Genomic DNA, 68298 nt, shown 5'->3' with positions numbered 1-68298 from the left:
GCCCTGCAGAGGCTCCGTTATGGTGCAGGTAGTCCGGCGTGGAGCGTATTGGCGCACGCCTTCCTGCGCCGCTTCTGAGGGCTCCAATATGACTGGCAGCTCCTTTATCTCCATCTGAGAGGTCTTCCGCGAGACCTCTCTGGGCTGCCGGTCTTCTACCAGGACCTCCTTCGGACCTGGAAATTCTTTTCAACGACCAGGTCCGTGGCGGCCACCGAGGGGGCAGATCTCCTCGCGGAGCCCCTGCTATACAACCCCCAGCTCCGTGTGCAGGTGGCGGAGTCCCGCTCGGTGCACCAGAGGTTGGTTCTGGCAGAAGTCACAAGAGTCGGAGACCTCCTGGACTACGACCGGGAAGACTGGCTGGATCCCCTGATGCTCGCTCAGCGCATGGGGCTTTCCAGACCTTATACTCCCCGGCGCATACTTCAGGAGGTGAAGGCCGCTTTGCTGCCCGCTGCTCGGGTTTATCTCGACCGGGTCCTGCACGAGGGCATGCCCTGCCTACCCTCTATACCAGGCTTTTTTTTTATACTTTTAATTGGACCCCTGCCCCGCGGACCCAACAGACCCCCTCAGCCCTTCACCGTGAGCCAGCTGCATGAGATACAGCCGGTCTGTTTCCAAACCATGCCAAGGAAACATCTATACACGCTCGTGCTCCACACCCTTCACGCCCTCACCCTCGTGTCCCGCCCTGATACAAAATGGGGGGACCTCCTGCCACCTTTGGAGGGTGAGGAGCCCCGGTGGGCCAGCCTATATTCCACCTTAATCCCGAGGCCCGCCGGGGATATCAGTTGGCGGCTCCTTCACGGAGCCTTGAGCTTGGGCGTGTTCTTGGTGCGGTTCACCTCTATCCCAGACACCTGCCCCTTTTGCAGCATGAGGGAAACCCTGGCACACACATATCTGGAGTGTGCCAGCTGCAGCCCCTATTCCGGCTCCTCACCAATATTTTATTACATTTTTGGTTACACTTTTCCCCTCACCTTCTTATTTATGCACTCCCTATCCGTGGCCCCACAAAGTCACGGGATCTCCTGGTCAACCTCCTCCTGGACCTAGCTAAAATGGCCATCTATAAAACCAGAGTGAGGAGGTTGGCCGATGGAGTCTCCTGTGACTGTGGCGCCTATTTCCGATCCTCGGTCCATTCACGTATCTGGGCTGAGTTCCTCTGGGCGGCGTCCTCTGACTCCCTTGATGCCTTTGAGGAGCAGTGGGCGCTGTCTGGGGTTCTCTGCTCGGTGTCCCCATCCAGCTCCCTTCGTTTGACTCTTTGACCACACTCCTGTCCCTGTTATTTCATTAGTTGTCCCCTGGAATTATTTGGTATCCAGGTCCTGTGGATCCCCCTCTTAGGCTGGGGGGGGATCCTTTAGCAGTGAACTGGCTTCGCCCGCCCACTTCCCGGATCTCAATAGGGCCAGGAGGGATTTTATAGCACTGTATACAGAAAGGTGGTTACCCTTCCCTTTATTTTTATGACACACGTTAACAGACTTTTTCAGTAGCTGTACTGGCTGCAAATGCATCCCAATTCTTCAGGGCAAACCAAACATTAAACACTATTGCTTTTAAACCCTGTACGGTAGTTACAAATGTGCGCTCACTAGAGCTGCCTTCTTCAGCTTCAGGGTCGGGGATTCCACCTTCGGAGGGTATTGGCTCCAGGGTGATGAAAAGGTCCTCCTCCTCCTCTTCCTCTCCCAAAAAATCCTCCTCCCTGTTTCGTGAGACTCCCCCCTTGCAGGTGTCTATGGACAGTGGTGGGGGTAGTGGTAGGGTCCCCCCCTAGAATGCCATGCAGCTGATCATAGAAGCGGCATGTATGAGGCTCTGACCCAGAGCGATTGTTTGCCTCCTTTGTCTTTTGGTAGGCTTGCCTGAGCTCTTCAACTTTCACGCAGCACTGCTGTGTGTCCCTGTTGTCGCCTCTCTCCAGCATGCCCTGTGTGATTTTGGCATATATATTAGCATTTCTTCTTTTTGATCAGAGTTCGGCCTGCACACATTCTTCTCCCCATACAGCAGTCAGATCCAGTGTCTCCTGTTCGCTCCATGCTGGAGCTCGTTTGCGATTCTGTGGGGACTGCATGGTCACCTGTGCTGCTGAGCTCGCCATGCTGACCAAACAGGAAATGAAATTCAAAATTTCCCGGGGCTTTTCCTGTGTACCTGGCTAGTGCATCAGAGTTCAAAGTGCTGTCCAGAGCGGTCACATTGGAGCACTCTGGGATAGCTCCTGGAGGCCAATACCATCGAATTGCATCCGCACTACCCCAAATTCAACCCAGCAAGGTCGATTTTAGCGCTATTCCCCTTGCTGGGGAGGAGTACAGAAGTCGATTTTAAGAGCCCTTTAGGTCAACAGAACGGGGTTGGTTGTGTAGACGTATTCATTTCAAAATCGACCTAACGTGTCTAAATTCGACCTAACCCCGTAGTGTAGACCAGGGCTTAGTAAATGGTGTGATGTTACACTCCATAATGTTTTATGGAAATATGCTTATGAGTATGAATATGATGTAACTGAAATATGCTTTAGGCAAAAGGTCTCTTGTAAGGTATCATTACAAAGCTTATAATCTACTAAGTGTGGTCATCCTATTTGTATACATGTATCATTCTTGTATCTGAAGCTAAAAATATTAAGTATAACTCTGAGGTCCTATTGTAATTATGCAAAATATGGGCCATATGGTGGTTTGGAAGCTTGATGGCGCCCATTGACTAGGACAATTGGTTGTAAATGGTCTGTTTACTTGCAAACCTTCCTGGGTGCATGCCAGACCTGGAAGAATAAGGGTGGGGTCTCACAGGACATGTGAACATGTCATCTGATACTGGAATCCATCTAAAATCTGGTGCTTTTCCTTTTAGAAGGAGGGGTGGAGACCCAGAGAGACAAAAGATTCCCACTTTGTGCAAAATTATAAAAGGGGGTGGAACAGAACAAAGGGGCTGCCGGTCATGAGAACACCTGTTTTCCACCTAATATGTCTTCTGGAACGAAGAAGGACTGTACCAGGGGAAAGGACTGGGCCAGACTAGGAAGGAGTCTAATCTGTGAAAGAAGCTTATTGGAAAATCTCTGAGAGTGAGATATTACCTGTAATCAGTTTCTTAATGTATGAGGCTTAGATGCGTGTGTTTTTGCTTTATTTTCCTTGGTGACTTTGTTCTCTCTATTATTAATTGAAACCACTTGAATCCTACTTTTTCACCTAATAAAATCACTTTTGTTTATTAATTAACCCAGAATAAGTGATTAATACCTGGGGGAGCAAACTGCTGTGCATGTTTCTCTATTAGTTTTATAGAGGGTGGATAATTTATGAATTTACTCTGTATAAGCTTTACACAGAGTAAAACAGATTTATTTGGGGTTTGGATCCCATTGGAAGCTGGGTGTCTGGGTGCTGGAGATAGGAAACCTGCTGAGCAATTTTTAGTTAAAGTCTGCAGCTTGGGGCTGTGGACCAGACCTGGGTCTGTGTTGCAGCAGGCTAGCGTGCCTGGCTCAGCAAGGCAGGGTTCTGGAGTCCCAAGCTGGCAGGGAAAATGGGCTCAGAGGTAATTCGAGCACATCAGGTGACAGTCTCCAGGGGGTCTCTGTGACCGAACCTGTTACAAATGGTATCAACGCCATTACTTTTATCAACCAAACTTGTGATCTCATTAAAAAAAACAACACAGCAAGTGTGATTGACAAGACCCATTTTTCCATATAACCCTGTTGACTGACAATAATTATGCTGCTAGTTCTTAATTCTTTACTGATTGTGTCCCATATAAGCCTTCCCACAGTCACTGCCAGGCTCAATGGTCTGCTGTTATCCCTAGTTTATTCTGTTTAAGCATTTGGTATGACTCTAGCTTCCCCGCCCTCTGGAACTTCCCCACAGTTTCAAGCTCTTTGGGGCAGCAACTGTCTCTTTGTTCTGTGTCTGTACAGCACCTAGCAAAATAGAGCTCTGGTCCATGACTAGGGCTACTAGGCACCACGGTAATATAAATAATAGGAAGATTTGTTAAAATCAACAATAGTTCAGAGAGCTCGTTGGCCAATTAATAGTCTTGGGTGCAAGTTATCAAGTTTAACTTTAACAGCTGCTGTTTAGTATCCTCCCTAGTTATTGATGACATAGGAAGAATTTCCTTCTCATGTTAAAAGAAAAGGAGTACTTGTGACACCTTAGAGACTAACAAATTTATTAGAGCATAAGCTTTCGTGAGCTACAGCTCACGAAAGCTTATGCTCTAATAAATTTGTTAGTCTCTAAGGTGCCACAAGTACTCCTTTTCTTTTTGCGAAAACAGACTAACACGGCTGCTACTCTGAAACTTCTCATGTTAGTATCACAGAGGTCCAGCCTTTCCCTCCTGCCCATGCAGCCAAAAATCTTATCTCACATCTTGATTGTTCAAACCTCCTCCTTTCTGGCTTTGGCTACTGCAGCCCTGCTTCCCTCAAGTTTACACAGAAGGCTGCTGCTAAGATCATCTTTCTGGCTTGTGGGTCTGAGCTTGCCAGCCCGAGTCCCCTCACCTTCCCATCAAACGTGAGCTTGTTGGCCAAAGTCCTCCAAGGTATTTAGGCATCTAACTACCACTGAAATCAGTGGAAGTTAGATGTCTAGGGCCCAGATATCTCCAAGGCTCTTGGCCCTTGTCTTTATCCATAAGGCCCCTCTCAGCTTAGGGCTCCCCTGCAACCTAGATACTCTAGTAACTTAGCATGACACTGACCTCGACCTTCACTCCACCTGCATTCTCAACCTTTCCTGCTCACCATCAGTTTCTCCCTTACATAGCTCTGTGCTTTCTCCCATGCTGCAGCCCCTTACGCATGGGATAAAATCCATCAGCCAGTATCTTATTCTCCTCCAAATCCCTCCTTGCATTTGCCTTCTCCATGACACCTACAAAACCCTGCCTGTATAGCTACCCAGCAGTCAAATGGTGAGAGGCCCTCTTCACCTGCCTTCCCCTATCTTCATTCCCCCATCTCACCCCCTGCCCCCGAAGTACAGAACCGCTTCCCCATTACCACACATCATTAACAATCCTCCCTGGCACTGTTTCATGTGTGTTCTGTCCCCATCCCCTCTTCTTAGCATGGGAGCTTATTGAGGCATGGCCTGACTGTGCACCCACAGCACAGGGGTGCAAGCTTCCCCTCCCAGATTGCCATCAAACTAGGGCAGCCCCTGGGCAGGAGTCCCGCAAGGGTCTGTGGAGTTCTTGGGCAGAGCCATTCCAGTGTGGATACTGTGGGGCCTGTAGACAGGGGCCCCTCGGGGCAGGGGTATCCTTTAGCAGGGGAGAAGCCTTGGCCATAGACCACCAAGCTGAGGTTTGTGGAGGCCCCCTTGTGAAGTTGGTGTGGTCTATGCCACGTAAGTGCGACAGGGGCCTTGGAGCCAGCCCCCCAGCCCGGGATCCGTGCCCCCTAGGTGGGCATGGGCCTTGGATCCAGCCCCCCAGATTCATGCCCCCTAGATGGGCATGGGCCTTGGACATAGCCCCCCGCCCCAGTGTGGGGTCCCTGCCCCCTAGGTGCGGTAGGGTCCTTGGACACCCCCACCCCAGTGCGAGTCTGTTCCAGGCGCGGAAGCAGCCCTGGGCACGGCCCCCATGGTGGAGTTGTTAGTAGGGTGGGGTTCCGCACACTCTCCGCCTCCTATCCACGTGTCTTCTTCTCCGCGGAGTCCTTCCTCCTTGCCCAAGACTACAGCCCCCGGCGTGCAGCGCGCCGCCGCCGCAGGGGGCTCCGGGGCCGAAGACAGGGCCGCGCGGGGCCCGCTGGGATTTGTAGTTCGCGGAGCTGGGACACCGGCGCCACCCGCGCCCCAGCGAACTCCACCCCCCAGCAGGCCCCGCGGGGGCGGCGGCGGTCACGTGGCCGGGGGGGCGGCGCACGGTGGTGGAGGCGGCGGCGGCGCGGCTGCTGGGGCTGCGGGAGGGAGGTGGCTGCGCGGTGCGGGCTGTTGTTGTTGCGCTGCCCGCGGCTCCCGCTCCGCGCCCCGCCCGGCTCGGCTCGGCTCGGCTCGGCTCGCAGCGCCCGGAGGCCCGGCAGCATGAGCGACAACGATGACATCGAGGTGGAGAGCGACGTGAGTGGCGCCCCCTGCCCCCCCTGCGGCCCGGCCCGTGTCAGGCCCGGCCCGGCCCGGCCCGGCCCGGCTCGGCTCGGCTCGGCGCGGGCAGCGGCGCTGACAGTAACGCGTGTGTTTCTCTATCTCTCTCTTATTGCAGGAAGAGCAGCCGAGGTTTCAGTCTGCGGTACGTGCCTGCCTTTCCTTGCTTACCGCCTGCCCCCGCCCGGCACGGCACGGCCCGGCCCGGCCCGGGCAGCCAGGCCCCGCCGGTGTGAGCGCTAGGGTGGGGGTCGGGGGGGGCAGGCCGGGTGCGCGGGGACTGGATCTAGGGGACCCGACCCAGCTGGCGCTAGCTCTAAGTTCATGTGATCCGAGACGGGCATGTATTGTGAGATATCAGGGGTTGGGATCCAGGCTGGGGCACTCGACGCAGGCTCAGGTGAGCCAGGCTGGGAGGTGTGTACGGAGGGTCTGGGGCTGGGATCTAGGGCAGGGGGAGCCAGGCTCAGGTGAGCCAGGCTGGGAGGTGTGTACGGAGGGTCTGGGGCTGGGATCTAGGGCAGGGGGAGCCAGGCTCAGGTGAGCCAGGCTGGGAGGTGTGTACGGAGGGTCTGGGGCTGGGATCTAGGGCAGGGGGAGCCAGGCTCAGGTGAGCCAGGCTGGGAGGTGTGTACGGAGGGTCTGGGGCTGGGATCTAGGGCAGGGGGAGCCAGGCTCAGGTGAGCCAGGCCGGGAGGTGTGTACGGAGGGTCTGGGGCTGGGATCTAGGGCAGGGGGAGCCAGGCTCAGGTGAGCCAGGCTGGGAGGTGTGTACGGAGGGTCTGGGGCTGGGATCTAGGGCAGGGGGAGCCAGGCTCAGGTGAGCCAGGCTGGGAGGTGTGTATGGGGAGTCAGGCTGGGAGGTGTGTACGAGGGTCTGGGGCTGGGATCTAGAGCAGGGGGAGCCAGGCTCAGGTGAGCCAGGCCGGGAGGTGTGTACGGAGGGTCTGGGGCTGGGATCTAGGGCAGGGGGAGCCAGGCTCAGGTGAGCCAGGCTGGGAGGTGTGTACGGAGGGTCTGGGGCTGGGATCTAGGGCAGGGGGAGCCAGGCTCAGGTGAGCCAGGCTGGGAGGTGTGTACGGAGGGTCTGGGGCTGGGATCTAGGGCAGGGGGAGCCAGGCTCAGGTGAGTCAGGCTGGAAGGTGTGTATGGGGAGCCAGGCCGGGAGGTGTGTATGGAGGGTCTGGGGCTGGGATCTAGGGCAGGGGGAGCCAGGCTCAGGTGAGCCAAGCTAGGAGGTGTGTATAGGGAATCTAGAGCTGAAATCTACATCAGGGAAGGGTCAGCCAGGCGCGTGTGCTCCAGGGGTGGAGTGGGATTGGAAGGATCATCTGTGGTGGGGTGGGAATCTAGATCAGGCATGTTGGGCATGGATTGGGAAGGGGGATCTAGATCAGGGAGGTGTAGAGTGGTGGCTGGAAGGGGCATCTGTAGCAGGTGTACGTGGAGTGGGAATCTAGATGGGGTGGGAAGGAGGATATAGACCCAGTGTGTTTGGGGGGAGGTCAGTGTGTGAGATGGGGATTTAGATGAGAGGAGCAGGGTGGAGGGGGCATCTCTAGTGTGTGTATGAGATCCAGGTGGGATCAAGATCAAGCCTGAGTGGGGGGGGGGGTTGTGGAGAGGAATCTAGACCTGGCATGCTAGATAGGGGTGTGTGTGGAGGGGAATCTAGGCTGGGCATGTGTGAAGGAGGATTTGGAGGGGAATCTTGACTGAGCGTGTACGGTGGGGGTGGGATCGAGATCAAGGCCAGATGTGCATGGGTTGGAGGGGAATCTACACTGTGTGTGTATGTGGAGGAGATTGTGGCTAGACATGGCAGTAGTGGTGGTGGGGATCTAGGCCAGGTTTGGGGGTGTGTGTGGAGAATCTAGGCTAGGCATATATGTGGAGGAGCAGGAGGAGGGATCTAGGCCAGTTGGGCTTGCTTGCATGTATGTCGGGGGATCTAGGCTGGCTGAGTGTATGTGGGGGGATCTAGGCTGGACATGTGTGTAGGGGAAATTGGGGAGAATCTAGGCCAGGCACATGCATGTGGAGAGGTTCTAGGCTGGGGGTGTGTGGGATCTAGGCCAGGGTGTGAGGAATTGGAGGGGGGACCTAGAACTGGCATGTGTGGCTGGGGACGTAGGCTGGGTATGTGTGGGGAGAGTTGGGCTATGTGGGCTCATTGTGTGTAGGGTTGTGAGGGTGGGGAAAGGTGCAGGGGGATCTAGGCCATGCATGGGAAAGGTGGGTAGTGTAGACTGTCTGGGGTGGGTGGAAGATGTGGGGGACACGCAGCATGAGCTGTGTTGGTTTGGGAGAGGGGCCCCCGTCTCTATGGAGGAGTAGCTTCGAGCATGATGGAATTACTGGGCTGAGATCCCAGGCCTGGCAGGTGGTGGTATACTGAGCACAGAGGAGAGAACCCGTTTTGGGGTCCACCCTTCCTTGGTGTGGGGACAGCTTTGGTCACTGCAGCCTGCCCAGGGCTCGGGTCAGGGATTGCAGGTGTAACTGCTGTGGTTCTGTGACATCCCATAAGGCAATTGTCTTGTTTGGGAATGGCTGCTTGGAGGGAGTTGTTCTGTGGTAATGGTTTGAGTACAGCCGAGGTGGGGTTGTGGTACAGACCCCTCCCACCCTGCCCCCCATCCCTGCACTGCCTCTAGAGATTGAATGAGTACTGAGTGGGAAGTTGTCGTCTTTGGGGTGGTTAATGTGAATGGGTGACACTGAAAACACAACACTCTGTCTTGGAGTCCTGGCTGGCTCTTTGAAAAATCCCTGTGCGTTTGGTTGGGGTGGCCCTTAGTCTCCCCAGCTGTGTTGCTGTCTGAGGTGCCACCTCTGCATGGAGCAGCAGCCTTTTTCCAGTCAGGTTTCTAGCGGTATCTAGTCTGTAAAATCTGGATTGCAAGAGGCAGATAGAGGAGATTTAGTTTGGGTTGTCAGATTACTAAACCAAGTGGGTTCGTGATCACCAGCTAGCAGTTGCCTTCAGTTGCCTTTCTCGTTAGTGGAGCATCAGCAGTGCCAAGGGGTTATCCGTCCGATTCTTTGGTTTGTCTTGAAATTCGTTGTCTGCCTAGATGGTGCCATGTGCCGGTGTTTTATAGTTGGAGATCCCATATTGTTCTCGTGTCCCTCAGTGGGACTCCTAAGGATGTTTATCCCTGTACCAGGCCTTGCCTAGATCAGTAAGATTGCAATAAATCAGTTGCTCCCTGAATCCTTTGGGGAATGGTGCATGTGGGTGAACCATGTCCCTAGGCTGTGTAAAAGGACCCTCCTAGATTGCTCGTGGGCCATATATCTCTGTTCACTCCTGGATTATCAAATTAAATCTTGCTCACTGGCTCGAAATCCCAGGTTTGTGTGCTCTGCTCTTCAGGAGGGAAAGGGCCACCCCACCAAATTGAGGGAACTGCTAGCTGTGTTTGGCCTGGAAGGCCCTTGCCGATGGATTTGGTTTCACTACCAGATTTTCCTGTTTTAAAAAAATATTTCTCACGCCTCTTGCTGTGCGAAAGACCCACCCGAACAAGGCAAGCAGCTGTCAAATGCCCAAAGAAAAGAAACTGAAAGTCTAGGATGCTTTCCTCTAGCCTTTCAGTTTCCATAATCTTCTGTGTTTCTGGTAACAGCTATAAGTAAACATGGCTCAAACGGAAGTGGTCACTGCTTTTTTTAAGAAGCAGGAAGGATTTCAGGTCTCAGCCAGAGGGTGGCAGTGTAGAAAGAGCTACTACCGGGTAGGCCTAAAAGTTGAAGCCTTGATTTGTGTGGCCATGTTTATGAATCTCTCTGAATTGCAGTGAAAACTTTTTTGGCTGTAAACCTTTCTCTGCAGCGGTTGTACCCTTAACTCGCTCGCCTCCTGCTAGTGTGGGAGAAGCAGGCCGGGAAACATTCTGCCTGTTTGCGCAGTCCAGATGGAGTGAAATGATCCACAGTAAGCAGCAAATATGCCAACAGTAAATTAGCTTTTACGGCTTGGAGCCCAGTTTGCAACTTGTAGCTTCTAAATGCCTCTAAACTCAGTGCTGGCTCTGGACAGCTTGCTATGAGTTGCTAGGATGAGACGTTTTTTGTTGTTTTTTTTTAGATAAAGGCTTCCTTAAATAAGTCTTGGGAGCAAATGACTTTGGGAGTCCCTTTGTCTTCCCTTGCCAGCTGGTGGAAGAACCCCTGGGAGCGTGAGCTTGGCTTGTGTATGGTTGTCGGCCTGGAGAAGCATGGTCTCCTGTCGAGCTGTGCATGGTTCTTTCGATCCCCTTGCTGGTAGTTCTTGAGCCTTGTGAAATGATCTGTTTGTGGAAAGTACAGCTTACTCAGGAGAGGGGCTGGGAAGCCGTGATACATTGAGGTTCAAGTTGCTAGAGCAAATAGCTGCTCCCGTTTGGCCTAGCACAAATGATCCATGATGTACTGGGCCTAGTGTCATAGTCACTGAGAGATTGTTCCTTAAAAGCACCCATTTGGTTCCTGGTTCGTGCGGGGCTGGCTACGGAAAGTGACAATTTCAAGAAAGATTTTTAAAAGCAGCCCCTAAAGGGCCGCCTTGTGGCATCTGCTCCAACTGGGTAAAGCCCAGGATCAGGCCCTGGCTTGCCCGGCTCAGACTGGTGCAGGTGTCTCCTGGCAGGCTCTGTTTTGCTCTCCCACATCTTTGGTTGATTTGCAGCGTAGCAGCTTCCAGGGTGCCCAGTCGGAGGCTTCTCTGTGTCACAAGCAGGAGACACCTCAGCGCGTGTCCCCAGTGGGCAGCTCCATTCCTCGAGGGCCTGGGGGCCAGTGGCTTGGCGTTCTGAGCGAATGCGTTTGCGTTGCTGGCTAATCGAGAATGTTGACTAAGTGTGTGGTCTGGCTCCTGTCCTCGAATGACCTGGAAGGAGGCAGCTTTGTTTTTATTCCCACCAGGTGTCATTAGATGACTTGACCTGGGTTTACTCTTCCCCTCTGTTAAGGGTTCAGCTGCTTTGCAGGCAAGCCGGCTCCCCTATATTGGGCTGTGTTGGGCAGTGTCTTCTGTTGCCTGTGGGGTGATCGGAGCTTGGAGTGCTCTGTCTGCTCCTGATGGAGGGGGTGGAAAGCATGTGCTGGCAGAGGCCAGGTGGGCAGTACAAAGATTCCACAGGCTGCTGTGTCCACTGCTCGCCCTCTCCGTTGGGGTGCTGGCTGCATGTGGCCTGCGGGCTGTGAGCCTGGCTGTTCTGAGATTTGCTCTCCTCACTGTCGAAGGATGTCTAGGTAGAGCCCTGCTTTTCCAGTGATTGTGACTCTTAAAGACAGAGCGGAGCCCAGGGCCATCCAGCCATATGTCTGAGCCAGGGTCTGAATGGTGGGGGTGAGGTGCCAGGGGTTTGGTATTTTTCTTCCTCTTGCGAGCGTGTGCCCCAAGGCCAGGCTGTGCAGGTGCTGGCAGTCCGCACCAAGGCACCGCGGGGCCAGCTGAAGCTGAGATCCTCTGCAGCACCTGCCAGCCCGGGAAGGGAGCTAAGAAGCACTAATGGAGAGTCACGTGGCTGCAGGCCATGCTGGCCGATGAATGGGGTAGTGTTGTCACGTGGGCCTCGCTTGGCACCAGGCACGGCTTGTGCCAAGTGGAGCTGTACGGATAAGAGCCAGTCTTGCATCCTCTCCATCAGCGGGTTGTGGCAGAGCCTGATGCTGCTTTCACTTCGCTCTTATCTGGGCTTAGGGCTCGCTGCTCCCACACTGCAATTATCCAGGGTGTGGATGATGCTGTTTGCTGGGCCATCCCCATGTCTCAGTTGCTACACGTTACAGCCCTTGTATGGGGGGGATTTTTGTTCTGCTGGTACCCCCGTCCCAGCAAGCTTCTCTGCTGCAAGCTCAGCAGCCTTCTAGCTCTGGGTCTGCACCCGTCAGCCAAAACCACTGCCTGCGTCGTCAAGCCAGCTTCCAGAGCTGGCTGGGAACCAAGCCAGATGGAAAACCAGTGCTTCTGCTGAATGGTCAATGGCCATATTCTTCTCCAGCCATTCACTCCTGGTGCTGCTCAGCTGCTGAGACTGAGTGCACGGCAGCTGCCGGCGGCTTTGTGCCTGCCTAGTTCTCCCGGCTCTGCCTTTGTACGGCCCCCAGAGGCGGGGTAACGGCCCTGGCTCCCAGGACTGGAACGTCCAGCCTGGCTGTGTTCACCCAGGCACGGGACAGAGGCTCTGCTTTGGTTGGGGAGAAGCTCCCAGCACAGCTGCCCCTTTGTGCTGCTGCCAGGGCTGGGAGGGGCTGAGCTGGGCGAGTTCCCGGGGAGTGGGGGAGCCCAAAATGACTGAATTTGACTTATCGTGGGCTGCAGCTGCTTGCCAGCACCACGGAGGCTGGGGAAAGTGATCTGCATACAAATAGCCCAGCTTGGAGGGAGCACACGGCCCCCCGCATGCCAGTCAAGGGACCAGTTCAGCCTGGGTCTCCAATGCGGCTCTTTGCGGATGGCCAAGGGGCAGGCCTGGCCCCTGGAAGGCAGGAGGGGTTAGCTGTACCTCTTTTCCTGATAGGCTGCTGTTGGGGCCGACTCTTCGTAAGACAGAGCGCCTGCGTGGCCGTACTGAAACCCCTAGCGCTAGATGATTAGGGGGCAGCTGGCCTCTGCGTTTCCCCTGCCCGCAGTAATAGCCCAGGGTAGGTGTGGCACTGTGCCTTCTCCGAGAACAGCTGGCACGGAGAGCTCTAGTCAAAGGCCTTGTGAAGAGCAGAAGCTGGCCGGTTGCTGGTCCCCCGGGGAGCTGATGGCAGGGTGTCTGCCTGCCTGTGCTGGGAGGAGAGGAGGGACTTTGGTTTTCAGGCCCCAGGCCTGAGAGCTCAGATCTTTGCTAAGTGGATCCAGCACACAGCTGGAGCGGCAATGGCAGTGCCCAGCCTGTAGGTTCGGGCACGCTGTGGCCCTGATGCCCTGGCAGCGGGGGCCCTGGCGTAGTCATGCCAGTGAATGGGTAGGTTGCCTAGGCTGTAGTACCAGGTGGCATTTGGGCCTGGTAAGAATGCTGCATACTTGTCTCCTAGCCCCTGCCGGTGCCAGCTCACCTCGGGAACTACCTCCCCCAAGCCCGTCTTGGTGTGTTGCCAGCACGTGCCACCTGCTCTCCATCCTGTACCCGAGTCAGCACAGGAAGGTGACCGGAATCTGTGGGCACGTGAGGCTACCAGAGAAATGGGTTGTGAGGGAAACCGGTGCCCATGCCAGCATGGCACCTGGCATCCCATTCAGAGGCCAGACGCGATGATCTCATGGTGCCATCTGCCCCTGGAATGTAAGGGACCTGCCGGGCACGGCGATGCCTGTGGTGCGCAGGTTGTGAGGAGTGGTTGGGGTTTGAGGTGACGGAGGAGGAAGCTGGGTGGTCCTAGAGCCTCCTGCAGCCCCACCAGTGTGGGCAGAGGTGGGAGGAGAGAATGGGAGTCTGTCCGGCCCCGGAGGTTCCCAGCTGAGTCTGATTTTTTTCCCCCCTTGACTCCTCGGGTATCTGGTGCCGAAGCTCGGCGTGCTGGCCCGACCTGTTGCTGGGGCTGACGTCTCTGGTGGCACCTGGACCTTCCCAGGGGATGCCACCTAGGGGCGTGATCTGCACTGGCCCTTCGCTTCAGTCACCGAATGATCCTGGTTGGTTGTGACCGTGGGGGCGGGGCCTCTTCCTGCCTGGATGACAGCTCTTCCTCTGCACTCCTGACTCCAGCTACCTTGGCTGCTGCCGCCACTGCTCTTGTTCCTCCCTCTCTTTCTTTGCATCCAGCAGGGCCGCGCTCCAGAGACCGCTGCCCCCCGAGCGCAGCGCCATCCCGGTGCCGCCGGTGCCCTCCCCGCTGGGCCAGGCTGAAGGTCCCTAACACCCCGTCTCTGTGTCCTTTTCTTGCAGGCTGACAAGAGGGCGCACCACAACGCGCTGGAGCGCAAGCGCAGGGACCACATCAAAGACAGCTTCCACAGTCTGCGGGACTCCGTCCCGTCCCTCCAGGGAGAGAAGGTGAGTTTACTGAGAGAGCTAGCCCCCAGCCTGGCCCGGCTTCCTCCTGCACACGCTCTGCCGGCCACCCAGCAGCCCGGGCTTAGAGACATGGGCCAAGAGTGAGACCCACCCCGCGTGAGTGCTGCTGCGGGCTGAGATCCCCAGTGCAGGGAGGCACCTGGGGTGTTTTCTGTGCTGGGTGCCTCAATACCAGGGATGGGGGGGCCTCTGAGGAGATGTGACAGCCGCTGACGCATCGGGGATCAAACCAGGGCCCTCCAGAGCTGGAAGCCTGAGCTGCTCCTGCTTGAGCTAAGAGATCAGGGCGCCAGGGCTGGTGGCTGTCGCAGGCTGGTATCCTAAGTGGATCGACACAGAGGGGCCCTGGCGCACCAATGGGTATCCCAGACGAGGTAGGGGAGCAGAGCCAGACTCCGGAGGAAAGGCACAGAGGTCGGCGTGGTAGGTTGATCTGAGGGAGAAACTGTACAATGGTGTTGCTAGGAGAGTTGCATTGTTGCCTAGATCCCATGGTCTGAGGGGTCGGGGAGGAATGAGCGCTGCCTGTCCTGCCATGCCTCCCGGCCGGCAGTGCACCGTGTCTGTCGGCAGAGCACCCTGCTGTCCTCCAGAGCTGCTGGTCTGTCCCTTTTGGGCCCAGAATTCCCTCCTCTGTCTGCCCGCAGCCGTGGCTGTGCCCTGCTGGGCTGGTGCTCATCCAACACCTCGCTGGGGCAGGCTGCGGGCAGGGCTTGCTCCTCCTGCTGTCCACACGTGGTCTCCCCACCACATGGAGACTTGGTCTGGCACTGGGACTGTCCCGGCACAGTTTGATGCCCAAACACTTCAAGTCGCCCAACTCGTTCACAAGTCAGCCCGCCTTCCCCTGGCGGAGACCCGGTGCCGGGCTGTGGCCTGCCTGGTGGCAGCCTTGGGTGTCTGGGCCGCATGGCCCAGGAGACAGTGGCAAAGGCTCCTGCGCTGGAGACTGGGAGCCTTGACATAGGCAGGTGTCTTCTGGCCTGCTGTGGGCAAGCCTTGCGCCCAGGGCAGCAGCTGCCTGGGCAGGGCCCATCTCTCATGAGACGTCTTAGTGCCGGACACGTAATAAAGGGGCTTCCCTAAGGCCGGCTGTGCTGTCTCCAGCCTCGGGCAGGCAGCTGGTGACACTGGGTCAGCGGGCAGGATCATGCTGCCCTGAGAATGGCCGGGGCGCAGAACTGCTTCGGGTTTGGACCTGCCGTACAGCACCCTGCTCCCTTACTATGGCGCCATCCTGTTCCCCCCCCCAGACCTGCCCAGGACACCGCCTGCCTCTGCCCTGCCCTGGTCTCTGGCACCCAGTTCTTCTGGCCTCCTGTTCCTCTGGGTCGGCTGGCACAGGAGAGCTGGGGGCTCCCAGGAGGAGGCCCCATGGGTTGGAAAAGCCAGGCTCTTGACTGCTGACCTACCTTCTGCCGTTTTTTGTTTCAAAGGGAGTCCGCGCTAGCACCAAGCTAGGAGTCTAAGGAGAGCCGTGGGTCCCTTCAGACTACGGGTGGAGCTAGCTCTCCGTCAGAGGTCTGTGGAAAGAATGAAGAAGTGCAGACCCAGCTCTTTGGAAAGGCCAGAGCTATTTGGAGGCTCCAGGCCAAGCACATGTCCTGCTAGCCAGCATTCCTGGGTGCAGTCAGGTCAATGACGCTGTATTGCAGCCCTGGTCAGACCCACCCTTCCTCATTCAGGCTTGGGCTGAGAACGGGGGCCTGCAGTTGGCTCCTGAGTCCTTACCGAGGCCCTGATTTGTGGCACTGCTCCTCACAGCCTCTTGCTTAGCATAGCAAGTCAGGCCACTTGCTGGGCTGCTGAAATCCGGAGGTAGGAACCCCATGGGAGGCCCCCGCTTTTGGAAATCTCACTGGGGAGTTGCTGGGGTGATGCTGTCTCAGCAGAGAGAGGTGTTGAGTGTTACTCCTCCATGCAGAGCTCAGATTTGGAATTCCCTACTGTGTTTTCAAGTGATCCAACAAGAGAACCCCATCCTGTGTAACTGTAATATGTTCACCTGGGTCATCGGCTGGGCTCGAACCTGAGACCATCTTGTCCGCAGCCCAGAGGAGTAACTCCACTCACCGCTCTCGGAAGGAAACGGTTATCCTCACACCAGCCCCCAGAGGGTGATGTGATGCACTCTGCCAGTGGGTTATGCAGGTGATTGCTAGGCACAAATGAACTGCTGGGAACTAGGCTTTCTGAGTGGGGAGTATGGCTCAATGGCTGGCAGGGGCGAAGTCAGGACTCCTGGGTGCCGTTTAGAGGAGGCATTGAAATTACATCGGGCTCTTTCATCTGTGGTCCTCACAGGTGGCTCTGCGGGAGCAGTTTCTTATAGGAACCTGTACCTAGATTTGGCAGCTGCTTTGTGAGAGGCACTGAGACCTGGCTTCTCTGTCCACCTGTGCCAGAAGTGACTGTGCTCCCTCAAATCCTCATTGCCTCTCCTGTCAAATGAGGAGAACCCATGCTTGATTGCTCCCTAAAGCAAGGGCCTTGCTCAGTAAGGGCATAGAATTAACACCAGTCAGATAGAGAAGGGACCGGAGCTCCTGGCTCCCAACCCAGTGCACCTTCCTCTAGGCCCAAGGTTATTGAAGAGAAGCTGGCAGGTCATGATTTGTTTTGCTTTAGCTCTGTCTGTCATGTGGCTACGATCCAGCCGGGGCTGGGTGTAGGCAGCTGGAGCGCGCAGGAGACTGAGTGCGAGCATCCAATGTGTTTTCCTGATTGTGAGCACAGGGAGGTTTTTCTGTGGCTTATTTATGGCTTGGGAGAGTCGAACAACGTGGCTGAACTGAACTCGCTTTCATAGGGATGGCGAACGGTCCATATATCTGGTTCCTCCACTAGACCGGGGAGATGCCCACAGGGAAACTGGGAAAAAGTGTTTAGCCTTGTCAAAACTTGCTGGTTTTGCTGCCTTCCCAAAACCACTCAACTGGAACTAGAGGCCAAATCTGGGAAATGTCAGCCTGAGCCCTTAAACTGGGCTGGAGTTGCAAGCAAATGAAAACAAGGGATTATAATGGTAAAGGTCAGTCAACCTGAACGCAGGGGTTTCTCCTGCTCCCCCTGGAGGCCCAGCAACGTGTCAGGAAGTGCTGCACACTGTGTCCTGGGGAGCAGGCTGGGATCAGCCAGGCCATGTGCGGGAGTGCCCCTAGCTCAGGTGCAAAATGCCCAGGGGGCATTGAGTGGGTCCCCTGGGTGGGGAGGAGGCCTCCGCAAGCCCCACACTCCCCTCGCTTGGCTCCACTTCAGGCAGGCTGGGGATAGCTTTTCCGGTCTCCCATCTGAGGGCTACCGTGGCCAGATCCTGCTTAGCTTCCGAGCGGCGCTGAGCTCGGCTCGGCGTGTGGCGGTGAACTGCTGGGACGCCCATGTGCAGACTGTGGAGATGGGCCAGGCTTAGTGCAGTGCCTCATTCTCCAGGCTGTTAACTTGCAGCTGTGAGCTCCTCCGGCTTGCCTGCTGGACAGCAGCTGAGGCCAGCCTGGGCCTGTCCCTCCCTCCCTGCAGCAGCAGTGAATGGAGCTGGGCTTCAGGCAGTGGGTCCCCAGCAAAGCTGCTTCTAGCCTCAGATGCCGTGAGTGACCCCATGCAGGCTGCATAATCTGTGCCTCAGTTTGCCAGATGTCAAAGAGCCTGTGGGTCCCAGGCATGTGGCTCAGTGTCGTCAGGCACTCTGCCATGCCAGCGACCCTCTGGTGCAGCTTTGACGGTGACTAGGGCCAGGGGGTTGCCCCTTGGACGGGGATCACTACCTCCCCTGCTGGGCAGTGTCCCTCCTGGGCACCAAGTGAGGCTGATCAGGTGATGAACAACTGCATTGCAGCATGTGCCAGAAGGGCAGAGTTAAGGTGATGCCAGCAGCCTTAATCCCATTACGGTTGGCCGGGGCAGCTGATTTTGCAGCTGTACCATTCCTCTAATGGCGCCTTTGGGGAGAACCTCCTAGGGTTTTGGGAAAGAAAAATGAGGAAACAAGTATTGTCACCTAGTGCATCTGGGCTGCAGCATAGTGCTCTACCGGGCCCTCATTCCGACCTGTATTACCAGTGTGGGAGCCACACTCGTAGCTACTGTTGCACGCACCGTCTCCGCCAGGGTCTAGTTGGCTTCCCGAGCAATGCCAGCCACTGCTCCACACCAGTGCAGGCGCACATAGCACCCCTCCTGCCCCAGGGCCAGGGCCCAGCCGAGGGCAAGCTGAGATATGGTCACTGTGTTGTGCACTCCCAGGGCAGCTCCCTCCTTCCCGTCCCCAGCGATGGGCTCAGGCTCTCTGCAGACTCAGGTAGCGTCACTGTGTCGTGCACACTTGCAGGGGCTCCCCCCTGCGATGGGCTTAGTCTTACCACAGGCTCCGGCTGAGCCGCTCACACCACCTGCTCCATGCCTAGGCCTGCCAAGCTGTGGGGCCTGTCCCCCTGGCGGGGAGGAGGGGCCCGGGAGCCCCCCCCCATGAACTAGGTCTTTATTTTGTTATGTTTTTTCCTACTATTGCAACAGGCATCCCGGGCCCAAATCCTCGACAAAGCCACCGAGTACATCCAGTACATGCGCCGGAAAAACCACACGCACCAGCAGGACATCGACGACCTCAAGCGCCAGAACGCGCTGCTGGAGCAGCAAGGTGAGCGGGCAGCACCCGCGGGTCTCGGGCAGGGGGTGCTTGATGCACCTGGGCCCTGGGCATTTCGTAGTCTGCCTGTGCCCCTGCTGGATCCGCAGCGCACAGCTGCTGGGCAGGGGCGGGGTGGGGGGGTGCTTGTTGCCCTGGCACTGGGTTTCCCCAGTCCGAACAGCCAAGACCGCTGGGCTCTGGGGTGGGGGCAGAGGAGGACTTGGGGGATTGGGTGGGAAGATGTAATCAGGTTGGGACTGGGGAGCCTGTCTGGTGGAGATTGTTGGGGGGCTTCATTGCAGAGTGAAAAGAGCTAAATAAATGGGGATCACGCCAAGGCCGCCCAGCTCCCTGCTGGCACTGGGTGTGGGGTGGGGGGATCTGCTCCATGTCTCGGCCCTGACAGCATTGTGGGTGTGGGGTGAGGGGACCTGCCCCACATCTTAGCCCTGAGCCACCTGGCTCTCTGCCGGCACTGGGTGAGGGGACCTGCCCCACATCTTAGCCCTGGGCCACCTGGCTCTCTGCCGGCACTGGGTGAGGGGACCTGCCCCACATCTTAGCCCTGGGCCACCTGGCTCTCTGCCAGCACTTGGTGAGGGGACCTGCCCCACATCTTAGCCTTGGGCTCTCTGCCGGCACTGGGTGGCAGGTCTTGGCTGGAGCTGAGTGGGCTCTGGAGTTCTCTGTCCTCGGGCCCGTGACTGTGCGTGGCAGGGGGTCAGGGCGCCTTGCTGGCCATGACCCTGTGGTGTGGCCTCAGCTGTGGGTCATTTCACTCCAGCTTCCTGAGGCTGCTCAGGCCACCCTGGCCTGTGTTGGGGACTGGGCTGGCCCAGCCTTGGCAGGCAGCGATTGCCGCGGTCAGAGCCTCGGGTCTGGGCGCTGCCGTCCCCTGGGCTGGCAGGGGCCCCCTGACACTGTCCCCTCTCCCCGCAGTCCGGGCGCTGGAGAAGGCGCGGTCGAGTGCCCAGCTGCAAGCCAACTACTCCTCGTCGGACAGCAGCCTCTACACAAACCCCAAGGGCAGCGCCATCTCCGCCTTCGACGGCGGCTCCGACTCCAGCTCTGAGTCGGAGCCGGACGAGCCTCAGAGCCGAAAGAAACTGCGCATGGAGGCCAGCTAGACGCCTGGCAGCGACGGACTGGCCCCGGCTGCCCTGGCGCCGTTAGCCCCTGCCCGCCCGCTCTGTAAGGACTCTCCCTTCTCTAGTAGAGGCTCTCGGACTGCAGCTTTCTGCCCCGCCCCGCCCCGCCCCGCCCCGCCGGTCCCGGCTCGGCAGCGTTTCCTCTGGGGGCCAGCCGGGCGCACGGCCCTTGGATAGACTCTGGGCAGCGCTCGGCTCTGAGGAGACGCCCCCGCGAGTCGCCCGGTCGATTTTCTACGAGTGTTTCTATTTATACTAACGCGCCCCGTGAATCTGAGCCGCTGGGGGGAGGGGCAGAGAGCAGCGGTGCCCGTCGGGCGCGCCCCGAGCCAGCCTCTCCTCGCCGTTCGGGAAGGGCCCCACGCTGCCCTGGCAGAAGCCAGGCGTCCGGCCTCCCGCTGTGATGCGTGGAGGAGGGGAGGAGTTTTTTATCCAGGGTGAATGGTGATGAATTGCTATTTATTTCCTGCTCTTGGTTCGATCCGGCCCAACTCTGCCGCTGCCCCCCGGGGGCCCAGGTGACAGATTCGTAAAGTAATGATCAAATTTCCTTGCGCGTGGGCATCCCTCAGCCGCCCGCCTTTCAGATGTAAATACACCCCAAGCATTAGAGCTGGTACTAATATCGGCTGCGTGGTGCTGGCCTCGCCCCAGGGCAGCTGGGCTCCATCCCAGCGGGACGCGAAGGGGGCACCGGGGCTAGGCCTGGCGACGGCCAGCGCGTGTGTGTGTGTTTGTGTGTGTGTCTGTCCCTCTCTCTCCGTCCTGTCTTCTCCCTGCTCCCCCGTCCCCGGTTCGTGGCGTTCTCTGATCTCTAGTGCACACCGTGTAGCAGGCTCCCTGGCCAGGGCCTGGCTCCCTCCAGCGGAGCTGAAGTATGTTGTACATACTGCCCAAGAAGTGTCTTGCAAGTTGAGGCTTCCCCTTTACTATGAGACTATAAATAAAAATCTTATTTTATCCTTCCTGTTGGTGGCAGCGTTTTCTTGCCGGCATCCCTGCCTCCAAGGGAGAAGGTGCTTTGCCAGGCTGCCCTCCACACTCCTAGTAGGAAACAGCCCCGGAGCTGGGCGGCTGCTCTACCTTTTTGCAGATGTTGGGCATGCTGAAAACACCTCTGGGTGCTGGGATGCCCAGCTAACCCCAGCGCTAGAGGAGTGGGGGGTGATGTTTTGGCATCAGGCTGCCCCTGCCTGTTGGGCTGTAGTGAATTGGGCATGGGCCAGTTCTGTGGGCTGAACTCCAGAACGAGTGTGAACATCCAGCTCTTTTCCTCCATCCCCCTCAAAGCAGGTCAGTAGCACTGTCCTCATTTCACCACTGAGGCAGGGGGCAGAGGAAGGGTCTTGCCCTATGGTGTCCGGACAGAGCTGGGAATAGAACCCAGGTCTCCTGAGTGCCTGGCCAAGGCCCTGGCTGCTAGGCCACAAGCTGGTTGGCTCCTCTGCTAGGCACAGAGGGAGAAGAGCAGGGGCTGCAGGAATTGGCCCATCTGCAGGGTGGGCGGCAGAGCCAGCTGGGCTGTGGGCGTGGAGTGTGGCTGGTGGGAGGGTGCTCAGCCCCAGGCTGGTGCCAGGAATGGCAGCAGCACCAGCTTGCTTCCTTGGGCCGGGGGGGGTCCCAGGATTGGCCCGCTGGGGCCCAGGCATTGCTGGGGCCTTTGGCCCATGGTCTTAGCTCCCCTGGCCCATGCTCACTCAGCTGCCAGGCCATGCTTGATGTAGGGCAGGAGGGGCAGCAGTGTGGGGCTGGGAGTCACAGCGGGGCAAGGGAAGAGTGAGAACCACTGATGAGGGGCTGGCCCTGGGAGGGCACCAAGGCCAGTGCCCATTGTGCTGGGAGGGCAGGACTAGGGGGGAGTTGCCCCCTGCCCAATGCACCCCCATCCCCAACAGTTCTGTCCTCACAACCCTGCCCGGAGCGCAGTCAAGGCAGGGCCTGTTTCTCACCGTGTCTGTGCAGCACCTGCTGGAATGGGGCCCTCTGATAACAGCACCGCAGGTAGCTGCTGCTGTGCTGTGGGGGGGTTATTTACTGAAGCCGCCATGCTGCAGCAAGGCATGGGGGGAGGAGGGGATCCCCCCCGCCTCCCCCTACCTTCCCTGGGGCAGGGGCAGGGAGTTGTATCTCCATGTGGTGCCTTAGCACCAGCAATATTCAGAGCCCCGGGGCCAGGTGTTCCCCCTGGGCCCATGTGCCACCCCCAAGTGTCTCCCTGGCCCCCCCAGCCCCGGAGCAGAGCATCCCTGCCTCCACCTCTTCCATGCTGCCTCCCTGCAGCAACTGCTGCTGCAGGGTCTTAGTGTCCCCCACCTCCACTGCCAGGGCAGACTGAGCCTGCCCTTCCACCTCAGACCCTTCCCTTTTCCGGCAGGACCCTCCAGCAGCACAGGGGGCCCCTCCGCCCACAGTCATTGCTCCTGCCCCACGCTGGGCAAGGAGGCAGCCCTATCCCTCACCCCCAGTGAGGCTACAGTCAGGGGCAACAGCAGGGGAGGAGGTGCACGCAGCACCCCCCACCCCCCATGGGGGGAGGCGAGGGAGATTCCCGGACCTGAGAGGGGCCCTAGGAGCACATGCAGCAACAGTGGTGGGGGTGAGTGGGAAAGGGGGGCTCCTCCCCCAGAGCTCACTGCTGCCAGCAGGGAAAGGGCTGGGGGAGTCCTCCTCTCTGGCCCCTGTCCTGGAGCAGCCTGCCTGTACCCCAAACTCACCCCCAGCCCTGCTTCACCCCTGAGCCCACACCCCCTGCCAGAGCTTTCACCCCCATACTACACCCTCTACCCCAGTCCTGAGCTCCTCCAGCACCCCAAACACCTTATCACCAGCCAGAGCCCACACCCCAAACCCCATTCCCAACCCCAGAGCCCTCAACCCCTACACTTGCCCTGAGTCCCTCCCATACCCTACACCTCTCTGCTGCAGCCAAAGCCCTCACCCCTGCACCCCCTCCCATCCCCAAACTCCCTCCCAGAGCCATGGGCAGGGGTGGGTTCTGGACACCACCAAAATTTCTACAAACTTGCCACCCCTGGGGTGTCCATAGGTGTTAGATGCTGCAATACCACTGTGGCGCTGGGCCCAGGGGCAGAACCTAGCCCTTCTCCTTGGCTAGGGTCACTAATCTACCCACCCCTCACTTCCTGGAAGCCGTCTGCTGCTTCATGCAGAGGCAGCCGGCCTAATATGGCTGAAATGCTGCTCTTTTAAACAAGGAACCCCGGCCCTTGCCCCCGGAGCTCATCAGAGCCCCTGTGCAGCACCACTGCACCGTCCCATCCTGCTGCGACACGCAGCCCACTCATGGGAAGCTTAGGGGTGTGACCCCTGTGGCTGCAGGGCTGAGCCTGCAGTGCTCCATCTTGCACTGAAGACCTGAGCTACTAGGCCCAAGCTAGAGCCACACAGGGACTTGAGTGCCCAGTGCCCCCTTGGGCATGAGACCCCCACCACTTCCCCCTCGCCCTACAGCTAACGCTAGGCCCTCAGCACCTATCCTGCCCACAGCTGGGTGCCAAGCTGCCCTGTCCCTGAGCCCCAGGGATGCCCCATCCTAGGTGTTGCCCCATCATGCTGGTCCACCCCTAGCCTGCAGCAGTGCCAGGATTTGGCCCCTCTCGCCGCAGAGCCAGGATGCCATGGGCAGACCAGCTGAGCCATGGGTTGGCTTGGTGCACCCTGCCCTGGAGACGAGGAGGCAGCAAGAAAAGGTTTAATAACCATGTTGGCAGAATCACCCCACAAGACCCGGTGAGGGAAGGCTCATCTGCAGGGGAATAGGGCTGCTGCCCATTTCAGTCCTGTCCCCTTACTAGCCTCCCGCTGGGTTTCCTGTTCCATGCAGGGCACGCAGCAGCAGGGACTCTGCTACCTGGAGCATTGCAGACCACTGGAGCGACCGCCTCTGTTCTGCCCCTCGTCCCGGTGCCAAACCAAGGTTTAGCCGGTATCATGCAAGCAGGCCCTGTGGCACCAGCCTCCCTCTCTTCCCGCGGTGTTAATTGTGAACAGGCCTCATGCCTGCTCCCAGGTAGCGTCATGGGGCAGGGCCAGGCCTGCACTGGCCAGGCTGGATGGCAGCAGCTCAGGCCGATTTAGTGTGGTGCCAAGGAAACCCCCAGGGGCTCAGTTCTGGTTTATTGAGGCTAAAACGTTCACAGCCCGTTATTTCAGAACAGCATTGCTCCTGGCAGGAAGGTTAGTGGGGCTCGGGGCCCTTGTGTGCCTATGGCGGGAGGCCGGCGGGGCTATTTTTGGTCTGGCTAGTGCCCTGAGCTCACACCGGCCTGAGGGGGGAGCGCCCTGTCCGCCCCGCTCTCAAACCACAAGCTTCGCCCCCCCAGGGTGGGTTCCACGCTGTGCTCCGACTGCAGGCAGAGCGCGTCTGTACAGCGTCCATGAAGGGAGCTGCCCTGGCTAGTCTCCGGTGGGTGCCGTCGTCTCTGCCGCCGGCATGCCGGGGATGGGCTGCCGCAGGAAGTGCATGACCGCCTGCACCACTCTGTCGGGGGAGATGTTGTACACGGGGTGTGTCGGTTGCTGCGAAGGGAAACACACCCGAGTTAACAATGGCGACGGGGGGTCGGGCCAGGTGAGCGGCTCACGTGGCCCGGGCACAAAGAGCACCCGGGCAGGGGAGGAAATGTGGGGCAGAGGCACCGGGGATGCTGTTTTGCATCCCACGTACTAGGCATTATTCTGGAGATCAGATGAGACTATCTCAATGGGCCCTTCTGGTACAAAATTGTTTCATAGATTCCAAGCTGTGGCCCTTTAAGAAGAGGAGGAGGAAGGCTGCCCCTGCGCCCCACAGAGGCCATGGGAATCAGCCTGGGGCAGCCTGGCTGCGACCCAGAGTCAGGGCTGGGGGTGCCTGGGAAAGGGAGAGGGCCATGAGTGCAGGTGGCTCTCGCTGACCCAGCCTCCATCACCAGGCCCCTCCTAAGGAGTCAGGCATCCAGTCCTCGTGCACTCAGATGCCTGGTGCTGAGGTGCCAGACCCCAACGCAAGGGCTGGAATCTGCGCCCCCCCCCGTCTCCCCATGTGGGCCAGGAACGCAGAGCGGGCCTTGCGCGGTGTGATGCTGGGGAACGCCAGGCCGGTCCCAGACACACAACGCTTCGGGGGCCATCTCGGGCCGGTGGCACAGGCGCTGTCTCAGGGACAGCACAAGGGCCACGTGCAGAGAGGCGGGCTGAGCGGACCCCCTTACCAGGCGATTCTCAGGAACTCCCAGCACCGCCTCATGGAGCAGGTCTCCGCTGCCGAAGTGCTGGGCTATCGACAGCCCGCTCAGGCAGTAGCAGGTGTGGTAAAAATCCCGTGACCTGCAGTCAAGCAGGGACATTTGGTCAGATGCCCCCCCCATGGCCCAAAGCAGCCCCCAGCCCCCCTTTGGAGCCCCCAGCACCACCCCTGCAAGCCCCAATGAGCCGCTCGATGCTGCAGCCTTCTCTTAACCCCTTCAGCGCTGTCCTGGGCCACGCTGGCTCTCGGGGATGCACCGGCCACGGAGCTCCAGGCAGCCAACGCGCTCAGCAAGTGCCGTGACCTCCTTGCTGGTACTCACTTGCCCGGCTTGTCCAGCAGCCCCCCGGCAGGGCACTGGCAGCATAGGAGGATGTATTCTTGCAGCGCCTGCTGGTCGAACATCCAGTGCGTCAAGCTGAGGGCAGGGTCGCCTGGGGAGGGAGCACAGGCCACGGGGGGCAGTTAGGGAAAGCTGAGGGACAGTCCCCCGTTTCCAGCGCCGGCCAAGGCCATGGCACCGCCCCCGGCCTGCAGACACTGTCCAGCTCCCCCACCTTTGAGAGCCAGCGTAGCAACCCCCCATGCCTGACAGGACGGGGTGTGGCCGTGGGACAAGGACAAGGAGAGCCAGACTGTCCCGATCCCAGAGTGGAGGAACCATTGTACCTGTGCCAGGGCTGGCCAGAGTGACCATCAGTGGCCTCTCTCACACAGGAAAATACGTTTGCTTTGCGGGCTAGCAGGGCCTTACACAGGGATCTCATGAAGCTGGCCCTGCCCCCAGGTCCCCCCGCACTCTGAGGTCACAGCTAACAGAGCCCCGGGTGCCCAGGGGAGGCCCTCCAAGCACAGGGAGCCAGGAGAAGGCCTGGCTGTGAGGACCACGGGAGGCACCACCACCAGGGGAATGGTGTGGGGGGCCTCAAGAATAATGGCTGCTCCAAACCACCCCCCCTCCTGCTGGCAGGCAATGAGCGCAGAGAGTCACAGGGAGCTGGGCACCTAACTCCCATAGGAGCTTCTGAACCGTTCCCCCTACACGCCCACCTGGCCTGACCTCACGCTCCTTTCCACGTCAACACTAAGCGTCCCTCCTGCCTCTGCCAGGCGGCGTAACGCAGAACCCGCCTCACTCTCCCCTCGTGCTGCTGCCATGCTTGCGGGCCTTGCTGAGCCTGCTGCCCCTCTCTGACAACACCCCAATGATCCTGCCGAGGGGGCTGGGGGACGGGGCACAGAGATGTTAAAGATCTCCCCCAGTGTCACCCAGGAAGACAGTGGCGGAGGCAAGGCTGTGGCCCAGGATCCCTTCTCCCCAGCCCCGACTGGCACTCCACAGCTGGGCAGAAATATTCGTAAATAAGAGAACATAGCCCAGGCCCACGCCAGGAACAAGCAGCACTTCCTTTGTATTGCAAGCCATCCGCACATTTGATTAGCACACTCCCACGTTTTGTGCCAAGGTCATTCATGAAAACGTTATATGAGACTGGGCCCAAGACCAACCCGAGGAACTGTATTGGTAACCTCCCTCCAGCCTGACAGCTCACCTTTCAGTGTGACCCACTAATCTCCCCTTTAACCAGCTCCTTACTCACCTTTCAGTTCTTGTATTAATCCCCAGCTTCTCCAATTTAAATAATAATTGTCCATGCAGGACTGTATCAAATGCCTGACTGAAACCAGGTAGATTAGACCCACTGCATTTCCTTTGTCTAAGAACCAGTTCTCTTCTCAAAGAAAGGTCACATTAGTCTGTTATGATCTGCCCTTTGTAAAACCATGTCGTATTTTATCCCAGTTACCGTTCACCTCTATGGCCTTAGCTACTTTCTCCTTCAAAATTTGTGTTTAAGACCTTGCACACAACTGAGATTAAACTAACAGGCCTGTAGTTTCCCAGATCACATTTTTTTCTGTTCTTAAATCTAGGTACTATATTAGCAATTCTCCAATCACAGGATATGACCCCCAAGTGTACAGATCCATTAAAAATCCTTGCTATTGGGCTTGCAAGTTCATAGGCCAGTTCCTTTAATATTCTTGGTTGGCAATTATCCAGACCTCCTGATTTAGTCACATTAAACGGTTTGAGTTTGACTTCCACTTTGGATGTGGTAATTTCTACTTCCATATCCTCATTTCCACTAGCAACCCTGCCTCTACCCCATAGCTCTTCATTACCCTTATTAAAACCTGTGACAAAGTATTCATTTAAGTATCAGGCCATGCCTAGATTATCTTTAATCTCCAGCCCATCCTCAGTGTTTAGCGGTCCCACATCTTCTTTCCTTGTTTTCTTTATATGGCTAGAGAACCTTTTACTATCGGTTTTAATTTCCCTGGCAAGGTCCAGCTCTGCTTGGCTTCGGCAGTTCTCACTTTATCCCTATACTGTCTGACCTCCCAGAGGTAGCTTTTCTTGCTGATCCCTTCTGCTTTCTCTTAATCACCTGTTTGAGATGCTTTGTTCATCCCAAACCTGAATAATTCTGAAATGCAGCTACAGCACCACACAGGAGCTGTAGTTTGGGTGCCTCATTCTCCTCTATAGGCCAGACTCCCCTGGCTTGACGACATCTCCCAGGATGCACCATGGTCTCCCCCTTGGAGAGGGGATGCAGTGCATCATGGGAGATGTAGGCTGATCAGGAAGCCCAGCTGATAGAGCAGAACAGAAGCATGAGTCCACCTGGACTACAAGTCCCATGTCCAAATCAAAATATTCCAGTTTAATCAAACACCCAACTGACAAAATTTCCAGCCAGCCTAATATACAATCCCTCTGCTACGGAGGCAACCTGGTCACTGATGCAGACGACACGGTAGCCTAGCTGGCATGGTCACGTGTGCCTAGCTTCACTGCTGTAACACACAGGCCCCAAACTCACCCTTGGCATACAGTGCTCGGTGGAGAAGGGGCAGCAAGCCCGCCTGCCAGAACGAGTAGCAGCCATCCACCAGCTTGTTACAGCGGCCCTGGAAACCACCCTCAAAGCGCATCTGTCGGCTCGTGACCCAGTGCTGGAAGGGACAGATGGGGACACGTGTCAGGGCTTGGACAGTCTCAGCTGCCATGGGACAACCGGCTTGGTGGCACCGGCACCTGGCTCCATTTCCCACCCTCTGACCCTGGATTTCATCTCCTCCCTCTTCACCAACAGGAGCAACGGTTAGCATCTTGCCAGCTCCCCACTAGCCCCCATGGGCACAGGAAACCGCTTTCTTTCAGCACTGTGGAGAGGAGCCCTCAGCCTGAGCAAAGCAACTTCCGAAGGGCTAGCCCCTGGCAGCGCATTGGCCCGACAGGTCAGCATGCCAGCCGTCCAGCACACCACACTGGTGCCCGGGTGTTGGAATCTGTGCAAAGAGCAGGAACACTGCCCGCAAGACTGGTACTGACCACCCCAATGCCGCTCTGCAGCATCAGCATAGGGTCTCTAGCCCAGCAATAAGCATGGTGCCCCCCAGCCACACTGGCTGGAATGAAGCAGGGGGCGCCGTAGTGTGGTGTCAGCAAACGGGGCGCTCCTTGGCTGCGTGGTTCCGGCCTCCCCAAGGGCAAGGAGAGCGCACCCCCGGCAGAGTCCACTTACCAACAAACATTTCAGATTCAGTGAGTCCTCCTGCTTCAGAATGACCAGCGCTGCCAGGCCACAGAAAGTGTATCCTCCATGGGCCTCCATGCCCGGGACTCCGCCAATGCCACCCTCCCAGTTCTGGCACCTAATTCAGAAAGGGGCGAGCAGGGAGAACATGGAAACAGCCATTGATGCTTCCCTTCCCTCAGCTCACCCCGAGCACTGTGGCACCGTCCTCCTGCAATGCAAGCCCCGTGTGCAGCCTGCTGAGCCCATGGGGTCTCGCATGGGCCTGCTCTAACTGCGGAGAGCCTCGTTTGCTCCCGGGGCACAGCTTGCAGCGCCGCACAGAGCGGCAGCCCTCTGGGCTCTCCTCACCTTGCGATCCATGCGGCTGTCCCTGCGAAGAGCGTGGGCGTGATGATGTTGGTCAGCGAAGCCACTGAGGCGGCGCAATATGTGCTCCTGCGATGGAAATACAAATCGGAGAGTCAGCCCCCACGGTTTGCCATGGACAGCCCCAGGGCTGGCAGCTATGGCACTGCCAACGCCAGGAGCGCCCGGCGCTCCCCCAGCGCTCCGTGCTCCACTGCGTTTGGCTTCTAGCAGCACAAATACAAGATTCGCTGCGGTGCAAGTCCCTTTATCCCAAGGAGAGATTCACTCAGTGCTCCACCACAGCAGCACCTTGCGAGGTTATCAGAATAACCCCTAGCTTTTACCTAGCTCTTTCCAGCTGTACATCTCAAAGCACTTTACAAGGCGGGTAATATCACTATCCCCATTCTGTAGGCACGAGGCCAGGAAGCGACTTGCCCAAGGTGGCCCAGCAGGCCAGTGGCAGGGCTGGGAATAGAATCCAGTTCTCCTGAGTCCCGGTCCAGTGCTCTGTCCACTAGGCGACACTGCCTCCCTAACAGACCCCTGATCTGCAGAGTGAGAGCAAGCCAGGAGACAGCTCCTCAGCAAGGGCCTCAGGCGCTGCTCCAGGTAAGTGACGCTAAAGGCCTACAGCAAAATTCAGAAGACGTCCCACACTGGACACCTCCCAGACAGAAACCCTGGATCATCTCGTTGGCTCTGGTTTGCTTGTTGGTGAAATGAAGGGCTTGTCTACATGTGGAAATTGACCATTTATTTCTACAGCTCTGGTTACACCCAGCGTGGCCGACTCCAGGAGAAGAGGGCCTTTTTCTGGCTTAGCTTCTATGGGAGGTGCACCATTAGAACTACCCAGGCATGGTCCCGGCAGGAAGTTGCCACCCACAGACAAGCCCCAAGACTGATATAACCATGCACTGCCTTTTCCTATGTCCCCATACTGTCCGTAGCTGCAGGGCTGCCTGGCAGACAAGGATTTCAACTTGGGACACTGCCAGGCAGATGGCACCAGCTATTCCACACCTCCATCACCTGGAGTCTTTAAACCAGGAAGGGACGATTTCCCAACAGCTCCGCTCCAGCTCAGCCACAAGCTATCGGGCTGGAGGGGGAGGAATCTGTGGGGTGAGTGATGCAGGAGGTCGGTCCCTCCTGGCCTTGGAATTTCTGACTGGTGCTGTGACTGCTCCCACCCACCTGACGTCCACTTCACCTCCCACGTGCATGATGAAGGAGCCATCGGGCTGTTTCAGCGAGTATAGATACTCCAAGAGCTTCTCCCTGAAAAGCAGCAAGAGCACTGTTAGGGATTCACGCCACCCAACATAGGAGTTGGCCAGGCCAGGGGCCCACTAGCAGCTGAATTGAACAGCAGTGCTAGGACAGCCTGGCCAGAGGGGCCGTTCCTGCCTGACCCATGAGGGTTTAAGCGCCCTAGGTAAGGAGACGGTGGACGTTGCCATTGCAGGGTCAGCTCCAGCCAGCCCCGTTAGCGTCTCACTTTCACAGTCACCATGATGGTTCTCAATTTCTCTTTTAAAGCAAGTCGCGTCACCCAGCCAATCAAACTGCCACATCCCCACCCACGCAGGGGAACCAACCGATAGGGGCAGCGGGAGGGGCCTGCTTTCAGCGAGGGTTCCAGGACCAGCACGTTTGCCTGGGTAGAGATCTGGGCCTGGCCTGGGTGTTTGGGGGTGGATGGCTTTATAAAAGGCTACTTCTTACCTCCTGGACACCCAGGGCCCAAATCCTCTGAGGTGCTGGACAGCCGAGAACCCCCAATAACTCCCATGGGAGCCCAGCTCGTGAGCACCTTGTGTAGCAGAGACCTCAAAGCCCTTGTGGCAAAGTCCTCAGCCGGCGTTTCTCCTGTGTACACACATGGGCCGTACACTGGAAGCGACCATCGGCTGCTCTGCTGACACCTGCGAGAGCTGTACCAAGCCATCAGAGCAGGCGGGGCTCCAGCCCACTGGGGAGAAGGGCTGTGATTTGGGTCACCTCCCTCCTGTCTCCCATAGCAGGGTGGGAATCCTGCACCAGGGCCATTTTCACCTGTTGATGACGTTGAAGGCCTCTTCGGTACCGATGATGCAGAGGGCACTGACAGCGGCATACGTGGGAGCGAGATGGGGGTGCTGGCCCGGTCCTCCTCCGAACCCACCACTGGGGCTCTGGCACCGGCTTAGGAACTGGCAGACGCTGGAGAGAGAGACGGGGTTGGTCAAAAAAATACCTGGGCACAGTTCACCCAATCCTGCACTTCAAATCTCCAGCACAGAGCCCCAGCCTGTCTGCTGGGTGCAAGCACCACGCAACCAGCTAGTTCAGCGGCTAGCACATGGGACTTGGGGGGATTCACAGATCGCCAGTCCCAGTTCCACCAGTCAGGCTGCTGGTTTTGCTCTGGAGGCGCAGTTGGCTAGCACACAGCACTACTGCAGCAGTACTTGGCTTGAGCTGGGTTGCCGAGGTTGTGAGCTGAAGCCTAACCTGGAGGACTAGGAATGTAAGAAAGGGGTGCCCAGATCGACAGCAAAATCCCAAAGGGTTATGAGAGAACCTAGCAGGGTCCAGAAGAACTGAGGGTAATTAACCATTGGAACAACTTACCAAGCGCTGTGGTGAATGTTTTATTCAAGATTGGATGGTTTTCTACAAGCTCTGCTCTAGGAATTGTTCTGGGGCAGATCTCTGGCCTAGGTTAGATGGGAGGTCAGCAAAGATGGCCATAGGGGTCCCTGCTGGCCTGGGAATCTCTGAAGGGAAAGGGCGGCCGGGCAGGTCATTTACAAAGAAAACAGAAGCAGCGCCCATCTTAAGGCGCTGGGGGAGCAGGGCACTGGAGATGGAGGGGCCTTCCAGGTGGCCTGGGACCCAATGCGGCATCCCGAGGGCAGAGGTCTGTCCCTTGCAGGTTACAGCCTGCAGCGCAGTTCAGGTCTAGTGGAATCGATCGCTTGGAGCCTGTACTCTCCGCAGGCCGGACCTGCTGTAGCAGATCTCTGGGATCGGTGCTAGCCCCCAGCTTTTAAACAGTCCCTTGGAGGAGCTCTTCAGCACGCCAGCCCCGCAAGGGTCCCACTCTTCTGCCAGAGCCAGCCACGCGGCCTCACTGCCTCCGAGATGGAGCCTCTGGGCTCCAGCCCTCCTTTCCCACCCTGTGAGCTCTGCCCAGCGCATCCCACTGAGCCAGACCCCTGGAGAGACCTGGCTGCTCTTTGGGGGCTCAATCCCCCCCCAGCCTGTGTTTGCAGTGACACATGGCAGCCTTTTCAGAACAGAGTTCATTAGTCACCTGGAACACAGCAGGTTAGCAGGGAAAAATAAAGGTTAAGATAGGGTCCATTCTGGGCCACTCAGGTGCCTTTATTTGCCACACAGCAAAGCTGCACTGAGTTGATCAGACTCAAGTGTGGGGGCGGGTCCACACAGCAAACTTCTTCCTTTATATACATTTGCACATCTCATTGCATTGCCTATACATTGCATCACACCTTGCAGTACTGGCTTGGTCTCATGCTCTAACCACACACAGCTTCCTCCTTACCTCATCTTACGTTCCACGCTCCTCTCATCCACCGCTAGACCGTCCTGGGCGTTCCCTCCCATCATCGTAGGTCGCACAGACACTGTCTCTCTTAACTCCCTGATCCATTTGCTCGTCATGAGGACATTCTTTTTTCAGCCTGCTGATCTATTTACCTCCCTTGTCCTGCCTCCCAAGAAATGGGGTCTCCTCTATGGCCACGCCAGGTCTACCCGCTCTTTATCCACAGATCTCAATGCGCCTGGCAAAGCAGGGCGATAACCTTAGCCCCATTTCATGGATAGGAAAATTGAGGCATGGAGCATGGGAGTGACTTGATTTCCCCCAAACCAGGAGCAGAGGCGATGACTAATGGTCATCTGATAACGCTCTGGAGGCAGGTGCCGAGACCCAGCAGCTCCCCTGGGTTTTGGTGGAGTTTGCTGGGGCCCAGCACCTTGGGACGTCTGTCTGTTCTCCGTGCCACACACACACAGAAAAATACAGACCAAGAAACGGCGTCTGCAGGGCACCTCCTGAAGAGCCGTAGCCTCCGTCCCCCGCTTTCGCTGCTGTCGCAGTCTCTTTCAATGCGCCGTACGCTATTTAACCTGCCAAGTGCGGCCGGCATCTTGACAGCCACTCAGGCTTTCCCACCGTCCTGGTCTCCACAGTCACTTGCTTCAGCCCCCCCCTCCTGCCAATGCTGGGGATGGAGCGCCCCCAAGTGGTCAGAACGGCACCTCTCAGAACACGATCACCCCAACCTACTTAAGGGCATCATTTGGTTATTGCTATGCTGCTGGACAGGAAGCCACGGGCAGAGACACGGTTTAGTGGCCATCTGTCCGCGTTCACTTGGTAAGAGCATCGCTGAGGCACCAGCCTCGCTATCGAAGTGCAGCTGCGATGGGCTACATAAAACCACCTCTCTGATGGCCCAGGTACACTTGCTCTGGGTCTGTCTTCACTTCAGTCAGCCCAAGCTCTTGCCCAGTCCCCTCCCCCCTTACCCCAGAGTAGCAGGGCTTTCAGCCAAGGCTAGCTGGCCCAGCTGGGGGTGTGGGCTAAAGTCTGGGTGCTGCATTCGCTCAGGCTGGTAACCAGACCAGTATGCAGTGAGGATACAGGCTAACCCTCTTAAATGCTGCTAGTCCTCCAGCACCTGCCCGCGGTTCCCCTCCTCACCCCCATCTCCAGGAGAGAGAGAAGCTTTCCCACAATCCACTGGGAAAGAACCAGAGCAGCTCAGCTTGCTGCGGCACATACGCCCCGGGAAACGCTAGTGCCACCCCGGGCAGCGCAGCAGCGAGGAGGCAGGCAAAGGGCTGCTCACACCCGGCTCGGGTGAACCCGGCTGCTGATCACTGGAGTTAACCCCGTGGCGCAGATAAACCTTACGGTCTCAGCCGCTGACACTGATCCCTTTTGACTGCTCTTCGCCTGCATGGCTGGAAGGGCCCACCCAACGAGCAGCTATCTAGTGTGCCTGATGCATTGAGACAGCACTCAGCTAGGACTGACCATAGCCCCCAAACCGCCAGCACAAAGGGCCTCCAAGGGGGCTGGATTCTCAGATCCCAGACGGAGTCTGCAGCACCAACAAGAAAAAAAATCATCCCTCTGGCCAACCAACTGAGCAGCATTTGCCATGGGACTCACTGGAAGAGATGACGTGGAGAGAGATCCTGCTGATCCCTGGAATGCAACGGTGGCAACCTTGAAATGACTTTGAACAAAGCATCTGTTCCAATCCACCGGGCCTAGCTGCTCCTCCAAAGCCCGCAGCAACAGCACTTTTACGTACATGGGAAATGTCGGGGATCAGCCATCAGTTTCACTTCTTTCTGTAAATCCTGAAGCCTCGAGGTGACAGAGTAATGACATACCGAGAACACAACAAACCCGGGCATGCAGAGAGGAACTCAGGGCTGACTGCACCCCTGAATTTGAGCTAGCTACATTTGAAATGCAGGATAGATGCTTTTTCCACTAGTTGAGCAGCCCAGTTAACAGGCCAAATAATTGTCATGGACCAGGATGTAGGCAGTCAGACCTAGTGGTCAGACCCAGGAACCAGAGTCAGGCGTCGGAGCGAGAAGACAGAGCCAGGAGTCAAGCCAAGGGTGGGGCATAGGAGCAGAGAGCTGGAACAAGGCAGGAGGGCAGAGAATCAGGGACATGGCCCCAAGGCAGGGTTCAGGGGAGAGGGCAGGGTCTGATGTAGCAGCCAGCAATTCACCTAGTTACTGGGCCAACTTCAAGTACCCCCTTCTGGCTTAAATAGCAGATTTGTGCCCATTGGAGAGACTGGATATCTCCTCCAATCAGAATCTTCACGGGTGGCACCTCTAGTGAGCTAGGGTCCACCAGCCCACACTTCCTGCTGGACCCAGCAAGTCTGAGGCCTGTCTGAGGACCTGTGGAGCTGGGTTTGAGACCCATGCTTCTTCACAGCAATGTGAAAGGGGGTATTTTTAGTCACTGGAGGAAGCTGTTACTGTTGTACCCCATTTAAGGGAACAAAAAACTTTTAAGGGGAGACAGAAAAGTTAGAGGATTTTGGCTTTGGTGTATGAAGCCTTTTCCCCTAAAGCGTGCATCCGATGAAGTGAGCTGTAGCTCACGAAAGCTTATGCTCAAATAAATTTGTTAGTCTCTAAGGTGCCACAAGTCCTCCTTTTCTTTTTGCGGATACAGACCAACACGGCTGCTACTCTGAAACCTGGCAAAACCTAATGTTAATCAGCCTTCGCTTGCTGCTCCAGCAGCAGAATTCCCTCCATTTGGGCTCTGTCGCTCCACACTGATTTGTTTTATCTGGCATTAGCTTCATCAAGCCAGACTCAAACAACACATGAAGAAGAGAGATTTCCAGGGCTTGGTACGGTCAGGGTTGGAACTCAGCTTCTCCATCCGGGTCAGTTCGGTGTAGGTAGAAAATAGAATGGTGCTCACCTGGAGCCGCTCCTTGATTCTAACCGCCCCAAACATTACCCGGAAATGCAATTCCGTCCTGCATAGGGATTCAGGAGGGTTACCTCAGAGGGGTTTGCTTTGTTCTGTATCTGTGACCCTCTCTGAATAGAGTACTGCATGGTACATACACCTTTGCATTCAGCTAACCTGTGTCTGCCTTTACTCTGGCTGGATTTAGCAGGCTACTCAGGTCCTGCGAGGGGGACACTTCAGAAGAGGCCTGGCAGGAAAGCACCGCTCTGCTCAACTCACAAGGAAAAAAGTTGAATTTCTAGCCCCACTGTCACCCAGGGAACATGCAGACTTTGAGCTGTCTCCACTGCCTCTCTGCAAAGCGCAACTAAGTGTGGATAGTTTCTTCTAGCCCCGTGTTCGTAAGTGTCCCTTTAAATGCAGCTTCTGGAAGGTGGTGTTTAAAAAGCGATTTGCTGGACCATGCTGATGGCTTGCCTCCCTAGCTAGAGCCTGGATCTGTGTGTCAGGTTTGGGGACTCATCATGGCAGGACTCATCAGTCCTGTTCGCTGACACCATCAGCCTGGTGAGACGACAGAGATCTTCAGCAGCCACCACCATTACCTGCCTGGTGGCTTCTCACTGCATTTCCCTCCCCTGCTTTGCTCCTTCACCCTCAGTCTCTATGGGGTTGATGCACGTTCCCTGCTAAGTGCCATTATGGGCCGCGTCTGTTCACAGCAGGAAAGCTGGGATTGGGGTCTGTTTGTCAAAAGCAACGGCTCTGAGTGCTGATCACTTGTTTTGGATGCATTGATGGTTCCAGGTTCTCGTCCAATCCTAACCCCCAAACACGACTCACATAGATCTCCCCAGGTGCGTGGATTCAACAGCAGAACCTCCCGAGGGACAATCCAATACTGACACTGCAACCCCTCCTGCAGCCTTTTTGTAGATAGATGGGTTTCCAAAATGAAATAAAGGTGTACGCCCAGGCAGATTTCAGAAGAGGTAAAAATTAATCCATTCTGATGTATATTGAAGGGGACAATCTGATTAGATGAAACGATAAAACTTCCTCTTTCCACATCCTCGCCCCTATAACTCACAGATCAGCTTTTCCAGTGGAGAGAGCACTGGACTGGGACTCAGGAGAACTGGGTTCTGTTCCCAGCTCTGTCACTGGCCTGCTGGGTGACCTTGGGCAAGTCACTTCCTGCCTTGTACCTCGGTTTCCCCATCTGTAAAATGGGGATAGTGATATTGGCCTGCTTTGAGAAGCACATAGAGATCTGTGGCTAGAAAGTGTGATAGATGAGTACGGGGTTCTCATCGTTATCACAGCACGAAGGGAATTCCAATCCGGGTTTCTGAGCTATTCTCTCTCACACCTGCATCTTCCCGAGGAAAGGTGTGTGTTTTCAGCTCCTGGGAAATCCTAGTGCAGACAAGACCAGTCTGGAGTCTTCCCGTGATTCAGCAGGAGAGGGAGGGAACCCTGGGCTCCCCCTGGCCTTTACCCTGACCTGCAAACACATGTGAAATCTCTACAGTGCCTCATCCGCGCCAGGACTTCACCTGGTATAGTTCAGACATATTAGCCCAGCCGAGCTAATCACCAGAGCAATCCCAGCATGCTGTTAAAAAGGGCAGGGGCGGGGATCAAGCAAGTGCTGAACCAGATACTAACCAGTGACTCACAACATCCAGAGTATCTGGTAGCTCAATAGCAACCGAGCAAAGCAGCTGGGACACGCCTGGCAATGGGTCACGGGGGCCAAGTCCCTTCTAGCTCCCTGTCCACAGAGTCTCTGCAGTTAAAGGGACACGGTCCGCCTGACACCTACGTGATTTCAATATGCGCTCCACCTGTCTGAAGCGTTCTCACAGACTCAGGAGGGTTCAGATCTTTACAAACGTCTGTCCCTCATAACGGGTGATGGCGGGATGGGGTGGAGGTGGGGAGAAACAGCACAACTGTACACACACTGCTGGCAAATACATCAAGCTCTCAAATTGAAAAATAAATGTGAGAAAAGTGCTTTTCCCCTCTGATCCCCTCTCTCGCTGCTGGTAACATTCAGGGTCCTTGTTACATGGCAGGAAAAAGGCTTCAGTCAGAAGGGTGATCATCCCCTTTAAACTACCAAATGTTTTCTCCTGTCCAAAGCAAAGAAAAAGGCGCCGAGGTGATAAGAACTGCAATGGGATATTATTATTACTAGGGCTGTCAAGCAATTAAAAAAATGTATCGTGATTAATTGCGCAATTAAAAAAATTAACTGTGATTAATCGCACTGTTAAACAATAGAATACCATTTATTTAAATATTTTTTGGATGTTTTCTACATTTTCAAATAAATTACAACACAGAATACAAAGCGTACAGTGCTCACTTTATATTTATTTTTTATTACAAATATTTGCAATAGTATTTTTCAGTTCACCTAAGTCCAGTAGTGGGATCTCTTTATCATGAAAGTGCAACTTACAAATGTAGAATTATGTACAAAAAACCTGCATTCAAAAATAAAACAATCTAAAACTTTAAAGCCTACAAGTCCAATGAGTCCAACTTCAGCCAATCACTAAGACAAATAAGTTTGTTTATATTTACAGGAGAAAACATTGCCTGCTTCTTATTTACAACCTCACCTGAAAGTGAGAACAGGCATTCGCATGGCACTTTTGTAGTCAGCATTGCAAGGTATTTATGTGCCAGATACGCTAAACGTTCGTATGCCCCTTCATGCTTCAACCACCATTCCAGAGGATATGAATCCATGCTGATGGCAGGTTCTGCTTGATAACGATCCAAAGCAAAGCAGACTGACATGTTCATTTTCATTATCGGAGTCAGATGCCACCAGCAGAAGGCTGATTTTCTTTTTTGGTGGTTTGGATTCTGTAGTTTTCACATCAGTGTTGCTCCTTTAAGAGTTTTGAAAGCATGCTCCACACTTCGTCCCTCTCAGATTTTGGAAGGCACTTCAGATTCTAAAAAATCTTGGTTTGAGTGCTGTAGCTATCTTTAGAAATCTCACTTTGGTACCTTCTTTGTGTTTTGTCAGATCTGAAGTGAAAGTGTTCTTAAAATGAACAACATACGGTGCGTCATCATCCGAGATTTCTAGAACATGAAATATATGGCAGAATGTGGGTAAAACAGAGCAGGGTACATTCAGTTCTCCCCAAGGGAGTTCAGTCATTAAGGGTATGTCTTCACTACCAATGTTAAAACACTATAAAGAGCTCTCCCAGCACTGTAAAAAAAAAAAAAAAAAAAAAACACCCCCATGAGGGAAGTAGCTCCCAGCGCTGGTGCATTGTCTACACTGCCACTTTACAGCACTGAAACTTGCATCGCTCAGGGGGGTGTTTTTGCACACCTCTGACCGAGAGTTTCAGTGCTGTAAATAAGGCCTAAGTAGACCAGTACTGTAGATACGGCCTAAGTAATTAAGGCTTTTTTTTTTAAAAAAAGCACCATTAGCATGGAAGCATATCCTCTGGAATGGTGGCTGAAGCATTAAGGGGCATACGAATGTTTAGCGTATCTGGCACATAAATACTTTGCAATGCCGGCTACAAAAGTGCCATGAGAATGCCTGTTCTCATTTTCAGGTGACATTGTAAATAAGAAGCAGGCAGCGTTATCTCCTCTAAAAGTAAACAAACTTATTTCTCTTAGCAATTGACTGAACAAGAAGTAGGACTGAGCGGTCTAAAAGTCTAAAGTTTTGCAGTTTTGTTTTTGAGTGCAGTTATATAACCAAAAAAAATAATCTATATTTTTAAGTTGCACTTTCACAACAAAGAGATCACACTACAGTACTTGCATGAGGTGAATTGAAATATACTATTTTTTGTTTATCATTTTTACTGTGCAAATATTTGTAATAAAAAAATAAGAATATAAAGTGAGCACTGTACATTTTGTATTCTGTGTTGCAATTGAAACCAATATATTTAAAAGTGTAGAAAAACATCCAAAATATAGTTAATAAATGTCAATTTGTATTCTACTGTTTAACAGTGTGATTAAAACAGCGATTAATTTTTTTAATCGCTTGACAGCCCTAGTAATAATATCCCATTGCAGTTCTTATCACCTCAGCACCTTTCTTCTTTGCTTTAGACAGGAGAAAACATTTGGTAATTTAAAAGGGGTGGATCACTCTTCTGCCTGAAGCTTTTTTCCTGCCACGTAATAAGGACCCCGGAACATCAGAAGCAGCGAGAGAGATCAGAGGGGGAAAGCACTTTTCTCTCATTTATTTTTCAATTTGCGTGCTTGATGCATTTGCCAGCAGTGTGTGTAAAGTTAATCGTGTGAGTTAGCTGCAATTAATCAATAGTGCTAATTATTATTAATAACCCCTAGCGCTTTCCATCAGTTCATCTCAAAGTGCTTTCCAAAGCAAGTCAGTATCCTTGTCCCCATTTACAGGTGGGGAAACTGAGGCACAGGAAGGGAAGTGATTTGCCCAAGGTCACCCAGCAGGCCAATGGCAGATCTGGGAACAGAACCCAGGTCTCCTGAGTCCCAGTCCAGAGCTCTACCCCCTACACAACACTGCCTTCCCTTTCCACACAGCTCCTCTTAATCAGCAGCTCCTGCCTGTATGCACTGCCAAGTAGCTCAGCCCAGAAGCACCAGCGCAGCTCCCCTCCCCGTCTCAGCCTCTGAGATGCACGGCAGCATTGCAGGACCAGCAGCATTCCTTCCCCACCAGTGCATGCGGCCTCACTGAATCTGTGACCAACCTCCCCTGTGTTGCACCTCAGCCGGCGCCTTCCTTTGCACAGCTCCCTGCCCACAAGAGAAGGGGGTGGTGTCCCGGAGGTGGTGACAGCTGAGTCCTTATCACCACCATCAACAACTGTCACAAGATGCCCCCTGCTGCGCAGGAATGCGACAATGGGGGTTATTGTTGGAGCAGGATGAATGGCACAAAGTGCTTTTGTGCTGCAGAATCAGCATTATCCGTGCAGGGGCTGGAAGGGGGAGAGCTGTCCAAGCACCCAGACAAAAGCACCTCCAGGGATCGCTCTCTAGCCTCACTCCCAGGTGCAGGACGAGTGACGCTGAGCAAGAGCCGGGCCTGGACAATGCACCTGCACAACACACCTGGAAGCTTGTCAGGACAGCAAGCCACTACCTGTGGGACAGAGGGGTCCAGCAGAGTGGGGCTGGGAACTGAAATGGCGGTTAAACAGACATGCCATGGCTGCAGCTAGCAGATTTATTTAGTTTCTAGAGACACCCAACTGGAAAGCCAGGACTGCATCAGCGCAGCTGGGCAGGGGTAACCCGCGTCGAACAGCGGGTGCTAGCGAGCTAGCCGTCTGTACAGCTCTCCTCACTCCAGTGTCTCAGAAAGAGCTGGCTGTCAAAGCAGCAGGGAAATTTGTAGTTTATCAGCGTGAAGCAAGCATCTATCATCTCCCACATCTTGGTCTGAACCCTGCTCGGGCCAGGCTGACGTTACTGACAAGAAGCCGCACATGAGATGTTCTCAAAGGCCAAGGCAGAGATGCAATCGACAAGCAGCAGAGTGGCCCAGCAGCCTGTCTGAATGCCCACTGAAGAGGATGGAGATGCAGAACCCATCCCGCTTCTGTGAGCGGCACCTGATTAAGGAGTGCTGTTAGGCCATGTGCAAGGGTGTGGAGAGGCTTTCGATCACTGCAGCTGTTGTTGCGGGATGGTGCAGGGGGGCAGCCCAGGGTTACAACAGGGAGTCAGACTCAGCAACTCTAGGTGCAGCAAGCCCAGCGTTAATCCTCTCAGTGCCTGGCTGCACAGCTCCCCTTTCTGCTCAAACATACTTAGAGACTGAAAAGCCAAGGGAGACCCAACTATAAACCCTAACTGGAGCACAGAGTAGATTCTGCCCCATATCCAGCTGCCTCTCTAGTAATCTACAGTGCTTCTCCTTTCAGTCCAGCATGCCCATTTCCTCTTTCATCTCCCTCTGGCCCTCTGCTTGGCCTTCTCCTTCCCTTTGGTTTCATCCATGGTCTGTCTTTTTTCTCTCTCTCTCTCTCTTTCTCTGGGATTCCCCATTCTTGAGCTCTGTATCCCCCTGGTTCAAACTTGATCCAAATGACCAAACAGAGCAGAGCCTTCTGCGGCTGCTGAATCCAGAGCTGAGCCGTGCCATCCCCCTGTAGGGTGTGGGGCTCATTCCAGCACTGGCACCGTGAGACGCTGGGAGCTCTGCACCCTCTCCCTGCTTAACCCCCATCAGCACCGCTGCAATCAGACATAGCCCTTCCGTAACCATTTGGACTGGGGAGGTCCCTTCTTTCTCCGGTTCTTGGGCACTGTACATCACCTTCTCCACCTGCTTAGGAGGTATGTATGCCATCCCCATGGCTGGCACAGTCTCCAGGAACACTAGGGTGTCTTTTCTCCATTTGCCACACACTTGCCTGCTCTTCCTTTGGAGGGGCTGGAGCCACCGGGTTCCCATACCTTCTGACAGTCCTGGGACACTGGCTGTGACACTGGAAACCTGGAACCATCCTGCCCAAATTAACACTTGTGAATTAAGCCACAAAACAGTCCTCTGTGTGGGTCAGAACAGTTATTTCTATGGCAGACACAACTGCAGGTACAGAGAAGTTACCACACTGATTGTCAGCAGGTGAAAGCCCCAGGTCCACATGCTCACATGCAGATAACATAACTGCACAACCGCACTGGGAACTGGAGCACTCCCATGGCATGTGGCCCCATTGGTGCCCGTGAAGCCCTGGCCTGGCAAGCTCATGGGTAAAAAGAGAGGTCTCCCATCTTGGCTTACTGAAAAATCAGGCCCTACGGGACTTGAACATTGTCACGCAATGAATCAGTAGCAGATCACAAGAGATGTGCTTTAGCTTGGCTAGAAGTCATGGGCTGACATGGAGCTGAATGGGGGAGTCAGCACTCTCTGCCTAGCAGCTCCGTGAAGGAGCGAGAGGTAATCCCCAAAAAGAGAAATACCAAGAGAGCTAAAGAGGGTGATTGGTTTATAAACCATGCTGGCTGCAGCTGACAGGGCCTGTGATACCAGGGCCAGAGCCACACCTATGGGTGCTACGGTTCTCTCGTACCCCCCCACAAAAAATCAGCACTATTCAATCCTTGTTTGGTGAATGGTAATAGGAGGTAATGGGGGCACCTTACGTAGTATTGGGATGAAACAGAATGGGCCACGTTCCTCCCAGGTGCGAGTCCAGCACAGGCAGTGGAGTTATCCCAGGGATGAATTCATCCCGAAGTGCCAAAGCAACTTGGTTTCGTTTCCTCTTAAGTCGGAGCCAGTTGCTGCATCTGATTTCCAGTGGGGCAGCTCACAGACCTGTGTGAGGTCAGAGAGCAAGGGTAGGGGCTGCCCACTCCTCACACAGCTCAGCTAGGCAGGAGGCAGGTTCTCCATCACCTGGAGCCTTTCTATCAAGACCCCATGTCTTTCTAACTGATACCATGTAGGCGATAAGTTGCTGGGCTTGGTGCAGGACCCAGTGGGTGAGAATCCCTGGCTGGTGCTAAGCAGAAGGTTTCACAATGGTTTAAAAGCCAGCCTGAGGAGAAGGAAGGATTCCCATTTTGCCCACTAGACCAGAGTACAGTATTTGTAAATATCATGGAGACCAAGAAGAGATCTCCAGGAGTTTATGTTCAAATATCCCGTCTTACAGACTGCAAACCTCCTGCTGCAATAGGCATTCGTTACAGAGTACCGACCACACACCAAACAGGACTTACTCCGAAGCCACAGACTCTGGGATAGGCTCATCTAGCAGCTCCAAACTATGGAGGATCCAATAGCACAGCCAGGGGCGGCTGGCGTCCAGACACTACAGAAGGGGAAAGAAGACAGCGGTCAGATCCCAGACTGGCACTGCCGACAATACAATGTTTGTTACACGGCAGCAGGGAGATGGAAACAGGGCTATGCTGAGGACAAGCACAATGAAGCTGATTCACTTGTACGGCTCCGGGGTGAATTAGTGAGCAACTGAAATTATTCTAAGGAAGAGAAGTGGAAAAGTCACAATGCATGTCAAGGTAGATCAGAGGACTAGGAGGACATGGAACTCATAACACCTGCAAAGCCATGAAAATTATAGAGATGCTCCAAAAAGAATCTAGAAAGCAAGTAACTCTATAACAATAATAAAGGCTTTCATCCCGAAGGATCCCAGAGTGCTTTACAGACCATATACACAGCACAGAGATCACTTCACCCACTGCTGAAATGCAGCCACTTCTGCGGCATGATGTTTCAGCCATTTAATGGCACACAGCATCAGCAGAGAAGCAAAGGAGGGTGCCTAACTGAAATTAAACCAGTCACCTAGAAAACTGGGTTTCTCTTCAACTGGAAAATGAAACAAAGATAAGCATAAAACATCCGAGCGATAACCAATCAATGGTACTGGGCCTTTAAATGCAAGGACTGCAATAGAATGAGCACCAGAGCTCCAGTAGCTACAACATGGCCTCCAAAGGGGCCCCTGGACAAGACAGTAACTGTGAGTCCCAAGCAGCATGTTCTGTACTGGCAGACTGACAGGCCGAGGAAGGCAGGGGGAACAAGTGGGAAGTTTTACAAGCCGAGAAACAAGCTGGATAGGATCCCTGGTGACTGCTGCTGCTTGCTCTGGGACTGGGGTGGCTGACGGGACGGCTGCAGAAAGCAGCTGTGACTTTGTCACTGCACGCTTACCTCATAGGCATCCGTCAGTTGTCTCAGGCCTCTCTTCAAGTAGTGGAAATGCTTCTCGCGTTGCAGAACAAATCTGAAAGGCAAACAGAAGGAGAAGAGCGCTTGGAAGCTTCACCCAGCATTTACTAGCGTATTCGTCTTTTACATCCCAGCCACTGAGAGCAGGGATGACGTAACATGGTATCCTCTAGGCCACTCGGATACCACACAACAAGCACGACATACACACCAAGAGACAGCAGAACTTCCATGAAACAGAGCAGACTGCAAGAGCCTGTGTCTTTACCACGCAACATGACAAATCTCAGCATGCAGCGCTCCATCTTGTTCAGACCTGCTAGGCTGCAATGCATGCTGGGATCTGTAGTTCCTACACAGTCAAGATCAAGGCAAGAAAGGTTTGATACAAATTAAGTGCAACTTTCTAGCACCATGCAAGCTGCTAATGCAGCCCTCAGCCGGACACTGTTCAGGCATCCTTAGCCTAGAGGATTCAGGAAAAGAAATATTGCAGCTACCACGAACTGCAGATATTGACAGATTTCCCCGAAGCACTTTGCCAGCAGCACATCAACCATTTAGTCAGGGCAAAGAGAGAGAGGGTACAGAAAAGACCACACAGGTGGGATTTTAAGGGCAAGAAGAATAGCCTGTGGAATGATTAGCCCCCTATATAGAGTTTACAGTTGCATACTGTTATTGTGGGTACAAATGTTCTTTGCTGTTAAAATCCTGTAAAGGCTGTGGCAAGGCACCTTCTCGGTCTTACCAGCCTCAGCTATTTTTAGCCTTGGTGAGACAGGCTTGGGGTAAAACAGTCCCTCTTGGCTGCCCAGGGGCAGTCCACTCCTTCTCTCAGCCAGTCTTTTAGGCTGGTTTTTCTCCCCTATGGGAGGGAATGCAGCCTCTCCTCCTGGTGAGGCTCGCTGTCTTGCTGCTTCTCTCCTACTGGCAGCTTAACTTCCCCCACCTTCTCACCAACAGGGGAAGGTTTAAAAAGGTCTCAGGCAGCCCTTAGTTGGAATCAGCTGATCCTAATTGCCCTCAGGTAACTCCCTCTCAGCTGATCCTAATTGATCTCTGGTAACCCCTTCTCAGCTGAACCTGATTGACCTGTAGTCACCCCTCCTCAGTTAATAGGGAAGAGGGCCTTTTACCCTTCTGGGACTGTTTTCTACCCCACCCTTGCAGCTGTCTGTCCTGAGTTTATCGCAAGGCATAATTGCCATCTGCTGAGTAGCGCTTAGGAGAGCAAGTGCAAGGTTTGGACTACCATATTTATCAGAGTACTAGCAACCTTGTGTTCTCCCAGGAGCCCATTCACTGTAGACCCCCCTCCAGAAGCCAAGCGTAATGCTCATTTGGCTCTTTGCATTACCACTGCCTCCAATGTCAATTAAAAACCCATTTTCTTGCCTAGACGCTCTCTTACATTCCTCCACAAAAGCTTTCAACAGCTAGACAGGGCAGGGATCTCACTGCAAAGTGCAACCAGCATTACTGCGTGCAGCCAATCGAGGCAGTCCCAGTGAGTCGCAAAGTACCAGCTGTGATACTGTCTGCTAGAATAGATTTGGGAAATTTGACCTCCCCACAGGAAGAGAACAGGAGAACAACTGGATTTGCAGCAAAGCTGCCCCTTCTACACAGACTAGAATTTCTTGCTCTACATCTTGTCGAGTCTGGCCCCAGTCTCTCTGTCAGTTCGTTTGTGGTTTTAATCCACCGCTTCTCACCCGTCTCTGCTCTCACTGGTTTTAAGTCAAATACATGCAGGGGCTTGGAACTGGTTGTTAACTGAACCACATTATTTGCATGTTCCCACAGAGCTAGAAAACAGAAGCGTGAGGTGCTCATTCCCTTTGGGCCACGGAGGGCCAGAATGACACAGGGCCTGAGGTACCTAAAGATGCAGACCCGTGCCGAGTGGCCCACCAAAGGGTCTAGGTGCCTAAGGCCCCTTGGCTGTCAATGGGAGTTAGCCGTCTAACCTGTTTGGGCATTTTTTGGGATTAGCTTAGATACTTATCCTTTCAACTCCCAAGCTGCTTTGTAAATCTGGCTCCGAGTATGGAACATAATCCTAACCTGAACCTTTCCCTCAGAGGTCAGGAACAGTTCTTATTTAGAGTGTGAATCTCTGTGGCAGGGACTGCTCTACGTTTGTACAGCCCCCAGCACACCGTGGCCCTGCTCTCAGCTGGCCCGTGGGAACTATCGGAGTGAAAATATCATTCGTAACATCGTGGCCACCTGATTTCAGGCATTCAGTCAAGTGCACGGTAGGAGCAACAATTGCCATAAGTAACAGCAATTCCTCAGAGGCCTCCCGTGAAAGGAAACAAAGGTCACCCAATATCAGGTGCACCAGGAGCTGGATTTTAGCCAGAGGCAGCTTTGGATGGGGGAAGGGATTAGATTGCACATGCATGATGACTGGTGCTGCTCCATTAGTTCCATACTTTACTGATGGATTTGATTTGATCTTGGTTTTAAATTGGGGGGCAGTGGATATGGAGGAGTAAATATGAGGAAGGGGAAGAGGGAGAAAAAAACAGGAGTAGGGAGTGAGGAAGAGAAGGGAGAAGCGCTGAGAGGAAGAAGGGGCGGGAGGAGGATGGGGCAGAGAGCCAATCAGCAGAGACTAAGGGCCTACAGAATCCAACCTGGAAAGGCAGCCTGGTTCACTCAGGAAACAGGATGGTGTGATGCTCATCTCCCACTGTTCCCACCCTTCCGGCAACCGCATGGGGGTGTTACTCAGCGCTGTGCGTGCAAATGGAAGCAGGCTCCGCACAGGGAGGTTATGGGACGGGCGCACCAGGTGGGCAGAGCAGCAGAGCTGTTGGGTTTGAAGATCCAGCGAGTCACCCTTACAGCTTAGCCCAGGAGATGGCAAACGTGTTCGGCTAATCCTCTTGCCTCCCAACATGCAGCCAGGCAGCTTGGGTCAAAGTGGAGCAATGCATGATGGGACCTGTAGTTTCTGGATCAATACTAAATGCAGCATCAGGCTGCTCTGGAAGCTCCTAGGGGCCACATCTCCGACACAGCCAGCCAGAACATGTGAGCAAACCAACGTGAGATAGAAAAGCAAAGACAGGGATGTCTGACTTCTGGGCTCTCTCTTGATGGGCAAAAAGAGGGTGTCCACTTAACACAACTGACAATCGCCACCAAGACAGAGAGTAGCACATTTGAGGCCATGCTTTGGCCTAGGTTAAAACCTGGCCAGCGGACATGACTTCCAAATGCATCACCCTGCAAAGTTCACCCAAGAATCCCGGGTCAAACACTCCTCCCCTGGCTTCTATTGGGTCTGCTACATTAACTTACTGTGAGGCGTGGTGGTTCGTCTTGTAAGCGCTGAAGACCTCTTGTACCAAGTCTTCCACTCTGGTCTGCAGGGAGTGACAGTCATGAAGCAGCAGAAAGGGAGGGGCAGGGGGAAGAAAAAGAGATCTTTAGTTTTGAAAAGCAACCTCACCAAGTTTACCTAACAAGCATCATTTGTGACTACAGCCCATCCAGCCATGCAGGAGCAGCTCAGTTAAGACCAGGATGTGCCCAGACAGCAGACTCCAGGACACAGTTACAGGGCTACATGAGAAAAGACCACACTGTGTCAGAGCCGTACACAGCTTCTGGCGTTCTGATCCCCTGGCCAGCGAAGAGGCCTGTAGCGTGGCTGGATGGGCATCCCCAGCTGCTTCTCATGTCTGAGCAAGTTCACTCTCACCAACAGAACGGGGAGAGGAAAGCCGGGATCAATACCAACATGTGTTTCCAGTCCACGTGGTGGTCTGACCTCAGGACAGCGAGTCAGGAACTCTTCTGTTCTCATCCCGTCTCCAACCCCCTGTGGGGCTGTGGGACATCACTCACCCACTCTGCCTCACTTTCCCTGTGCGCCAAATGGGCTTTGGGGACAATCGCTCCAGGAGGTCTAGCAGAGTGGCTTAGGCCTTGTCCGCCACAAGCTGTACAGCTTTGATCGTACCAGGCTAGTGAGTGCGGCATAACCTCTCCCTAGTGTGGATGCAGTTCTGTTAGTATTAAGATCCTTATACTAGTACAGCTGTTCCCATACGGGAAGGGGAATGAATTAGCCCCAGTGTAACGGTCCCCATCAGGGGTTGGAGCAGTATGCCTATACTGGTAAAAACAACGATCCCCCAACTGACATAGTTACAATCGGTACAAAACCGTGCACAGACAATGGAAGGAACCGTAGATGTGTTATCATTGGAGAGAGAAAACAACACTGGGAGGACATTCTCCTTGTTAACACCTGGGCACCGCCCCTCCACCATGACCGCGCGCTGAGGCCCGACAAGGCAGACAAGTCAATGTACAGAAGATACTTGGCTACCAACCACCACGGGACAGCAGCAAGTCAACCTCCTCCCGCCAACAAGAAAGCGCCACAAGTCCCCAGACCTTTTAAGGGAGAGGCTCAGCAGTAGCACCCGGCTGCGAATTACAAACTCACCCTGAGGAAGGTTTTTAAAGACAAACCCCTGCAAGGGATGGGCCAGGTTGACTTGCTCCTCCCTCAGCACAGGGCTGGACGAGATGATCTCTCGAGGTCCCTTCCAGCCCTATGTTGCTATGACTCTATGCTCCAAAGACAGACCTTAAAGAACGATTACGGGAAGGGGCTAGGAGTGGCTTAAAAGTGTCAGTCTTGTGTATACCATGAATTCCCAATCTCTCTCGCTTAGGCGGCTGGCCACTCCAAAATCCCCTTCTGCAGCAGCAATGAACGCATAGGCCCCAGTCCAACCAATTCTTAAGCACACACCTAACTTGACCCAGTCAGTCCAACTGAGGTCAATAGGGCTGCTCACGTGAGCAAAGGCAGGCACGTGCCTAGCAGCATGCTGGAGAAGGGCCTTAGCCACCGTGCCACTCCGAAGACGCAATACAACCGCCAGGGTCTTTACTAGAACATCTCTGCTGCTTGGTTTTCTGGGCAGTCACTCTTGTCGGTCTTTTCCAATTGGCCAAGAGCTGATAGCTGCTCTGTTTCTGAGGTATGAGGGCAGAGATGTCTCGGGTTTCAGAGAGCTAAGAGCCACTCAAATATCACCTCTACAAGCAGCCAATGGAACCATGGCCCAACAGCGTTACATGGTGCCTTCAGTTGCCCTTGCCACTTCTCACGTGAGGGGTAGGGACAGTTGGCTGCGTAACCACAGTCGCTGGTTCTGGAATTCATCAGGTTGCAAACGTACAAAGCTGGATCTGGCAGCTACGGTGCCGTGTTTTGCAAATTTCACTGCTCCCTAAAGAAATCAATTGACGCCAATAACTCTCAAAAGGCTTTTCCTCTCTCATGTCAGAACCCATGCCTGATCCGACAGGGTTTATTCAGCTAAGTATATATTAGCTTTGCCTTATCGGAGGCTCCTTTTCAAGGAATCAAAATGTACCTGTAAGCCATCAATCAACCCCGACATGACTTTTGTTTGTCCAAGGTGAATTCATGCATCTCCAACAGAGAAGCAGCTTATCAGGAAGCTTGAAAAGAAAACTGCTCCTCAGCCAGGCTTCAGTTTAACTGGCCATGAGGAAAAAAACGCCTTTAAAAACCAGTTCACTTTACTCCGGGACCTCTGATAGCAAAAAGTAGGACACTATAATTGGATTGTTATTACATGACACCCCTATAAAGCCGAGTTAAGGCTGTTTGGGTGCCCTATCTATGTGTCTCCAGACCTTAACGCCTCATAGGTTCTAAGGTCAGAAGGAACCACCGTGACCATCCAGTCTGAACTCCTGGAGCATGCAGGCCATAGGACTTCCCTGAATTAGTCCACGGATTGCTGTGATACTTAAAACCTAGAGTGTTTAGCTCATGTCAGCGATGGGTAATATAACTGAATTTGTTTGAGAAAGTGTTTCTTTAAATGTATACCTTTTATACAGTTACTACAAAAACATCCAATCAATCCACCACAACCATACACAAGTCATTCCAATGGTTAATTACCCTCACTGCACCTTATTTCTAATCTGAATTTCTCTCGCTTCAACTTCCAGCCACTGGATTGTGTTAGACTCTGGATTTCTTTTAAATTAATTCTAAATTTCCTGGGTTTCTAATGCTTGTTTTGGGAGATAATCACAACATCTCTGAAATGTTTCTTACTCTTCAGTTAATGATATATACTCAATTTTAACTCCATCTGTGATTTTTTTTGGTTGGGAATATGAGAGATTGAGACATTTTTACTTTAGGATGGTGTACAGATTAACAGATTCTGGTGCTTCTGGCCTTATTGTATTCATCCCAGCGGTTCTCAACTTGCAGCTCAATTAGCACATAGCTGCAGCCCAGCTGTGTGCTAAAGGCCATGGGCCGCGCAGGTCCAGATCACCGGCTGCCTGGCCGCCCAGCACCGAAGGGTCTGGACTTTCCGGCCGGGCAGCATGTGGCGTGGTGGGAATCACCTGGTGGACCCGCACGGCGAGGTCCGGGGCTGCCACCCAGCTGGCCCCACAGAGGGTCCGGGGTCAGTGTCTGGGCTGCCATCTGGCTACCCTACCACCCGGCCCCACATGGCCAGGTCCAGTGTCGGGGCTGCCACCTGGTCCCACACAGCAGGGTCCAGGGTCCCTGCCGCCGGACCCCCCTGCCCAGGGTTCCACTCCTTGCCCCATTTTGTGGAGGGGTCTCTGGGTGGGAGGTGCTGGGCATAAGGGTCTGTGGGGGGGCACGCTGTGGTTCTCAACCTGTGAGCCAGATAACAAATTGTGTGCATATGCGGCCCAGAATGATAAACTGGTTGAGAACTACTGTTCTAGGCTGACCTCCTGAATGACACGGGCTGCAGAATCTCACCTGTTGATCCCTGCATCCAGCCCAGAACTCCCGGCTGAGAGAAAGCAGAGAGATCTAAATTTAAACATTAATTCGATTTGGTACTATAACCCCAGGTCTGTTTTTTGAAGCACACTAACTGTGTGCTCGGCAAAGCCGATGGCAATATCTTTTCATAATGTAACGACCTGGGTGTGGCATGGGTATTCTCTGGATCTGGAAACAATTCTGTTTTTTCTAGTTATACCTGAGACAAAAGGGGTTTTTATTCCGTTGGAAGAGCTGGGAAACTATAAATACAGCTAGTGATGCCGCTCCCTGGAGATGCAAGTCAGAGAGGCCAAGCATTGCGTGAGCCAGAAACACCAAACTCCCCCCCTCACCACTGCAGGGAATCATTTCAGGGCAGGAGTGAGGCGATCTGCGTGTACAAAGCCATGGTGAGAACAGAGGGCTACAAGTCTTCAGGGTTGTCAGGCTGACACCTTCATCAGCACTAAGATTATTTAGTGTTTCTCTTATGGGGGCACTCACAGGCCCCAATCGGGATCAGGGTCTTTCTGCACTAGGGGCTGGACAGACACAAAGAAAGTCACAATCCCTGCCCCAAAGAGCTTCCATGCTAACTAGACAACCCAGACAAAACAGAAATAGACAGTAAGCTCTTTGAGGCAGGGACTGTCTTCTCATTCTGTGTTTGCACAGAGCCTAGCACTATGGGTCCTGGGCCACAACTGGCGTTCCTAGGTGCTACCCTCATAAGTAACAATCACAAGCAAGATGCCAAGAGATTTTTTTTCCTCCTAAAGTATCTTGCACGCCCTCTCTCCATCCAGCTGACCCTGAGGGCCCTCCCTTTCCACTCCGCACACCTCAAAGAAAGCAAGACAGGCTCGCCGTGGGGAGGACAGAAAATTAGCCAAAGCTCTCTAATTAAAACAACAAAACAATCCTCTGTTTCTAGGAAAATGCGAACGCAGAACACTTCTCAAAAAGCATCACTTTCAGCCGAGGCGTTCGGTAAACCCTTCCTAACAAGGGAGGGGAAAGAAACATGAATCGACTGAATCAGACACCACAAAGCTCTAAGAAAAGGGTCATGACAGGCGCATTCTTGAGCCACGTGTGTGCTTCACAAATAGCGAGAAAACAATCACGAGCTCTCCCCTCCTAAGAGCGCTGGCCTTGCCTAGCATAGGAGGAATTTGCACTCATCTACCCCAACCCAGGAACACAAATATATTGTGGGCAGCATTTGCCTGCTCTACAATATTGGAGACTCTCCAGAAAACACTATGTGGCGAAACCCCGATTTACTCTGGTAAATGTCTGGTCAATATGTTCACCAGGGCTGCACCAGCCCTGGAGCTCTGCTCTTGCCCATCCCGGGAGCTGCACCGCTTATATGTCGTATCCACCTGTTGTCGCTCATGTTACACTTAGACCACAAAGTCTTTGGGGCAGGGACCATCGGCATTCTCTCCATACAGCACCTAGCACGGGGGGGGTCCCGGCCCACGACTGGGGTCTCGACTCCCCAGCAACACAGACAACAGAGCACAGCTTCAGTTGTGCAGGACTTGGGAACTCTTCCAGAACTGGAGCTCCTTCCCTCTAACACTAAGGCAGCGTGTCCTGGGGAGCCAGCGAGCTCTCTATGCTAGAGCTGGGGAAAGCCTCACCTACTCAAAACCTTGCTTTAGTAAATGGCTCCAGCGTCCCTCTCCACCATCAGAAATCCAGTCTCTACTGACGCTGAACATAGAAGTCCTGTCACTAGTACTATTTGTATTTGCCGCCTTGTGTTTAGATCATTCCAAAGGATCCCAAAGCTCTTTAGATGCTATACACACACACAGAACACCCCTAAAACGCAGCCACTTTGCGGCTGGACAGCTGCATGCTGCACAACTGAGCCAGAAGGGGCAATCTGAGCCTATGACCCGCTCTTGCAAAGAAATCCCTGAATCTGCAACATCCTCCACTAGGGGTAGCACCAGCAGGAGTGATAGTGTAAACCACTGGTTCTTAACAAGGTGTACGTGTACCCCTGGGGGTACGCAGAGGTCTTCCAGGGGGTATATTAACTCATCTAGATATTTGCCTAGTTTTACAACAGGCTACATAAAAAGCACTAGCCAAGTCAGTGCAAACTAACATTTCATACAGATAACAACTTGTTCATACTGTTCTATAGACTCTACACTGAAATGTAAGTACAATATTTATATTCCAATTGCTTTTTTTTTTATAATTGTATGGTAAAAATAAGAAAGTCAGCAATTTTTCAGTAATAGCATGGCTTGTGACACTTCTGGTTTTTTTGTCTGATTTCGTAAGCAAGTAGTATTAAGTGAGGTGAAACTTGGGGATCCCAAGACAAATCAGACTCCTGAAAGGGTACAGTAGTCTGGAAAGGTTGAGAGCCACTGGTTTTAAAACAAGGCACTGGCAGCTTCCCGTATTTAAATTCAACATTTTGTAGGCATGCCCTGAGCAGCGTTAGACCACACTAGTGGTGACCTGAGGCTTGCACGTATGGTGTGTGGTCACAAACCACAGGGAGAGCCAGTACCTGACTACAAACTCAGTGAAACACCGCAGCATGAGCAGGGTATTCACAGGAATACCCCACTGAGATCTGGGGCCTGGAATAAGTGCCTAGACACCAGTGTGGAACACTTCCATTATACGCAGTCTGGCCACCAGGAAAAAAAACAAATAACCCCTTTATAACTAGTCAGAAAAATGATACTGTGGAAAGGGGCTGTAGCATTAAGTGAACTGCCGGTCATAGTGAACACCAGCAGCAGGTCTCTCACAGATAAGAATCCAGGATCCAGAAGCATTTTCATGCCTGCTGGTCCTGCCCTGGGGGATGAGCTCCAGAAATTCAACGGCACAGCATGATCCAATGGCTGGAAGTTGAAAATATCCAGACTGAAAATAAGGTGTAAATGTTTAACCATGAGAGTAATGAACCACTGGTACAATTTACCAAACTTGTGGTGGATTCTCCATCACTCATCATTTTTAAATCAAGACTGGATGTTTTTCCTCAAAGCTCTGCTCTAGGAATTATTGGGGGAAGTTCTCTGGCCTGTGTTAGACAGGAGTCAGACTACAGTGGCTCCTTCTGGCCTTGGAATCTATGAAATCTGGATCAGCATCGACGCTCCTCACATCTGGGAAGCCATTTCAGATGCTGAGGCATAGGCGCCGACTCTGTGGGTGCTCAGCGGCTCAAGCACCCATGGAGAAAAAATACCAGGTGCTCAGCACCCATGGGGCTGGCCAGGGCTGCTGCTCTGGTGGCCCTGGGGCTGGCTGCCAATCAGCTGTTCAGCAGGTGGTCCTGCCCACCCCATCAGTTGTTGAGCAGGGCTGCCCCACCACTCGTTCCTCTCTGCCCCCACCCCCCAACTGCCCTTAAGGCAGGAGGGGGAAGAAAGGAGAGAGCACGGGCAGGAGACCTAGGCAGCATCCATCATCATGCCAGAGGCCTAGCAGGGGAGACAGACCTCCAGAGAGGACAATCACTGGGGGCAATACTGGATGGATTACGTAGTGGTTTTCTATCCCATACTTCAGAATGCCAGGGCCACACCAACCTACTGGGGCTCAGCATACATCTCCATTAGTCAGTGTCTTTTTCCTGTTGAAAACACCCACACGGCTATTTCTCCCTCCCCATCAGGCCTCTGACTGACAGAGGTGCCAAGACAGAAGGGGAGAGGGACGAAACATGCTCATCTTTGCCACCACCAGAGAGAACTTCCTGTTTCCAGCACAGATTGTGCCAGGTTTCAGTCAGGCAAATTATTTCTAAAAGCTCAACAAATACTGTCCCTGCGAGTAGGGCGCACACATTCACGACACTGCCAGCCAGCATGGGCACCCGTATCTCTCCAGAGCCTAATCAGCTACACTCTGTGCAAGAACCCTACGCTTTTCATTCAAAGGGACGACAGCAACTGTCCAGATTCTGAAAGCTATCAATGGACCAAAGCCAGCTGCATTAAAGACTGCATCTCCACCTCTGGAGCATTCTCCAGGGTAATGCAGAGCCTAAAGCCCAGGGTGAACGTGTGCGAGAGACTGAAAAAAGCACTCAAAGGGATCTGGCTGCAGAACAACTTCCAGCAGCGGATTTGAACGAATCCAAAGCCTGGGTAGCTTCAGGAAATGCCACCACGTCTCCTTTAACACAGCTCTTCCGCCAGAAACAGAAAGCCTGTTAGCACAACAAACCTACCCAAGGAGAGCGTCCCATGGCCGGAGAAGGGAGAAGTCTGGAAGACTCATAGTTCACAAGGGACCTTGCAATGCCACTCTAATGAATGTGGAAGGGGCCCAGACACTATGGTGATGGGCACCAATACAAAACCCTAAAATGGATGCATCTTTTTGGGAACTTTCCTCCATTCTGACCCAACACCCCAGCCCAGGCTTCTAGCTGCCTGCTGAAACTGTCCCTGGGCAGGGAGATAGGGACACCGACATTAGAACTTCCCCTGGCCTTTTTCTACCCCCTAGGTCTCCAGCACCAGCTGGGACTCTTGATCTGTCTGTGTTAAGAGCCTCCTTCCTTCCCGCCACTCTCAGCCTTTGCTCTCTTCGCTCCTCACGCTTTGGCCAACGGAGCCGGGCCGCCTACAGCCACGTGGCCCTTTCACGCCTGCGCGGGGGGTGGGGTTCAAGCCGCTCCCCACGGCAGCCTGTTTCCACCGACATTGAAACTAACGCCACAAACACGTGTCTGCTCCCGGCCCGGCCGCACGACGCGGCCCCCCCCCCCCCCGCTGCAGGGGTGAGAGAAGCCACACAGGGTGGGGGGGAAACTGAGGCACGGGGCGAGGAAGGGATTTGCCCACGATCACCCAGCAGGCAGCGGCGAGGCCGGCCCGGCTCCTTGTTATGAACTCCCCCATCCCTGCCAGCAGCCGGGATCTGACCTCCGTTATCCGAAAACCGGGCCGGCCCCGCCCCCCAACCCCTCCCGCGCGGGGCACGCCGGGAGCCGTAGCCCCGGCCCCACCTGCTCGGCCGAGGTGAGGGTCCGCACCCCGTCGTCCCGCAGACGCTCCCGGCCGGGCTCGGGGCCCGGCGGGGGCCGGGAGGCGGCCGCCATGCTCCGCAGCGGAGGGAGAGGCGGGGAGCCCGACGGCGGCTCGGCGGGGACAGAAAGGCTCGGGCCGGGCTCGAGCCGCTCGGCGGCTCCCCCGCGCGGCCGCAGGAGGCCGGCGCAGGCGGCCGAGGGCAGCGCCCCAGGGCGGGGGGCCCCTCCCCGCTGGCGGCCTGCGCGGTGCCGCCCTGGGCTCCCCCTACCGGCCCTGGCCGGGACTGCAGCGCTGCCGTGCCCCCTGGCGTGTGCTCGGTGTGCAGCCCCACCCTGCGTGTCCCCTTCCCACGTCAGCCCCTACCGTCTCCTCTGCGTGCCCCTAGCAAGTCCCCTTCCCATGTGTTCCCCCCCAGCATGTCTTCTGCATGTCCCTAGCATATCCCCCTTCCTCGCGGTGTGCCCCCAACGGGTCCCCCTTCCCAGGTGTGCCCTTAGCGTGTCCACTGTATGCTCCTAGCATATTCCCAGCATGACCCCACTCCCACGTGTGCCCCTAGCATGTCCCCCTGCATGCCCCTAGGATGTCCCCGTCTCACATGTGCCCCTCACGTGTCCCCTGCATACTCCTACATGTGTCGCCCTTCAAATGTGCCCCTGGAGTACCCTATGCCCCAGGTGCCCTTAGCACGTCTCCTGCATGCCTGTACTGTGCCACTCCACATGTGTTGGCTACCATGCCTCCCCTTCTGCATGTCCCAGTGTTTCCGCCACAGGCCTCTGGTGCAGCTCTCTCCCCTGTGTCCGTAGTATGCCCCCCTTGTGCCCCTTGTTCCTCGAATACCCCTCAATGCCAATGGCAAGGGGGTTACAGGAATGTTGTGATTCTGATGTGTACATTCTAGGTCACCAAAGAGTGTCATGGGAGGTCTTAAATGAAAGCCAGGGTCCCACTGGTGACTGTTACCCTTGTGAAATGCATGTACAGCTAGTAAGGTGTTCTGTGTGTATTCTGGAAATACGTTCTTAGGTGTGTATCATAGCGGGAGATTTCCTGTGTATTGACCTCTTTCTCCCTCGGGATGTAAACTACACCCATGAGCTAACACTGTAGGTACACTTGCATACGAAGTCAACAAAGGATGTGAACTGTCAACAGGGAAGAACCCAGAGGAGGAACAAGCCACCGGGACTTATACTGTCTCCAAGAAGAAAAGGAGTACTTGTGGCACCTTAGAGACTAACAAATTTATTAGAGCATAAGCTTTCGTGAGCTACAGCTCACTTCGTCGGATGCATTTGGTGGAAAAAACAGAGGAGAGATTTATATACACACACACAGAGAACATGAAACAATGGGTTTATCATACACACTGTAAGGAGAGTGATCACTTAAGATAAGCCATCACCAGCAGCAGGGGGGGGAAAGGAGGAAAACCTTTCATGGTGACAAGCAAGGTAGGCTCATTCCCGCAGTAACAAGAATATCAGAGGAACTCTGGGGGGTGGAGTGAGGGGGAGAATACCATGGGGAAATAGAAAAGGAGTACTTGTGGCACCTTAGAGACTAACAAATTGTCGTCTCTAAGGTGCCACAAGTACTCCTTTTCTTCATGGGGAAATAGTTTTACTTTGTGTAATGACTCATCCCTTCCCAGTCTCTATTCAAGCCTAAGTTAATTGTATCCAGTTTGCAAATTAATTCAATTCAGCAGTCTCTCGTTGGAGTCTGTTTCTGAAGCTTTTTTGTTGAAGTATAGCCACTCTTTAGGTCTGTGATCGAGTGACCAGAGAGATTGAAGTGTTCTCCAACTGGTTTTTGAATGTTACTAATTCTTGACGTCTGATTTGTGTCCATTCATTCTTTACGTAGAGGACTGTCCAGTTTGGCCAATGTACATGGCAGAGGGGCATTGCTGGCACATGATGGCATATATCAATTGGTAGATGCGCAGGTGAACGAGCCTCTGATAGTGTGGCTGATGTGATTAGGCCCTATGATGGTATCCCCTGAATAGATCTGTGGACAGAGTTGGCAACGGGCTTTGTTGCAGGGATAGGTTCCTGGTTAGTGGTTCTGTGTGTGGTGTGTGGTTGCTGGTGGATATTTGCTTCAGATTGGGGGCTGTCTGTAAGCACGGACTGGCCTGTCTCCCCAAGATCTGTGAGAGGGATGGGTCGTCCTTCAGGATAGGTTGTAGATCCTTGATGATGCGTTGGAGAGGTTTTAGTTGGGGGCTGAAGGTGATGGCTAGTGGCGTTTGTTATTTCTTTGTTGGGCCTGTCCTGTAGTAGGTGACTTCTGGTACTCTTCTGGCTCTGTCAATCTGTTTCTTCACTTCAGCAGGTGGGTATTGTAGTTGTAGGAATGCATGATAGAGATCTTGTAGGTGTTTGTTTCTGTCTGAGGGGTTGGAGCATATGCCGTATATCGTAGCGCTGGCTGTAGACACTGGATCGAGTGGTATGATCTGGATGAAAGCTAGAGGCATGTAGGTAGGAATAGTGGTTCAGGTCTGTCTTCAAGGTCAGACAATGAACTTTGGGGATAAAAGTAGAAGGCAAGGAAGTTAAATGGGATCACAACCAGACTTGGCTGAAGATGCTGCTGAAGGCTTTGGGGGAGATAAACCTTAGTCCCTAGAAAGCATGTTAGGATTTGGCTTATATGTAATCTTTGTTTGGTCCTTTGGTTTCCATGATCCTTACCCAGCATCTCTTGAATCTTGGTAATAAACTTCACAATTTGCCCGCCTGGTTTTGACATGCCCAGATGCCAATGGACCCTGTTGAACAGGTTCCAGACCGGGCAAGGTCTCTGTGCAGCCAACCAGTGTCGCTGGGGCCTTCGGGACAGCCCTTTGTGCAGCTGTGACACTGCACAGCCGATGATGCACATTGTTGAGGAATGCCTGCTGACTCAGTCAACGGTGGCCCAGAAGAGCTGCATCCCGCCATTGACGATGCCATCACGTGGCTAGACGACTATGCACACGCAAAATAAATAAACTTCCCTTTGTTTTCACTATAAATTAGGGCTGTTGATTAATTTGCAGTTAACTCACGCGATTAACTCAAAAAATTAATCACAATTAACAAAATGAGTCATGATTAATCGCAGTTTTAATCTCACTGTTAAACAATAGAATACCAATTGAAATTTAGTAAATATTTTGCATGCTTTTCTACATTTTCATATATATGTATTCTGTGTTGTATTAAAATCAAAGTGTATGTTATTTGTTATTACAAATATTTGCACTGCAAAAATTATAACAAAACAAATAGTATTTTTCAATTCACCTCATACAAGTTCTGTAGTGCGATCTCTTTGTCGTGAAAGTGCAACTTACAAATGTAGATTTTTTTTGTTACATAAATGCATTCAAAAACAAAACAATTTAAGAGCCTAAAAGTCAACCCAGTCCTACTTCTTATTCAGCCAATCGCTAAGACAAACAAGTGTGTTTACATTTACAGGAGATAATGCTGCCCACTTCTTATTTACAATGTCACCTGAAAGTGAGAACAGACATTCACATGGCACTTTTGTAGCTGGCATTGTTAGGTATTTATGTGCCAGATATGCTAAACATTCGTATGCCCTTCATGGTTCAGCCACCATTCCAGAGAACATGCTTCCATGCTGATAACGCTTATTAAAAAAATAATGTGTTAATTAAATTTGTGACTGAATTCCTTGGGGGAGAATTGTATGTCCCCTGCTGTTTTACCTGCATTCTGCCATATATTTCATATTATAGCAGTCTCGGATGATAGCCCAGCATGTTGTTCATTTTAAGAAAAAGATTTGCAGATTTGACAAAATGCAAAGAAGGTATCAATGTGAGATTTCCAAAGATAGATACAGCACTCTACCCAAGGCTTAAGAATCTGAAGTGCCTTCCAAAATCTGAGAGGGATGAAGTGTGGAGCATGCTTTCAGATGTCTTAAAAGAGCAACATTCTGATGCAGAAACTGCAGAACCCAAACCACCAAAAAAGAAAATCAACCTTCTCCCGGTGGCATCTGACTCAGATAATGAAAGTGAACATGCGTCAGTCCACACTGCTTTGGATTGTTATCGAGCAGAACCCATCATCAGTATGGAGGAATGTCCCGTGGAATGGTGGTTGAAGCATGAAGGGACATATGAATCTTTAGCACATCTGGTATGTAAATATCTTGCGACGCCGGCTACAACAGTGCCATGTGAACGCCTGTTCTCACTTTCAGGTGACATTGTAAACAAGAAGCGGGCAGCCTTATCTCCTGAAAATGTAAACAAACTTGTTTGTCTGAGCGACTGGATGAACAAGAAGTAGGACTGAGTGGACTTGCTGGATCTAAAATTTTAGATTGTTTTATTTTTGAATGCAGATTTTTTGTAGATAATTCTACATTTGTAAGTTCAACTTTTGTGATAAAGAGATTGCACTACAGTACTTCTATTCGGTGAATTGAAAAATACTATTTCTTTTGGTTTTTTTACAGTGAAAATACTTGTAATCAAAAATAAATATAAAGTGAGCACTGTACACTTTGTATTCTGTGTTGTAATTGAAATCAATATATTTGAAAAATGTAGAAAACATCCCAAAATATTTAAATAAATGGTATTCTATTATTGTTTAACAGTGCGATTAATCATGATTTTTTTTAATTGCGCAATTAATCTTGATTAATTTTTTAATCTCTTGACAGCCCTACTATAAATACATCTCAGGGTTGTGATATTTACCAAGGTTCCGGTCCTGAGCAGAACCGGACAATCTGGGGTGCATGCTGCTCCCTTGGGGACAGCAGCGCTGCTATTCCTGTGAGTGTCAGTGGACATGGGGCTTGGCACTATAGGGGAACACTTCACGGGGCTCAGGGACTGGGGTGCCCAATTGTTAACCCACAAGGCAGAGTAAAGGCTGGCAGAGCCCAGAGGAGGGTGTGTGGGTGGCTCACAGCCTGGTGGGGTCAGGGAGCCAATGCCCCATTAAGCACAAGCAAGTCTTCCTAATGCTGGAGGTGGGGGGGGGTTGACAAAGTGGGGGGTTTTCTGACTACTGTGAATCAGTTTCCACTATGTGCTGCATGGTTCACTAGGTGGGGAGAAAAGACTGTTTGCTCTTTGCAGAAGCCCAGAGATACAGGTGTGGCTGTCACTTAGCTGGCTGGGGCCTGGGCCCAGACAATGGCTCGGCCATTTGGTACCTAGCAACTAACAACCATGGACAACGGACCCCCTCTGCAGGAAGCCAGCAGGTTTGGCCAGCTGGAGAACAAAGGGCCAGGTGACCAGGTTTGCCAGGGAACTAGAACAAAGGATGGAGGAGGGACCCTTGGGGGGTTATGTGTGGGTCACTGGAAGCAGGACACACTCTTCTGGACCAGGACTCAAGGCAGGTCAAAGCTGAGCTCTGGACTGACCCAGATGGACTTTGCTATAACTTTCCATTCTCTATGCTAACCTAAGGACTTTCTAGGCTGTGCTGCAGAGATCTCATAAACCCTTCCGCTTTACAGTGCTGGCTGACAGTCCCTTATTAAGTTGGGGGTACATCACTCCCTTGTGTGGGGGTACAAGTCTTCCCCAAGTGTCCAGTCCAGGAGGACTCACTGCAGGGAGCTCACGCCGTGAAGCAGGATACTGAGGTTCGGCCCCAGGAGGTGGTAAAGGCAGGGGCTCACCCCAGCGAGCGAGTGTGACCCTATGGGGGGCTGATGCACTGAAGGGCTCCTCCCAGGGACTGTTCCAGAGCCAGATGAGACAACCAGACCTGTGGATCCGTGACAGGGGTAACAAGGTGATTCACAGTCCTGAGTACCCCAAGAAACATCACACCCCTAGCATGGCCCCCAAGGTTGCCTCCTTCCCCATAGCTCATAGCCTGCATGCTGGGCACTGGTGCAGACCCCGCCAACCAGGATCAGGACCCCCAATCCTCATTGTGCCAGGTGCTATGCAGACTTCAGCTTAGATCAGAGGCCTGTTGTACCGGGCGCTGCACAGACACACAGCAAGAGATAGCTCTTGCCCTAGCTGAGATCAGGGCCCTGCTGTGCTGGACTGGAAGGAACATCAAGAGGTCATCAAGTCCAGCCCCCTGGCTGAGGCAGGACCAAGGAAAGCTAGACCATCCCTGGCTGGCATCTGTCCAACCTGTTCTTAAAAACCTCCAATGATGGCATTCCACAACCCCCCTTGAAGCCTATTCCAGATGTTGTGAGAGAATTAACAGACCTCTGTTTCCTATGGCTTTGTGGTAGTCTGTCCTGGCCTTGACTCCTCGTTTGGCAAGATGAGTAACTATTCTGAAAATGAGCTGGAGCTAGCAAAATTTTGTGTAAACATGTTATGGCAGGCGAAGGCTAGATTTAAATACAGCAATAGTAGGTTTTTACCCATTGGCTGCAGGGCTCTGTGCAGGAGGATAACGGGACCTACTGATTCGCGGAGGGGTTCGGGCACAAGGGCTGCATGCATTACCCACTCATATATATATGGTGTGTAGACAATGCATAGGGTCCCCCTCTGACTAGCAGGGGGGGCACCACGCTCAAGCGTAATAAACAGAAACTTTGCAAAGATTAATGACTTGTGACTCTTTTATGTGCCTCAGCCTAGACCCGATTTGTACGTGACCTATGTGGCGTAATTCGCTACTCTGATAATAGCGTGGCCTCTGTGGTTTAATTCGTAACACAGAGCTGAACTATCCTTATAGATAGAAAGTTTTTTCTAATACCTAACTTAAATCTCCCTTGCTGCAGATTAAACCAAATTACTTCTTGTCCTATCTTCCTGGAGAACAATTGATCACTGTCCTCTTTATGACAGGTTTCAGAGTAGCAGCCGTGTTAGTCTGTATTCGCAAAAAGAAAAGGAGTACTTGTGGCACCTTAGAGACTAACAAATTTATTAGAGCATAAGCTTTCGTGAGCTACAGCTCACTTCATCGGATGCATTTGGTGGAAAAAACAGAGGAGAGATTTATATACACACACACAGAGAACATGAAACAATGGGTTTATCATACACACTGTAAGGAGAGTGATCACTTAAGATAAGCCATCACCAGCAGCAGGGGGGGGAAAGGAGGAAAACCTTTCATGGTGACAAGCAAGGTAGGCTAATTCCAGCAGTTAACAAGAATATCAGAGGAACACTGGGGGGTAGAGTGGGGGGGAGAAATACCATGGGGAAATAAGAAAAGGAGTACCCGTGGCACCTTAGAGACTAACAAATTTATTAGAGCATAAGCTTTTGTGAGCTACAGCTCACTTCATCGGATGCATTTGATGAAGTGAGCTGTAGCTCACGAAAGCTCACGAAAGCTTATGCTCTAATAAATTTGTTAGTCTCTAAGGTGCCACGGGTACTTCTTTTCTTTTTGCGAATACAGACTAACACGGCTGCTCCTCTGAAACATGGGGAAATAGTTTTACTTTGTGTAATGACTCATCCATTCCCAGTCTCTATTCAAGCCTAAGTTAATTGTATCCAGTTTGCAAATTAATTCCAATTCAGCAGACTCTCGTTGGAGTCTGTTTTTGAAGCTTTTTTGTTGAAGGATAGCCACTCTTAGGTCTGTGATCGAGTGACCAGAGAGATTGAAGTGTTCTCCAACTGGTTTTTGAATGTTATAATTCTTGATGTCTGATTTGTGTCCATTCATTCTTTTACGTAGAGACTGTCCAGTTTGGCCAATGTACATGGCAGAGGGGCATTGCTGGCACATGATGGCATATATCACATTGGTAGATGCGCAGGTGAATGAGCCTCTGATAGTGTGGCTGATGTGATTAGGCCCTATGATGGTATCCCCTGAATAGATATGTGGACAGAGTTGGCAACGGGCTTTGTTGCAAGGATAGGTTCCTGGGTTAGCGGTTCTGTTGTGTGGTGTGTGGTTGCTGGTGAGTATTTGCTTCAGATTGGGGGGCTGTCTGTAAGCAAGGACTAGTCTGTCTCCCAAGATCTGTGAGAGTGATGGGTCATCTTTCAGGATAGGTTGTAGATCCTTGATGATGCGTTGGAGAGGTTTTAGTTGCGTTGTTGGGTTTTCCTCCTTTCCCCCCCCGCTGCTGGTGATGGCTTATCTTAAGTGATCACTCTCCTTACAGTGTGTATGATAAACCCATTGTTTCATGTTCTCTGTGTGTGTATATAAATCTCTCCTCTGTTTTTTCCACCAAATGCATCCGATGAAGTGAGCTGTAGCTCACGAAAGCTTATGCTCTAATAAATTTGTTAGTCTCTAAGGTGCCACAAGTACTCCTTTTCTTTTTGTCCTCTTTATAACAGCCCTTAACATAGCTGAAGACTGTTATCGGGTCCCCCGCTTCAGTCTTCTTTTCTCAAGACTGAACATGTCAGTTTTTTTAGAACCCGAGTGTTTTACATGTCAGACCCAAGTTCCATTCATTTCGACACACTGCCTTTCAGAATGAACTTGCCAGGACTATATGCTTGGCTAGGCTGTCTATAAAGTACATACCCATCTTCGCAGATGAATAAGCAATATGTAAAACACAAGGAATCACTAGCTGGAAGTCCTAACTCTAACCATAGAGCCCACTCCCCTTTGAGAGTTGGGCAGAGAACCCAGGAGTTCTGACTTCCTCTAACTCAATAGAGCCTAATCCCCTCCCAGAGCTAGGAATAGACCCCAGGAAGCCTGAGCTCTGTCATTCTATTGTTGTCAAACAAAGAGTTGCATCCGATGAAGTGAGCTGTAGCTCACGAAAGCTTATGCTCTAATAAATTTGTTAGTCTCTAAGGTGTCACAAGTCCTCCTTTTCTTTTTGTGGATACAGACTAACACGGCTACTACTCTGAAAATAGTTGTTGTGTGACTCACTGGCAAAGTGTGTGTTTTGTTCCCCTCTAGTGCTAATGAACATCTAGGTAATAGCCTTCTAACAGGATCTGTTTGCCGACTCCTATGCTGGGGTACAAGGCCTTGCTCTGCAGTCAGAGTGAAATGCACAGTTCTTAACCCAGTCAGTAGGAGAGCGGAGACTGGCCTACAGGCTCCCGGCTCAGTTCCCTTTCCCATTCTGAGAGCGTGGGGTGGAGGGAGGGGGGACAGGGATTTGATGCTACCACCCACTTCCCTCTTGGTGCCAGGAGATGTGTTCTTGAGCAGCCATTGACCTAAGAGCTCGTCTAGCCCTGATCCGTGTCAGTGCCCGTCCTGGAGGATGGAGCAGGCCAAATCAGAGCATGTCCCCAGTGACTGCTGGTGCTCTGAGTTTCCGGCCCAAGGGGTAGATCAGGCCGGGGTGCATGTACTCACATAGCAGTGGGACTGCTCTCATGAATAAGAGTAAAAAGAAAAGGAGTACTTGTGGCACCTTAGAGACTAACAAATTTATTAGAGCATAAGCTTTCGTGAGCTACAGCTCACTTCATCGGATGCATTTGGTGGAAAAAACAGAGGAGAGATTTATATACACACACACAGAGAACATGAAACAATGGCCATTGTTTCATGTTCTCTGTGTGTGTGTATATAAATCTCTCCTCTGTTTTTAATTTGTTAGTCTCTAAGGTGCCACAAGTACTCCTTTTCTTTTTGCGAATACAGACTAACACGGCTGCTACTCTGAAACCTATGAATAAGAGTGACAGCTGCACTGCCCAACCCTTGCTGAGCTCCTCTGGGGTCCCAGGAGGCCGTGGCTGTCTGCTCTCATCCCTCACTGGAGCAGTCCACACTCTGGCTGGGGGCAGAGCCTGCCCACAATGAATAGCCGGCAGTGGGCACTGGCTGGTCCTAGTGTGGACAGGACGGCGGAAGCCCCAACCCCAGCTGCCCCTTAAACCCGTGCTTGTTTTCTCCCTCATGGGGTCATGTAGTAACCCTGGCCATGGCCCCTGCTGCAGCTGGCAGACAACTGCCTGGGGAGAGAGACGTCCACGGAGAGGACAGGGGCTGGAAATCCACCCGAAGGGGCTGTGAGAAGACAGCTAGAGACGAAGAGATGATGCTGAGTGAAAAGGGGATTTGTTGAAGAAGCTAGACCGCAAAGAGCCGTGTGCCAGGAGCCCGGCTGCGAGGACACAGAGCGTGTGACAAGGGAGGGTCACCCCGGTACACTGGCGCCTGTGGAACGGGAGTTGTCGTTGTTGCGGGGAACTGCTTGAAAGAACAGCAATCATCGCGGCAATGAAGCAAAGCAGCGTGGCAAGCCAGAGGGAGGCGAAAACGGGCCAGCAGGGGTGAAACTGGACTTCACAGCCAGGGGTCAGGGACTTGAGCCCTTCTTGGGGTGATGCAGCAGGGGGTGGAAAATCTCAATTTAATGGGATGGTATTTTACAGTTTAGCATTTTCCTAAGCAAGCACTTGATGTTACTTTCCATTAGTTCTTGTCTATTATTATTCGATTATTTCTGTTCTATTTTTCTTCCTGCCAAATTTCTGGGGGTTTCCTCTATAAAGTTTAAAATTTAAGGGTCTGTCCAGTGTATTGTTTTGACTCTGCCTCTCTCCGCAGTAGGCAAAGCCTAGCCAAGGCCTGGGTCAGTTTCCTCCTCTAGCCAAGCCCCGAGGGAGAATCCTGCAGTCTGTGCACAGAAAGGTGTCTTTTTGCAGGTGAACATTGGCCAAATAAATCCATATGCAGTTGGCAAAGGCAACATAGTCTGGCAGGTAACAGGTGCTAATGCCTGCATGGAGTGTGTGTGTGGCAGGAGGGGGGCTCCTTGTCAATGGGATCCCTTTTTCCTAGTGCACAGCCCCGGAGCTGGGAGATCACACAGCATTTCTGTGTATGCTCTCTCTGCTTCCCATCAGTTGCTATGGCAGATCTCCATGGCCGTGCCCTCACGTCATGCAGGAACGGAGCCTGCTCAGTGCTGTTCATAGGCAGCAGCAGGCCTGAGCTAACATGCAGCATGCACTGTGCTCCAAGGGCAATGGTGCCTCCTGCTGCCTCATTGCAGTCAGTCAGAGCTGCCTCCAGCAGGGGAGGGAACAAAATGATTGGTGTCTCCTAGCGCAAGGACAAGGGGGTGATCAATGGAAGAAAAAGGTGGCAAACTAAAAATCACTACAAGGAAATCCATTCTCACTCAGTAGGCGATCGGCCTGCGGAACTCCCTGCCACAAGGTGTGAGGGCCAAGAGCTAAGCCAGGTTCAAAAAGGGGCTGGACGTTTCTATGCAGAACGAGACTATCCAGCATTGGAATAGCTGATGCTGGCATGGATATGAGCCCTCTTGCTTCAGGACATGAACCTAGCGCTGTGAGAGACCAGGATGAGACCTGTGTGGGGAGCAGATTATCCCACAGCTGCTACTTTGGGGGTCCTACCCCTTTGTTTAAAGCACTGGTTCTAGCCACTGTCAGGGAAGGGATCCTGGACTGGATGGGCCTGGGGTCTGATCCAGCTGGCAGTGCCTATGCTCCTCTGAATCTGAGTGACTATTTATTCGATGTTATACAGCAGCACCTGATCTGCGTTAGGGCTCATTGTGCCGGGTGCTGCATACCCACAGAATAGAGACAGGACCTGCCAACCTAGAGTTGGATGAGCCAAAATGCCCACCTTTCTCCTACCCTGGCTAATAGCAGTGTCCCACAGCAACTGCCTGACACAGCAATTCACCATGGGGTTACTGCAGCGTGTCTGGCTGGAAGTCCACATTCCTGGGTCCTTTCCAGAGTCTGCCTCCCACGTGTGACCCCACGTAGCTCCAAGTGGACACCTGTCTGTGCTCCAGTCCCCCCTTTGAGAACTGGGGTAAGGCACCTTCCTGGCTGAGGGGAAAGTGCACTAGGTTGGGAACCAGCAGACTATGAGTTTATGCCTCATGTCTCCTGACTGCTGTCCGAGCTCAGTGTCCTTCACAACCCTTGTAACTGAGCCAAGCTAGCTATCCCACTGAGAAATTTCGCAGGGTTGGAATAGAAGTCTGCTCTCTGATGTGGGCCGGCCCAAGCCTCAGCCATGTTGTCAGAAAGAAGCTGTCAAATCTAAGCGCTTGGCCTCGTTGTCTGGAAAATGAGGCTATTCACCGTTTCAATGCGTTATGCATTTTCCTCTTGTGGATGCACTGCAGATAACAACCTACATCTGCTGCCACCTATTCATAGAA

At 53.4% G+C, this 68298-nt stretch overlaps 2 protein-coding genes across 7 annotated transcripts; one reads left to right on the top strand and one right to left on the bottom strand.

Annotated features, from left to right (window-relative positions):
- Window positions 1-5907: 5907 nt before the first annotated feature.
- MAX (MYC associated factor X) lies at window positions 5908-20877 on the top strand. 4 transcript variants are annotated; one of them, XM_038407104.2, is made up of 5 exons: window positions 5914-6122; window positions 6265-6291; window positions 14012-14119; window positions 18644-18773; window positions 19704-20877. In XM_038407104.2, the coding sequence occupies exons 1-5, from the start codon at window positions 6087-6089 to the stop codon at window positions 19889-19891; spliced, it is 489 nt and encodes a 162-aa protein (XP_038263032.1). In that variant the 5' UTR covers window positions 5914-6086; the 3' UTR covers window positions 19892-20877. The 4 variants fall into 4 exon arrangements, with proteins under 4 accessions (XP_038263031.1, XP_038263032.1, XP_038263029.1 ...); XM_038407101.2 differs by having other exon boundaries at window positions 5915-6122; window positions 18650-18773; XM_038407103.2 differs by lacking the exon at window positions 6265-6291 and having other exon boundaries at window positions 5908-6122; window positions 18650-18773.
- Window positions 20878-24036: 3159 nt separating this feature from the next.
- LOC119856809 (protein farnesyltransferase subunit beta-like) lies at window positions 24037-56389 on the bottom strand. Of its 3 annotated transcripts, none has more exons than XM_038404830.2 (12): window positions 56178-56389; window positions 47650-47714; window positions 44314-44386; window positions 43350-43441; window positions 31184-31330; window positions 30323-30406; window positions 29123-29209; window positions 28760-28889; window positions 28055-28187; window positions 25483-25594; window positions 25126-25240; window positions 24037-24451 (listed from the first exon to the last, which is right to left on the bottom strand). In XM_038404830.2, exons 1-12 carry the CDS (start codon window positions 56268-56270, stop codon window positions 24329-24331), a joined length of 1254 nt encoding a protein of 417 aa, XP_038260758.1. In that variant the 5' UTR covers window positions 56271-56389; the 3' UTR covers window positions 24037-24328. The 3 variants fall into 3 exon arrangements, with proteins under 3 accessions (XP_038260758.1, XP_038260759.1, XP_038260760.1); XM_038404831.2 differs by lacking the exon at window positions 56178-56389 and adding an exon at window positions 55395-55735; XM_038404832.2 differs by lacking the exons at window positions 47650-47714; window positions 56178-56389 and adding an exon at window positions 42029-42122 and having other exon boundaries at window positions 44314-44391.
- Window positions 56390-68298: the final 11909 nt, after the last annotated feature.

Source organism: Dermochelys coriacea, chromosome 6, assembly GCF_009764565.3.
Source record: "Dermochelys coriacea isolate rDerCor1 chromosome 6, rDerCor1.pri.v4, whole genome shotgun sequence".
Lineage (NCBI taxonomy): Eukaryota > Metazoa > Chordata > Testudines > Dermochelyidae > Dermochelys > Dermochelys coriacea.
This window is presented reverse-complemented; position numbering and strand designations above follow the sequence as displayed.

Bases quoted from the DNA above. Each gene is read 5' to 3' on its own strand.
- MAX (XM_038407104.2), top strand. From the start codon at position 6,087: ATGAGCGACAACGATGACATCGAGGTGGAGAGCGAC. The intron at 6,123-6,264 runs GTGAGTGGCGCC...CTCTTATTGCAG, and splicing joins ACATCGAGGTGGAGAGCGAC to GAAGAGCAGCCGAGGTTTCA. The intron at 6,292-14,011 runs GTACGTGCCTGC...CTTTTCTTGCAG, and splicing joins AGCCGAGGTTTCAGTCTGCG to GCTGACAAGAGGGCGCACCA.
- LOC119856809 (XM_038404830.2), bottom strand. From the start codon at position 56,270: ATGGCGGCCGCCTCCCGGCCCCCGCCGGGCCCCGAGCCCGGCCGGGAG. The intron at 30,407-31,183 runs GTGAAAATGGCC...GCTGCTTTTCAG, and splicing joins GCCTTCAACGTCATCAACAG to GGAGAAGCTCTTGGAGTATC. The intron at 25,595-28,054 runs GTGAGTTTGGGG...CTCCCTCCCCAG, and splicing joins CCGAGCACTGTATGCCAAGG to GCGACCCTGCCCTCAGCTTG.